Here is a 60,948-nt window from a genome sequence, read left to right as displayed (position 1 = left end):
GCTCCTGTTTCAAGCTTAAAGGGCCCTTCTTGCATTGTAGGATGCAAGTATATGCAGTTGGTGAGTGTTTTAGGCTATTTAGTACCTGTGTTTTCATTTCCTTTTCTTTTAACTGCTCATCAAAAGCAAACGGTATAGAATTAGTTTTAATGAACAGAAGGAAAAAGTGACTCCAGTAAGGTTCCTTCTGCTACCAGAACTGAATGAAATGCAGAAAGGAAAATAACAATAATATGAAAATGAGAAACCTACAAAGAACTTAAAAAATTCCTTTTAATCATTTAAGCTGTCATCAGTAGCAGAAGTAAGGAATTATATTTCAGACATGACTTATACCAGGCATGCTTTAAAAAGAAAAAGGCAAATTGATAGTGCCTGAAGAGTCTGTGCCTGGGAATAAAAAAGTGCAGAATTAGGCCCTTGGAAGCCAAGTGCCTTTTCCACCATTCAGTCTGTAGAAGAAATGATGGCCCTTGATCTTTAGCAGCTCTAACAGATGGGCTTGGGGAAGCAGAGGGAAAATAACATCAGTGACAGTTTTGTGTTTCTGTATTTCTGAAAAGTCAAAATGTTAGAAGCTATTCTATTACAAAGATTCATTATGGGTATGATTGGCTTAACAGTGTTCTCCTGTAATACAGATCATAAAGTCCTGTCAGAACGGAATCAAATGCTAAAAATGTTGCATAATAACTTTCACAGACCATTAAGCTTTAAGGCTACAGCGTGGGAGTTTGTTACAAAGAGACCCTCTTAGAGCAGCAGATACTTTAAGTGAGAGGTATTTCCCACCCCGGGCTTTATTTGCTGCCAAGTCTGTTTTCTGGCTGTGTTTATGTTCCTACACGGGGGCTGGCTTAGCTTGGCAGTGGGGTTGCTGCAGTGGCACAAGCAGAGCTGTAGGAAGGGATTGGGCAGGCTGCTCTTTTCCTTTCATGGGAAGCTAAATATGTAAACTGCTGGCCATTTCATCCTCGCTGGTTGTGGCAAAGTATCCCCCCTCTGTTTCCCTCCTATTATATCAACAGCATTATTCAGCAGAATGAGGTTCCCTGTGTCTTTCATGCCACTCTCTGTTCTTTTGGGAGCAAGGATAATGCACTCCCTTGCCTCAGGGATTATGAATTCAGTGTCCTTAAGGAACATGCAGTTTATCTACAAAGCAATGGCGCTGCTTGTGCCATAAAAATCCCTTATCACCCGGTAGGAATATGGATTCAGATCCATTTGTTTGGTTTTCTGTAGGTATTGGGGTTTACAGAGCGGATCCTATTGCCTTACCATTATCTCCTTGGGCTGGTTTTGCCCTGGTATAGTTCCATGAAGCTGCTTCTGACTCAGGTGGGAAATGATTCAGTGCATGGACTTGATGAAATTACAGTGATAGCAAAATGTGAGCTGGAGTCTCTGGTGGGGAAAATCTTTCGTTTTGCATTGATACAATTTATGATTCATCACTGGCTTGATTGCATTACCCTTTAATTAAGCTTGTAACTGCTGAAGAGTGGGGACTTTGCTATCTCCTGATCGTGGCTCTGCTGGTGTGATTATATAGAACCATAAGATCATTTAGGCTGGGAAAATCATCAAGTCCAACTGTTAAAAAAGGTCTTGCAGTGATTTCTCCTTGTTGTAAGACTTCCCAGGAATTTAAGTCATATTACTCCCTGCTGATGCTTCCACAGCTGGAACGACCTCAGTGGAAAGCAAAAATGCAGGTGAAAAAATGTTTGGTTTGAAATCTCGGGATTTTCTTCCACAGAAAACTGCTGAGTCTAAGCAGGGATCTACAGCCCAGGAAGCTGATACCAGCAGTTTGTGGTAAACTTCCTCACACAGGATCCCCCTGCACCTCACAAAGTCACCAAAACCACCACCTCAGACTGCGTGGGTCAGGATAGTTTCATCCTGAGCCACAGGGGCCAGTTCCACCTCTGGTGAGAACAGTCCTAGGAAGATCAAGACACAGGATGGCAAAGGGAGAAGTTTAGTTCTGAACATGGGAACCAAAGGAAAGCTGGGTGCTGTGCTTCAGGAGGGCTCCCTCACAGAGCTGCAGGGAGCCTCAGCTGCTTTTGTCCTGAGGAGGATTTGGTGGCTGGGCTCAGTTAGGAATGGCCATGGGACAGGGAGATGGAAAGGGAACAAACCCCCTCAGGACTGGGTGCCATCACAGCGCCTCAACCCACCTAAAAATCCAGACTTTACCCACTTTCACAAGTCATTCACTGCCTGGAAGGACAATCAGTCCCAAACCAGGACAGACTGAGACCTTTGATGGTATCAGCCTGGAGATAAGGAGGAGACCTGCCAAGACAGATGTTAGTTTCACTGCGTGTCTTGCAGGCAGCCCCTGAGACATCCAGCCTTTTACGAGTCACCAAGTCACCCTGGGGAAAAGTCACTGCTAAGATTCACCCACTGGAAAGGCAGGAGTTGGAGGAGGGCAGGGGTCAGGCCCCAGGGGTCTGTCACCCTCTCTGAGCTCAGCATTTTGTGGGGCTATTTCAGACAGCATTGCCAAACTCCAGTCCTCACTCCATGGAGCGGGCTGGAAACGTGGTCAGAAACAGCTATCTTCTGCTCCAGTGCATCTTCTTAGCAGGAAAGCCAGGTTCTCAGCTCAGACTGGATCTTCTTTCCTGCTCTTCTGACAGAACAGTGTTTAGAAACCCTCCCTGCCACCTTTGCTCCCCAGCTGAGGGAGCCCAACCAGCTCAGGGCCCTGGCTCCATTCATGGTGTGGTTATGTCATATGTCTGGCTCAGCTGATCAGGAGAAAGATGTAATTACACCCAGGTATGCAATTTTAGTCTTGTTTAAATGATATAATGCAATAATAGTAATGATAATGATGATAATATCTTATGCCATATGTGAGAAAAATTAGCTATTGTCTCAGAAGGTGGCTGACAAGCAGCACAATGCAGTTATGTACTGAAGAGGGAGAACACAAGTTACTTCACTCATTTTCATCCCAGCCTAGGGCTTAAATCCGGGAGACAGAATCATCTGCATGAGAAATGTGGCATGAGGCATCAGGCTGGGCTGATAGGAGCTGCAGGCTCCCACACAGCCCACCCCACGATAGCACTATCAGATGGAAAGGAGCTATACACAGCCTTGTGTAGCCTTGCAGCCTCAGCTGAGTATCTTTGCAATGGTTTCCCACATCACTTAACAGCTTGTTTAACCTATCATGATTAACCAGCAGGCTCTACAAGAATTTCCCACAATCAGTAAAAATGCAGCAGAAGGCCTGAAGGACCACGGTGGAGGGCAAACACAACGATGGACACTCACTGCGTGCTCATGCCTCTCCTGAAAAGTACCCACAGCTATCTGGGTTCCAAAGTGCTGTAAATTCATTGCTAATATTTTAGTTTCAATCCTTTCCACATATACTGCAGTCAGGCTTAGGAAAGCAGCAGAAATCTTGATTCTTGAAGTCCTATTACGTGTATAGCTTTGCAAAGCCACGGTTTTTTTCTCAGTTTTTGCACAAATAATCAGGTAACTCTCTGTGTTTCTCAGAAAAAGACTTATCATGAAGTGATTGCAGCGAGGTCTTTTACTTGAGTCTGAAGAGATTTCTATAAAATATGACAGATAATGCCTTACCTGGTATGCCAACTTACTTTACATTAAGACCACCTGGAGAAAGACAGAATGTTGATTTTATGATGCTTTTCACCTCCTTTTTGCCATACACCTTTGCCTGCTTACTCCTTTGCAAAGTTTGGCAGTGGGTAATGGATATGCCAACCATGCAAGCTAGAAAGTTTCCCTCTCTGTTCTTAAAACCACTGGTTTCTTCTCATTCTAATTGCAAACCACTTTCTTTATCATTAAAATTTTAAATTTCCATAAATAGCTATCCTGAAGTCTAAGTGAATGCTAAACAAAGCTACAAAACTAAAAAACAAACTGAGAGGAAGTACAATGTGCAGAAATAACCCAAATGCATAGCTTGTATTCTTTCAGGAGAAGCTGAGCACCCCTGAAAGCTGCTTGCATTGATAAAGTTCAGCAGTGGAGGTGCAGAAGCATCCTACAAGGCCTCTTTAAAACAGCTCCTGTCAAGCCTGCTTTCTTAGATCAAAGTCCAAAGCTTCAATTTATCAAGCCACAAAACTTCAGTCACAGAGATGCAGGAAGGAAGGGCTGGCAGATGAAGGTGACAGATAGTAGAAATGCTTCTTAGATGAGAATTCTAATTACTTAAATGCTCTTCAGCTTAAATATTGCCTTTCCATAACTTAACTCCTGGAAACCCAAAAATGTTATTCCACCCAGAGAGAGGACGCAGGGTACTTCAGCAGTGATGTAATATTGACAGACAAATACAGCAATTGTATTCACAAATGCTCTCCTTACAGAGCAAAGAGCATTGTGGCAGCACATCCTCACTGCCAGCATGGTAGACTGCAATGCAATCAGTGCCTTGGATGCATTGGGAACACAAACAAAAATAGATTAACTAACAACCAAAACTGTATCTATCTTCTTGACGGAGCTCGCTCAATAGTGAGTCACTTTCTGATCTAATGGTGCTGCCATCCTGGGAGCTGTGGGCAATGCTGCTGCCCAGAGCAGGAGTTCCAGCAGCCCCAGAGCTGCAGAGCCAGGAGTGCTGGCCTGTCTGAGTGTGATCCCCATCCCCAGGAGGTGCCATGCGACATTCCCCAAGCTGGGAATGCCAGGGGCTTGGTCTCCTGGGGTCCGTACAGCTCTCACAGGGCTTTGGTGGGAGCTGAGCTGGTTTTCCAGGAAGGATCACAGCTGAGGGCCTGGCACAGCCTCCTCCTGATGCTCTCTCCATGCTCTGCTGGCTTCAGCATCCCTCAGCTCCAGAGTCTTGGGTGGCAAGAGCAAAATCCTTGCTCTGCTGACCCCAGGAGCGCTGGGATGAAGTGAAGGTCAGCATCAGCCACTCTTCTGAGCCCTGTCTATATCTGCCTGGAGGTGAGGGCCTCCCAAATGCCAGCACAGGTCTCAACAGCAGCACCACCAGAGCTCGGGACGTGCTAGTATCCCAAGGATTTTTCCAGGAGTCTTGCTGGTTTTGCTGGCCACAGTTTGCTCCACCCACACCTGCATTTCTTTGTGATCCGCAGCTCTGACGGATCTCTTTGTTGGTAATCAATGGGGATGTGCAGGAAAGTGTATCTCCCAGCATCGCTGCTTTGAGGATTAAAAGCGCCTCGCGTTCATAATGAGAGTAATTAACTTGTTTGAAAGTAGTTGTCAACTTAATGTTGAATAAGGAAGCTTTTCGTTGAGGTCACTCGGGTTCCAGGTGAAAACGTGCTATGGAAGACAAATATTCAAAGCAAGAATGGGCATGAATGTGATTGGGCTTGGTTCTGATCAAGTTTACATTTGTTTAAAGGCCAAGCCCAAAGCCTGTGAAAGCCGTTTGGAATAAATCAGCTGGAGTCAATGGGATTACCCTACTGTCAGCCCGGTATGGGTGAGATCAAATCCCAGGTCATTATCTTTTTATGGTTTTCCTTCCCGCAGAGGGAGTCGGTGCTAAAAGCCATTGATTGTTTTGTAAAGCATCCCTTGGATTCAGGGGCAGTCTGCCTGCCTACAGGATATGGCCCATAAAGCCACCAGGATGGCGAGGATTCCTCCCTCTGGATGTGCTGCATCTGCTGGGCTTTGCTGCCAGGGGTGTTCGGAGCTAGCAGAGAGCCCAGCCAGGAAACAAAACGCAGCACGGAAGGATGAGTTAAACCATCACATTCTTCGGGGGAACGCTGATGGGTGACACTTGTCTCTTGCCGTCTTGGTCTCCTGCTCTTGCATCAGAACCAATTACTGAATTTCTCTTTTTGTACGTGGCAGTGATGCTTTCACGGAGAACAAGTCCATGGAAAGGCTGAATATCGGTAAGCCAGGAGAAGGGAAGGATGCAAACCTGCAGTTTTCCCATGGCCTGAAAATGACTCCCTCCCTGGCTTAGGGCAGCCACAGGTATGCTGCTAATTTTCAGTCCTCTTGCCAGAAGGCTATAAAATGTCTTTTCATCTTATGTTACATAAGTATCCAACAAATAAGAAGACTGTTATTACAAAGGCAACCACACCGAAAAAAGGTTTCATTTACTCTGCATTAAAGACTTCTGATGTCTCTGTGGAACTTGTAGGTTGCTGAACAATGTTGGAGAGGAAAATCCGTTGGATTTTTTTTTTTCCAAAAAATAATCTAGTCTGATGCAACATCAAATTGGAATGCTGTGAGGAACCAACGTGTGATAAATCTATTGTTAATCATGGTGATGATTTGCTGTCGAAGATAATGAGCTTCTATATTCTTTCAGCTTAACAGGCAGCATTCTGGACAGCAGTGCTGATGTCAAGCACTCTCTGATTAAACATTTCAGTGATCCCTCTGAACTAGACAGAAAAGTTCGATGCATGTCAGGAGTGAAAACTGCGAGGTGCTAAGCACGCCTTAAGACACAAAACCTCAACACCTTAAGACACAAAACCACAACTGATGATGCTCAGGACTCGAGAGAAAGTGCTCAGCAGCCACAGGAAAGGTCTTCAAAATCCTTATGCTTCTTGTCATCAAGGAAATAATTCTTCTTGGTTCGCTGTGTGCCGAATGGTTGCTTTGCACTTTGACCCGTTTTTCTCCAGGATAATAAAGTGTGGTTTTGTGCCAGTAAGGCAGACAGTGGGACTGAGAGGTAAGGCACAGGAGGCTGCCTCTGTGGAGGTGATTCAGCAGACATCCAACATACCTTCCAGCAATTCAGGCATTCTTCCTGAAGTTCTTTAGTTGTGCTGTATCCTTCTACATCTTCACAAATTGACTAGCATCAGGTATATTTGAAATGTGCCCTAAGTCTGTTAACTTTCAGGCAGTAAGGCATCCTCACCTGCTCATTTCACAGGGGGAAAAAAGCCACAAACAATAGAAAGTCCCTGTGTGTGTTGACATCCTGCTTGTGAACCAATATTTTCACAAGCAATAGGCTTGGAGAGACACACCAATCAATGAATATGAACTGATTTACCCTGAGCTAAAATTAGATCCAGTATCCTGATGGAAGTTAGTACAATGAGCTACATAAACACACAAGCTCAGGTAATTAATTTTGTAGCACCATAGTGCCTAGAGGTCACATCTGAGACTGAGAGACATCTATGCTAAGCACTGAAAATACATCCAGTAAGATACAGCCCTGATCCTGAACAGCTTGCTGCTCATATAGACAAAAGGAACAAAGGACTGGGACAGAAATCATTCTTTATTGCCTCCATGTCGGAAAAACTGGCCCAGAAAAATTGAATTGTCTTGCCCAACACTGTATAAGAATTATTTGGCAGGAATGAGAAGCAAATGGGCAACATTAGTATCCACTTCATGGGTCTGCCTGCCCTTTCTCTAGCACAAACTCCTTTTTTTCATCCAGGAGGCTGCTCAGGCATAAGACAGTTCTGGACTCTTGTTTCTTTACATTCCATTACTACTCTTTTCAAGCACAACAGGAGCTTTTTTTTTCCTGAGGACTTGGATGAGCCTGTGTCCTGTCCACCTCACCAGAGTGAAACACACCTCTGCTCCCTATTAAAATTATGTTTTTTCTGCAAAATTTCAAGGCCTCAGGTGCACAAATCCATGATCTGCCACATCTGTGCTGACTGCTTTCACTTCTTTTGAGAGCTCCTGCATATTCTTCCTTAACCCAGGAGTCCAGCTTTGCCTCCTTTCTATACACTTGGAAATCAGCTATGTAGAGAAATCTTGTCAAATCTCATTGCAAGAGAGCAAATGTGTCTTGTGAACCTTATGGTAGCATCTTCAGGTGTTACAGACCTTTGGCCTTTCTCCCTCTACTGTCTCTCAACCTTGGTTCTTTCAAAATCAATGATAAAATGGTGATGGCTTTAATTTAATATACAATTTCATCTTCTTCTCCAGAAAAGCAGTGCATGGTTCTCAAAGTTTCTTTCCCCCCTTTTCTGCAGACAACAAACCTGAGAAGAAAGCTGAAAATGTGAGGTTTCCAAAGTACTATTCTTTAACCTCAGATTTGTGCTCCAGACTTTGATAGATTCATTTTGCAGTCAATCAATTATTGTTTGGGTCTGAGGAGGTTTGAAAAATAGGCTTGAAAGAAATAGTCTGTTCTGCTTGTAATCTTGACTATGGAGGTAATTGTAGTGATTCTGTAATGAAGATTTCTGTTTCCAGCAGTTTAGCTATAAAATATGACTTTGTGTGAATCAATGAGTCCATCTGGGACCAACAAGTCAACGTTGATAAAATTCCTGGCCATAAAATTATTTTCTGCCTCTTTGCCAGGCTGAAAGTTCTAGGAAAGGCCCAACTGACAGATTACAGAACAGTGCATCAAACAATATTTTTTTCCCCAGATAGTCACCTGTCTGAAGCAAAATTTTCTTTTGGGTAGCATGGATATATATTTGAATGCATGCTTATTTCCTAGTTCTGGAATATTTATTTACCTGAAATCCTGCAGCTGTAAGAACCATATTGTGAACAGAAGACAAAGGTGGCCTCCTGGCTGAGAGAGTGAAGGAAAAACCAGTCCTCTGAAGCAAGAACGAGGTTTCCAGCCATGTAAAAGCCTTTAGAGACACAAGTGAGGTTTTGTTCCCTGGCCCCAGTGTCATCCATCCTGGAAACCCTTCTGGTTTTATCCTTTCAAACAGGTCAGTGAGAGTGAGGTGGGAAACTGAGGCTTCAAAACATCGCCCACCACGCAGTGTTCTCAGCAAAACAGCGTGTGATTGCAAAGGGAAATCTAACCCTGGTTCTGGATCCCTTGCAAATTCCCAACACCTCTGCCTGTGCCAGTGGTTCGGTGCTCAGACCTGGGGAATGCAGCTGCCCAGGATAACCCTAAAGTCAGGGTGCCACTGAAGAGCCATGAATGAGAGATACTTTCCATTTCCAGCTCTGTGTCATATGAATGGAAATTATGCAACTTGCTCAGGCTGGTGCAGTTTGGGGCTGTGCATTTGAACAGGAACACAGGAGCTGTTTTCTGCTTCCTGTGTTTGAAAGCAGTGCAGGCATGATCCAGGCCTTCTGCAGTGCTACTTGCCCAGACACTCTTTCTTTAGGAAAGCAATTGGGGAAGAACAACAAAGAATTCTCCCTTGTAGAAAAGGTTGTGGTTGCCTGGCCAGCTCTCAAAATTAAAACTATGTTCCAGTCAAAAATGCCTATTCAGGCTGACATCAAAGAGAAAAATGTGAGCAGGTCATGGAGTTTAATTTCCATGCACTCCGTTTGTGATTCACGTGTCAGGCGCAGTAATGACTTACATGCCCATTGGCAATAATGGAGCAGAGGGCCAGCACAAAGGGACACAAAGGGAAAGGATGCCGAGGTAGCAGGGACAGGAAGGAGCCCCTTGAAGTCGGGTGGTGTCACTGGGAGCACAGAGCATGGGCTGCTGGTCTCTCTCACAGTTCCCATCAATGACAACCTTGTGGAGCCCCTGCCCGGGTTGAGGCTTTTGGGAATGATGCTCATGGGGTGCCTGATGCCAGAGGGCTCCTTTTCATTGTGGAGAGACCAGCTCCTTTTAAATGCCCTGGATGTAGTGGGTGAATCCCAAAAATCTGGGTCTCAGGGCGTATTTCCTGACTACTTTGAGGTGTGGTCTCTTACCAACTTTGTAAGTTCTCAAAATCTCCAGTCCAGGTGAAGGGCTGTGTCATGAGATTTGAAAGCATGAGGTATGTAAACTTTTTAATAGTGTCTGTATATTCTCCTACTACTCCTTATTTGCTTTTCTCATGGGACGATCCAAGTAGGCATTACACACTGTTGATAAATAGATTTTCAGCCCATTTCATTTAACCATTACTGCATTTCCATATCAAAGATTTTACACTTGGCATGCCTGAGCATATTTTATTTATAATCTATTCCCAAATGAGGAGTTTGGAATGTTTTTTTCATTCTGTGTTTCATCTGCAACGTATTGCCCTCCTGTTATTTTTTAAGATGAGATCTTATACACTACCACAAGTCATTGTACAACTCATTGGCTCTTATTTATTCTGGCCTCCTAATCTAACACCATTTCTGTGTTGAAACTTGTTGCTATTTTTTTTCCAAGGATACACCATAGGATATTAAGCATGTGCTCTATATCAAAGTGCAAATATAAACTAGTTGATAGTCTCTAGTCACACCCTGGATAGGTGTGGCATTTGGGAATTTTTCACTTGCTGGCTGGAGATCAGAATGTGCTTAACATGGCTCCACACACAGGATCTTGGTTGGGAGAGAACTGGTTGGGGCTTTTTGGGGTTTGGGTTTTGGGGTGGCACTTTGTCTTGTTTTGTTTTTTGTTGGGTTTTATTTTTCCCCCATGTATGTTTGAAGGATTGGGAGCTAAATAGTTGTACTGTTTCCAGAAACAGATTTTTACATGTTTGGCTATATTTAGAGCTGCAGTTGGGAGATTTGAGGGTATGATAACCCAGTGCCTCACTGTCTTTCCTCTTCTCTATCACGTTGTGATGGACAAGCTTGATTCCAGTGTCAGCCTAAGGCATGGTGCAGGGCTGCACCACTCCAAGAGAAACTCCAAGGAGGAAGTATGACTCAGAGAGCTGCAATTCCTTCCACAGTTCCTCCTTGTTCCAGCCAGGGAAGTAAGTTACTTCGGTGTTTGAGCTGCTAGACTGAAGCTTGCTTCTCCCCTGGTGCTCAGAAGCCTCAGCTTGCAGGAGAGAAAGAAGAGGGATAAAAAATTTCCGGTGCCTGGATGAGGTGTCACCAGCCTGTGAAATTGTGGCACCACTCAAGTCCCCTGTGGGGTTTCACTGTGAACAGTCACCTGCCAGCCACTCACCTTTAAGAGCAAGAGCAAACCACCCACCTTTTTATACTTAGAGACTGGCAGAGAATTTGCAGGCAATCATTTTCGTGCCAAAACAGAAAGACTAAATGGGGCATTCCTGGTGAAAATGTTCAAAATCAGTATTTTCTCACTGGTAGTTCAGCTCTGAGGCCTGAGGACATCCACTAATGTAGGATCTGTTTGCAAATGGTGCACGTGACTCTTTCACCTGCCTGACATTCTGCTCAGCATCAACGTGCTCTGGAGAAAAACATAAAATAATAATAACAACAACCATAAAATTCACAGCCTATTTTTGAATGTGCTTTTTCATGGATGGCAGAAATGCTGTACTATGGAGTGATCTTCAAGTGAACACTATTTTAAAAGAATTTTTAATGTGGCAGTAAAATACTGTGGTAACTGAGACAGCATCGACTGAGAGCACCAACTAAGTGCTGCAAAATAAAAGGGGCCAGGAAAACAAGAGAGAAATTTATCCATATGCACAACAGCTAGATGATCCAGTTAGGAATAAGACCTTGTTATTAAACCCTCCAGGATTACCAGGGATAAGTTTTCAGGAAGTATTTTGCAGTTAAAAAAACCCCAAAACCAACAACAAAAAAACAACAAAGCAAAACCAGGAGCAAGAATTGACTTCAGAAAACAGATCTGGCCCTCATGTGGTGTTCAGCAGCACAGATACACACTTCCTGCCTGAGTTATATCAGTTTCAAAAATAGCCTGTGAAAGAAGATTCAGGCTATTGGAGCAACTTCTGCTTTCAGCAAAGTGGACTGAAGCATGGAGCTGAATTTATACCTCCATGTGTGATTTGAGGTACCCACATGTATAAAGCTCATCCTCTGCTGTAAGCTCTAAATGGCATCAGTGCTAATTCACCTGGGTACCTGACAGAGATCTCCAGAGAGATTTAGAAAGAGAAACACCATTCACTTGAGCTGGTCTTTATTCCTACACCAAAAATAAATTATGTAAAGGAAGCCTGCAGTTCAAACGTGCAAAAAGTTGCTTTTGTTTTGCATTGGTTTACTCAGGTATTTTAAACAGGCTTAGTTAAAATAATCATTTGAGCCTTTCTGACAACTTTGTAAGAAAGCCTTATGTGGCTAATTCTTAAATATCATCAGACAGCAGGCTAATTGTGTCCTGGTGCACATTGTTGCCCCAGGTTGCAGATAACTTCCTGTGTTGAAGCGATGACCTGAGAGCGATACCCTCGCAGACAAGGAAATATCATCTTCCAGTCCTGCTGGCTCTCAGACTAATCTGTGAGAACCCCCCTCAGCTTTCTGCCTATGCTTAGCCAAGTTATTGGGCACATTCAGGATGCATTAAGCTCATACACCTTCTAAACTACTGGGTGGGTTTGAGTTCTCACAGCTGGCTGATTTAGTCATACCTCTGGTGCTAACAAAAACAGAATATACTAGACCTGCCAGGAGTGTTGCCTGTGTAGGTATGTAATAAATGTGCTTGGATGTGCTTAATCATACAGATATGCAATGGGCACCTTTACCACCTTCTGTAGTATCTATCCTGTTCTCAGTGCTTAGCCATATCCCTTTTGACAGGGGATAATACTTTGGAAGAGCAAACATTCACATTTCTGAACACATACTCAATCAAAAATATGGCAGGAGAACAATTAGTGGACCAAGGTATGTGCCCTTTTGAACAGAAATAAATTCAAAATAATTCCATTAAGTCAAGTCAGGGGAGAACTTACTCTCCCTGATAAGTAACATCATAAAATTGGCTGTAAGATTCACTGTGAACAGTTTAGTGAAAATATTATCTGTTTTGTATACCCTTCCTTTTTTTTTCCTCCATATTCCTCTTTCTCTTCCTCATCCCTTTTTAGCCCTTTCTGCCTTGTGATGGCACTCAGAGAAGACCTAAGAACCAGAGTAAGACAGAGTGAGAAAGGATAAAAACAAGCCGCTGCTGGAAGTGCAGGAGATGGTGAAATACCAATAATCCATGTTGATATCTGGCATGGCTAACAAAGGAAAGGCTCATTCCTTGTATTGTCTGGGTTCCTGTGAGTGCCCCTTGCCTGCTCCCTTGTACAATATAGCCCGGATAAAATGCAGCTGCAAGAGGGAAAAGGTGACACTGATCCTGCTCTAGACAGGAGTCAATACTGTGCCCATCACCGCCGTGCCTGAAAGCAGGACATACTGTTGCTGCTGCAGGACAAAGTTCATGGAATATCAAGTGTTGACAGTCTGTGCTCAGAGTCTGTAAATGTATGTACAAATGGGTCACATCCACAGCTGGCATCTGTCTGGCTCCAGATCTGGTCCAGTAAGTTTCTAAAGAGTAGTTCACGACAGACCATTGAAAACTTCCAAAGAAAGTCCCAGGACACATGACAGAAATGGCCAAGTGGGACAGCACAGTAGAAGAAAGAAATCCTGTGGGTTCATTTCTTTAAAGCATAGAAGTCATTAATCATTTCTATTCCTTTCCATTTGAAACAGCTGCCTGCCTGCATTTGCTAAGTAACTGCTTTCTAACCACACAGCAACTAAGTTGTGGGCCCCAGAATGTGCATGCTTCCAGATATTAATGAACGATTTCCCTCCTTCACTGTGTCAATGAAAGCACGTTAACATTCTTAGTATCTGGTTTTGGTAGGGAAATAAAACGCTGATGGTTCCACACTTCATGAATTCCTTCCCCCAAAAAAATCTTTCTTACTGCTTATAAGCAGTGAGCCTTCAAGTGAGGCTCCAGCAGCTCAAAAGCTTGGCGTGAAAAATCTCAGTGGCCTTCTACCTGTCACCTGCGATGCAGGATGTCGCTCGCTGCCAAATTAAGAAAACGATCTCTCCTGTCGTGCTTGTCTGCCCATCTCCTTGTGGCAGCGAGCGACACTTCCCACGTCAGCGCGGTCCCTGCAGAGGTCCGCTGTCATCCCGGCAGCTTGGGCGGCTGCAATTAGCGGAATGCCAGCCAGCAGGTGGAGACGCATGAAAGCAATCCCAGAGCACGGACGGGCTGCCTCGACACCGCATTCCCATAGCCCCGGCCAAGCCAGCCAGAAAATATCGCCATTGGCTCCACGGAAAAGTGCAGAGCTAAAAATCTTGGATTGCTGACAGGACATGTGACGGAGCAGCCCCGGCTCAGGAGCCGTCCAGCACCTTTCATGTCTCAGTGAGTCGTGGAGGGAGGGGAGGGGCGCTGGGGCTGCCTCTGGCCTGACCTTGGTTCATTCAGTTTGCTCAGCAGCTCAGAGCTGCCTATCAGCGTCAGCTGTGCTGGGGGATGCGGGAGCCTCACACGCGAGCTCCGGGTCGGGCGTGCTCCCGGCCGGGCGCATCCCGGGCGGCCTCGGCTGCGCAGCCTCGGGACTCCGCTGGCCCCGGAGCCCCGAAGGCATTCCCTGCCCTTTGCTGCAAAAGTGCAGCCTGGGATGGTGTGGAAACAGCTCCGCTTCCTCTGTTCCTCTCTTAACTCCTCCCACCCAGTGTTTCCTCTTTCGGAGTGGAAACACCATTGTGATGGCTATTTCTGAAATGCCCCTGCCAGGATCGGGAAGTGCGGGGGGATGCAGGAGTGTGAGGGGTGAAAGGTAGCTTGGGAGTTATTCTGGGAGTGGGGAAGCTATTTACATGAGTCCGGGAGCAAACCCGGCGATAATTCTGTGTCATCTTCAAGCCAGTGGTTAACTTTCTACCTCTAATCTCCCTACAAATGATAAGAAACTTCAGTGCTGGGTCTGCAGAATACCTGATGTGAACTGATTGACTCCAGTGGAAACAGGCACACAATGGGAGCCAAGCCTAAATGCCCTGCCACAGAATGCTGGCAAACCCTTCCCTTACACAAAAAATGATTGCTCAGGCTGTGAAAGACAAATTTTAAGTGACAGCACATGTCAGCATCCACATGCAGGTATGGAAAGAGGGAAGAAGATGGTGTAAAATTAGGAGAGCTTTGAAAATTGCAAAAATTACCTGCAAACATTTTGAGAGTTTTCAGGGTTTGAACACAACATAATGTTCTGTCAAATTATGTTCATTGTGGAGATAGCTGAAAATACAGTGTCTAGTTTTACAGCTCCAGAGCCCCCCAACACTTCATCACTTGTGGTAAGTTTCTTGGAGTTTCTTATTTTTCATTTAAATGAAAAAGGCTCTTCAAATCTTGAAAATTCAGTTTCAGTGTCCCAAAAGAAATGTGCCTTGCAGCTTTTCCATCCTCTTGGATTCTTCTCCCCCTCCACACTGCCTCTTGCACTCTTGTCTTTGGAGAGCAGAGTTTAAAGTGCTGCTGAGGAGATAGGCTGCATGCAAACTCCCTCAAACATAAACACAGTTCAGGAACAGATTCACCCCAGCCTGCTTCCAAATGTGGAAACTACATTCCATCTGCACCCTTATCAACTGGTCAATAGCTGAGATTTTGAATGGACATTCCTGAAAGTGAAGATTATGAAAACATACGTTACTACTCAGCAGTGATTCCCCAGCTTCCCGACTCTCTCTGCCCAAGAGCAGTTGAGCTCAAAGTGGCTCAGGCTGGGGACTTTGAGAATGCTGTGCAGGAATTTGTCACACTGAGCTGCAAAACTCTCTTCAGGTGCCTTCTCTGGTGCTTAAGAAACCCTGTGTTCATCCAACTCAGGTATTATTCTGCATTTGCTGTCCTTTTAAAAGTTTGTTATGTCTTACCTTATAAATGATACATAATTATAAGAGGTGTTTTTTTAAAACCTGTCTCTGATTTTCCACTCAGGTTTGCAGCACTGAGGTGACATCAATGGCTTCTGGGCTGTCACCCTGACAGAAAAACCAGAGGCCATGTGAGCAAGCTTGTCACACACCCTGCCTGATGATAAGGCAAGTTATCACCATTATTCTTTGACCTATTTTTTGGCTTGTAAATGACTGGGTCTAAATTCCCAGCCAGAGACTGAAGATATTGTTTGCTGATCTATTGTATAGGATTGCCTTGAAAGAGTTAGCATTTGTCTTAGGTGAGTCACAGATTGCTCTGATGATGGATGTGTGCTTTGGTTTGCTCTTAGTGCATCTTTCTTGCTCTCTATGTGCATGTATGACCATAAATATAATATATATACACAAAAGAATTGGTTTGCTTTCATGGCATACCCTTTGATCTCTGGGGGGAATTGTTTTTTAAAGAACCACTATTAGTCAATCAAAAGCTACTGAGGCAGACAGAAAGAAACTACCAAAAGTATTTGAAATAGAGGACAGTTTATTATTTAGGGCAATGGGATAAGGGTGCAGGAGAGTGGAAGTTTAAGTGCTGAATCATGTGGATATGCTTAGTATGTAAAATTGTTTAATCTATGTGGTGACTCAGTTCCTTGTTTATGACAGGAGGACAAAGCTTAACAGCCTTGTTAATAAAATAAAATCTATAAATCCATATGAATGAATATGGAATATGGTCGTGAAGGTGATGGCAACTTACGCAGAATTTATCCAGTTTATCCCTCCCAGCCAGACCTTGCAGCTGGAGATCATTTTGGATCCTGCCTTAAACAATATTCTGTTGAAGATCTTGTAAAATGCTGGTCTCTGTGGTACCTGTTCAAACTGAAATTAGGTCCTCATTGGGTTGTGACCTAAGACAATGAAATGAAACTAAAGATGTAGCTCCAAATGTACAGCTTTTGGGCAAAACACCAAAGTAGTTGTCCCAGAACAAAATAGTCTCTAACAGAGAAGTGTTTGCACCAATCAAATACATTAATGAAGGAATGCAATTTTTTGAAGGTTCAGTTTGAAAGGTGTTTTGGAAGAACCTAAATTTGCTACACAACTACTGTTCAGCTGCAGGCTATGGATCCTTAAGATCTACTTCCAGAGAGTACCAGGTGCTATTTAACATGAAATAAGGGTTTTCTCTCAATCTGAAGTTCAATTGCCCATATCTTCTCTATCCCACCCTCAGTTTCCTGAGTCACAAGGATGTATCTTGTACCTGTATATTAATGGCAACATTTGGTTTCTGTTACAAACCTCTCTTCCCACAAGTACGTGGTGGTGTCGTGTAGAACGCACATTCCCATAATCATTTCATATGTTTTCAGTCTTAAAAATAAAGTTTATATAATGAAAATACAATATAATTATACACATGGGAGTTCTGGTTTGGAAGAGGTTCAGCAGAATTCTTTGATAAAACAAGCCCCCGACCACAAAAGCTGCATGCAGTGATTTGACAGTCAAACATGTATAATCACTTAGTCTAAATTAAAGGCAGTGTCACCACGGTAAGAGCAGCACACTGAAATCTCTTCTGTCACTTTTGGCCAGCTAGTGACAAATCCTGTAAACCTAACCAAAATGCATCCTCGAATAAACTTTGAGGAACTTTTTAAAAAGGTGCTTGGGGTGGTGGGTTATATAAGGAAAAGGGAGTGCAAAATATCTTTTTATACAGGTTTATTATAAAATAATACTAATTGATACTAATTGACCTCTCATCAGCCTGATCCTTTTTTATTTTTTCTTTTTTTTTGTTTTGCACCAATTTCTAGTGTCCAGAAAAGGACAATTTTTTTCAGAGAAAAAAAAAAAAATCTCATTAGGCAGAACAGAGATGTCAAAATCTGTGAAGGTCAACACACTATGGTTTCTAGGTGAGGTTTGCAATTTGGTGTTCCTGGCAACATCTCTCTGCAAAGCACATGAGGGCTTTTTCACTCCACCAAAACTGCCCCTTTGAGCAGAAAGTTCATGGGCAAGATGCTCCATGGGTACAGAATTTTGCAGCTCCACTGAGAGCAGCAGGAGGATGCTGATTTACCCCAGATACGAATCTGGTTCGCAGTGTGTCTCAGTCTGAATTCACAGAGTGTGTAGTAATGTGAAACAAGGAAGTGACTTTTGTGAAAAGCATTTTTGGAAAGGAAAACCAAAAATGATGGATGTACCACTGGGGCAGAGGGAGTGGAGCCTGCTTCAAAGAAGGCCTTGTAGAGCTGCCAAACTTGCCACAAAATGGGCTGCTGCCCTCCGAGAGGAGGGGGAGGTTTCTCCAGGACAAATGCAGCCACACCAAGCACCCTAATAACCTCTTTGCAGATATTTTTATGTACCATCACATCAAAACCAGACAGAACTTCCAAAACATTTGAATTTGACCCATCACTGATTAATGGAAGGAGGGGAAGGAGAATGGGTGGGAAGAATAGTCATTGTGAACTGCCATAACACTGGGCAGCAAGCCATGCTATTCAACAAATGAGACAATACATTAAAAAACAAAACTCTGTTTTCAGGGGCCTTCTATATATATCAAGAGCTTGATTCACAGACCACTGAAGTTAATGGGAATCTTTCCTGTGACTTTAACCAGCTATTGGCCCTGCTATTACAAAAGAGGAATTAATATAAGTTCGCACTCAGAGTTTCAATTAGAAGATTGTAAAGTAGAATAAAACATTGGTACTTAGTTGCTAATTGAATCTAATCAGTCAGAATGCACACTCATTTTGCCCACCTGTCTGTAGTGTATCTTACTATTGGAGCTATTAGCATAAGCCAATAGCAGAGAAAAGATTAAAAAGAATTTTGCCCACCTGTCTGTAGTGTACCTTACTATTGGAGCTATTGCCATAAGCCAATAGCAGAGTAAAGATTTTTAAAAAGACAAAAAGTGCACACGATGACAAGAAAAATAGTTAATAATTTGTGTTCCACCTGATATTTAGAGCTCTGAAAACATAATTAGTTGGGGGTTTGAGGGAGAAAATCTGATTTTCAAATATTGGATACCTTTTTATAGCTTCTTTCTGTTTCTTTCCCTCTGGAAGCAATTAGCTCAATCATATTACAAACCTTATGTCTTCTGCTATGCAAGTGACCATATTGCCATTCCAGTTAAATGTGCAGCAGTCCTTTGTGAAGAACAGGATTGTTCATTTCCATAGGAGTCCAAGATGGGGAGAGTAAATCATCCTCTTCCTGATCCAACTGAGCAAATGGAAAAGGTGACCCTCCTCCTTTTGCCATGACTCTATTGGAGGTCCTGCCTCGACCAATCTGCTGGCAGAAAGGGCAGGATGAAACTTTGCAAATTGCTTAGCTGTGCAAAGTTAAATTCTCAGTCTAATTAGGGGAATTAATTTCTCCTGGGAGCTGTAACAAATTTTACCCAAGTTAGCTCATCAGGAAAGGCCAAGCTGTGAGGGTACCTGTGACAGCTCGCTGCTTCCACAGGCAAAGAGGGGCAGTCACCAGGGAAAAGGAAATCAATTCCTCATGCCCACTTAAAGGTATTTCCTCCAGGATGTTCTTGTACAGAATCTCTGTAAATACACAAGACAGTAATTAGATCCTCGGACCTGTTCAGCAAAGCTCTCTTTATCAAGCTTAAAGTATGCATAAAACTCAACAGTTTTCCAGATAATCTTCACCACTGCCAGATAATTTTAACCATCTTGGCACTTCCATTTTGCCAAGGGCTTCCCTGGTATGGCTGGAGTATATCCCACAGTACTTCTCTCTGTCTTTGGGAATTTGAGGCTGCAGCTACACTGATTCCACCAGATCAGCAGAAATACTTGTGTTTTCCTTCACCCATCACTTCTTTTCTCTCTTATATTTGTGACCTCATTAATAGAAAATTGATATTTAGTGTCATTAAGGATCAGGACTAAAGACATTTGTGGAGCAGAACTTTGTCAGTGAGCCAGTCACAGCTCAACTGAAATGATGTTTTGGTGTTTCTACAGCACAGGAAATGCTTGTATCACTTTTCCCCTTCCTCTCATATGTAAATGCAAGCATATTTAATATCCTGGACACTTCCACTTGGTAATGTTGGCAGAAAGTGACACTGCTGACCTGAAGTGATAGCTTGACACTGGGAAATCAAATGGCAGCAGCAAATTAAGGTGACACTGAAGTTACTGTAAATATTGTCATTCCTTCCATGGCAATATGTGCCAGTAAAGAAAAAAAAAATTCTCCTCATCATACTTCATGTAAATATCACAAGGATTATGTCTGTGTTTCATCCAAGAAATGCCAGCTTCAGCAATTTCAGTGTAGTACACTAGAACAGTTCATATCCATTGAATTCTACACTTATGGACACCTGAAATACCACAGAGGTAGATGTTGCCACTTTTCACTCTTCATGGCAGAAAGGTTTTTTCTTTTATTTTGACTTTTCTGTCTTTCTGAAAGCATTTTTTTCTCTCTCTTTTTTTTTTTTTTTTTATTGGAGAAGAAATGTTTAATCTGTTTAATCTCCTTGTTTAGGGCCAGCAGTAGTTCCTCATTCAAAAGCCAGTGCAGAGGTGCTCACTATATCCAACTGACATTTTTTCTCTTACTCAGGTAAAGGTTCTCAGCATGTACTGAAGTTTAAATACAAACTTTAGCTCAGATTGGGGTACTTTCCAAAGCAAAATCCTAAATTGCTCCTGCTAAAATTTGGGGGGAAAAAATGTAAGGAGAAGCTAAGATAATTGCTGGGAAAGGTAGATTCCTGGAGAAAGGCAAACAACCTGGCTCCCTGTTGACTTTGCTTGGGTCAAAGGGAAAAGGTGAGTCACTGGCTTCTGCTTACATTTTTTTCTTTCATCTTATTGATGTCAGGAATATGAGTCCAGCTCTCCAAGGTTTTCTGCCCGAGTTCCTCTCTTTGCTTGCCTGCCTTCCCAAAACCAGTCCATTTCCTCTCTTTTATCTTGCACTGCAACTTTCAGATCTGCTTGTTGAAGAGGCTCGAGCTGACTCTGTGCAGAGGTAATGGCTGCTTGAAGGAAGAGCTAAATGTTCATTTATAAAAGCATTTTAGCACACGAGTAGGTAAAAGGGTTCCAGCTACATTGCAGGAAAACAGGCATTTTCATTCTTCCTGTTTTTCGGTAAGTGCGTGAAGTAAATGATTTGATATTTGGAAAATAAAGAGGCGCCTACATCTCTGTTTCAAGAACTGCCTGGATGGGAATGGTTGCTGCTGGTGAACTTCCTTGTAAGTGTAGAAGTTTCATGATTGTCTCATATGATTTGGCTTCACAATTGCTGATAATGGTCAGGGTTTCCACGCAGGAAGGAATGTTGGAGCATCAGCAGGACTGTGGCTGCAGGGCTGGTGCCAAGGGCAGGCCCCTCAAACCCAGCACGGTTCCACAGTGACCTTCCAGCAGGATCTCTGGGGCTTCTCCTGGGAAGGACGTGGGGCTCTTGGATGTGGGACCACTGGCGGAGGTGGGACAAGCTGCTAATCCTGAGCAACCCCACACACACCCACTGCACACCCAGGCAGACTGGACGTCCAGTCCCCAGCCTCCTCCATCTGCTCTGTGGGTCCCTTTTGGCATATCTCCTTTTTAAAGGCAGCGATTATGCGCAAATCAAATGAGTCTGTCTCTTTAGGTCCATTAATTATTACATTCCATTTACATTTTCTGTTTACTTTTTCCCTTCTCTGTGGAAGCTATTGAAGGTCTGATGATTCAGAATGCTCTGGGAACACTATGTGGCTTTCCTTCTTGTTTGCCCATTGTAACAGAGCTCATTTTTCAGTGGAGGTTTCCCATTATTTCCAGGAAAAATGTGGTCAAACCCATGTACTCCCAAACCTTTTGATCTCCTGAATCCTCTTCATATCCCAGATAAAAAAGTCAGTGATTAAGACAGAGTTCCTAAAAGGACACATAGTCAGGTTTCCCTTTGACCAAAATGGTTTCCCAGTGAATCAAACCTTTCTCAGCTCAGGGGGGGCCCGACAATAGGCCCTGAAAAGATGGATAGAGCAATTGTCCTGCTTAGTGATCCACGAAAGGAAAGGGGTCCTTAGTGAAGGCAGACCTACAGTAAGTCTGACCTGACACTGCAGGAGTAAGACAATGAAAGGTCAAGGAGACTAACGAGAGGAAAAATGCAGACAATGGGTGCCACAGCCAGCACACAGCCCCTGCCACGCAGACTATGGGGCAACAGCCCTAACTGCCTCAGACATGTGAAGGGCAACTGAAGCGGAAAGAACTTGAAGTTTCCTTCTTAAGAATTGTGGCCCAGCATCTCCAGGATTTACCCAGGCCTCACAGAGAGGTCAAAGTGATGCAGCTAGGCCTGAGGTGAATGGAAAATAAAGATTATCTAATTGGGGAAGAGAAAAATATAGATGTATTTTAGACCGAACAAAAAGGGCAACTGCTTGACAGTTGGGATCTGCAGCGAGTTCCCAAGGCATTTCGTGGGAGGAACCCCCCAAAAAAGAGAAAGCTTTTGCCCAATTATTTGAAAAAAACCCCAACAACTCAATATTGATATATGTGGGACTTGCAACCATCATATTTTTTTCTGCAAGAACAAAAGATCCATAGTTTACAGTATCTGGGGCTCAACTGAATTTCCTTCAAGCACCCAGCAATTGTTTCTTTCTGTGTGTGAAAGAATCCTGGTCCTTGTCATCTGTCTGGAGACAAAAAGGAGAAATCTCTGTGGCTTCTGCAGGCATCCCTGTCCTCAAAGGCATCTCCATTATTGCTTCTTGTAGCTGGGCCTTACCCTCCTGGAACAGCCCTTTCTTCCTTAGGTCAGACCTAAGTGCTACTTTGAGTGTGTACACCAGCAAGACAAATTTAGTTTAGTTAACAAATAACACTTTAAAAGCTTCATCAGAGGACTCAGAAAGAAAGTCTACCTCAATTATATTTGTCATAATAGCTGAATGTTTTTTCCATTCTAAACCACATTTTTCATCTTTTCAGTGTCCGGATCTTTTGACAGCAGACAGGAGCATTGAGGTTTGTCAGTTATCATTTCTGTGGCAGGAACTGGCAGGTGGAATAGACATTTTCTTACCCATAAAAGCAAAATAAAGTGGTATTTTGATATTTGACAGGTTCAGGGAAGACAACTGTTCTTCTGTGGAACCTTGCACAAAAATTGCACTTTCCCAACATTGCTAAAATCAGATATAGCTGTAGAGAGAAGGAATTGGGATGGTAGTGTTGGTTGGAGGATGGCACATGGAAGTTAAACAGTGGACCTGGATTTTATTCCCAGGTCAATTGCTGGCTTGTTGTGTGATCCCAGACAAAGCCCTAGAGCTCCTTCTGACTCATCTTCTCTGCCTGGAAATCAAATCCAGTTTCTTAAGGAACTTTTTGGATCTTGGGTTAGAGGTACAGCAGATTATTACTTTCACCTATGGATTCTATTCTGTTATCAAAGGAAGTGAAAATGTAAGAATCATGAGTTGGGTTGAGGAATGGTGTGAATTTCAACTGGCATTAAGCAACAAATGAAAATTACAATTGAAGAATAAAATACTTTTCCTTATTCTGAGAGGATGGCTGAATCAAACCAAAATTCTTTTAAAAGCCGTCTCAATTGGAAACTATTAGGTAATTTCTTTGGAGAGTGGGGCAGGGGGTAGATGATATTCCTTCTACAATTACTGAGCCTTCTATAAGTGAAATGATCTCTTTGCATTCCAGTGATGACCCCAGCCATGGATGAAAGCTGAGTTTCCCATCTGACCTCTTGTTTTAAGTTTCCACCTGTGTAACTCTGCATTGTGGATATTAACTCTCTAGAGCCTGTAGGTGAGCACAACGCTGAGAGAAAATGAAAGGTGGAGCTCTCCTTTAAGGAACCTGAAGTGTAAGGAGTGTCATTCCCAGAGTTAACTCCATTTGTGCTGGAATTCCCCTGGAGATCAAATTCTACAGTGGTGACTGCTTACAAAACCTGTGGGGCTCCAAAAACCCGGACAGGGAGGAAGGTAAGTATTTCTGCCATGCTGGAGGGGATCATTTGTCTGAAGAAAGAGAAAGGAGTGCCCATGAGTGTGTGGTAGGGCCAAGCCAGCCTGGCCTGGTGGCTTCTCTGGGCTTTGGCTGGACAGAAACACCATCAGCTGCACCCCTGCTCTGAAGGCAGCACCTAAACCAGGTGTGAAACCCAAGCAGATCCCTCATGTGTGTCAGGCTCTGTCCCCAGGCACTCCCCCCTGGGCCTGGCAGAGCATTTTCCATCAGGCAGAGCTGCTCCATCCACCCTTTTCCTGGTTGCTCAGCATGACCCAAATTTTCTGGTTGCTCAGGACCCAAATTTTAACTGCCACACATACTGCAAGTGTGATTCATGCCTCCAAACACAAGGTAGGTGCATAACTAAGACCCAATGAATCATGTTGTGGAAGTGCCTGGCTTTTTCCAGTGACTTTAGCTCAGATACAGGAATGAAGAGCAGCTGAAGCGTGGTGGAGCTGCTCCCACAGCACATGCCTGTTATCTCAGTTTTTCAGATCATGTTTAGACACCTCACAAGATCTGGAAGGGGGTGGTTACTTTCCAAATAATTCTGCTGGCCAGGGTGTTTTTTTGTATTAAAAAATAAGTGACATCACATAAGTGCAATTGACCTGTAAAATCCAAATAAATCTGGGCTCCTTTTCTGTAGGTGATAAGGACTCCTGTGAGACTCCTTTCTGAATATCACAGGTTTTTAAATTGAGTTTAATTAGCCATTAAAACAATTTCCCGATGTTTATAGCCTGTTTTTCCTCAGTAGAACATTTTAAATCAAGATGATATCTTTTTCCAAAAGATATGCTCCAAATCAAACAGGGATTGATTCCAGGGGGCTCAGGAGGCTGATGCACCCACACCCATCCCTTGCAGCCTTCTCACTTCCAATCAGGTAATGGGAACCACTGTGGATTTTCCATGCAGGATGCTGGGGTGAAGGAACAGGGTGGGATGAAGTGGGAGGCTCCATTGCGCCCAGACTGGCTGGATCACAAATCCTTTATGGCTTTGTGTCAAGGAACATTGTCAAAAGTTTTCCAGAAGCTCAGAAATCCTTAAAATTTATGTGCTAGAATTTTCTTTGATCATTCAATGTTCATTTTTCTTATTTCTAAATTCTTCCAAGGCATTTCATTGTGAATGAAATGAAGACCCACTAAATTATTTTTAGAGGTGAAGAGCTACAGTCTTTAATATAAACCAAAAAGTTGGTTTCATTTCTCACCAGGAAAGATTTTTTTTTATTAATCAAAGGGGAACTTTGCTACATGGATCCCCCCCCCCCAGCTGTAACATTTAAACCCAGCTGGATCTGAGGATACTGAATATTTTTCTGTATTAAGTAAAAATTTGGGCCAGATACTGCAATCAGTCTGCTCTAGGCTGGTTGTGAGCAGTGTGTCAGTGTGAGTGCCATATCTAGGTCAGCTACAAAATCAGGTGATTTCTTACAGGAGATGTATCCTCTCCGAATATGTTATGATTTGCAGGGCTCCCACAAGGCCATACCCCAATCATCTAGTGAAATAATGTGCAAATCTAATTGTGTTTCATCCAAAAAGGAGGAAGCAATGGCAGCCACCTGAACTGACGTTGCAGCTCTGTTCTGGTGTATGAGGAAACAAAGAGTGCAAGATTCCCTCTAACTGAGCACAGCTACAGTAATTGCTTCAATAACAATGTTCTCCACCAGCTTTTGGTCAATACCTGGCATTAATAACCCTGTCAGGATTACCCTGATTAATGAAGAGTAATTCATGCCAATCAGGCAGCCTGTGAGGTGGCCAGTGCCATGTTAACCAGCTTAGTTCTTCTCAAATATCTCCTGACACTGTGGCCCTTTGTGAAAGGACAAGACCAAGCAGGACAGTAAAAATTGCTGTATAAAGGTTAATTACTCACATGCCTGCTTGTCCTCACTGTTACCATTTGGTTCTCTTTCATCTCCCTGCTTGAATTTGCTGTTTTCTTTGCTCAGTTCTCAATTTGCCCCTTCACTTGCTGTTTTTTTTTTTCACTGAGAACAGATCATCTCTCATTACTGATCTACCACTGCTGACATCTTATAATATTTTAGCACCTTCCACTAACTTCTTTTGATATTTTTCCTGCATACTAACCCACAAAAATGCCTCAATAACCTCTCTGAGTAAGGACTGCTCTGTTTGCTTCTCCATGTAGGTCAGCTCCACTGAGCTGGGTTACAGTTCATGACTTGCCCAAGGTTACACAGGAAATGTGTGGCAGAACTCAGAATGGAAACCAGATTTCGCGCTCTCTTGCCTTAACAACAAGGTTATCCTTTCTCTTTGTGACGCTTTTGGGCAGTTCCTATAGATCTACACATATGTTTCAAATGAGTTAAATTTCCATGAACTTGGTGCTTCCAACAAAAGTGGGTGGATAAACGACAAAAGGGCTAAATTATGGGGAAATGGCAAGAGCGGCTGGGAGATTTGCATACCTGGTCACAGTAGTTGTCGGTATAAATAACTAATTGATTACATGCATAATTGTGGGAAAGGCCCATGCAATTTTACTGAAAATTCAGACCCAAATTCACAGAAGGGTAACTGGAGAAAAGAAGTTAAAAGTTTAATTTGATTCACATGCCTGGTGAGCATGGGCTTGAGCCACAGAGGATGCTGTAACTGGGCTGAGGTCTGGTGTGTGCAGCTCCCAGACCTTGCTGAGCACGTGGTCACCCTGATGAACTGCCTTCAAATGGGTTTTGATTTGCATTTTCCTTCACTGAACCAAACAGTGATTTGCCTCTCATGCCCTTTAAGAAAACAGGTAGATATGTTCACCACTCTTATTTGTGTGATTTGTTCATCTTGTCTTTTTAAAGCAAACACTATTAGGAAGTCTGGGGATTTTTAAGACTCTTTCCATTTGCCAGTGGCTTGAAAACTGAACTCCATGATGAAAATTGAGCCCCATGATGAAAACTGAACCCCAGGACGGAAACTGAACCCCCTGATGATTAGAACTTTATTAAATAAAAGTGCTAAGAGATGAGATGCTGAGCAGTGGCACAAAGAGGCATCCTCAATGTGAGCATCCCCCGAAGAACTCCGTGCAGAACTCCACATTCTGCTTGCCAAAATAAAAAGGTATGAAAATTTGCATTTAGAAAACTCCAGTGGTTCCTGTCTGAGGGGCAGTTTCACAGACAGCTCTTGCCCCAGCTAGAGAGTAGACAGAGTAATTGCAAAATACTCTGCTGGTATAAATCAGGACATGATGTGTGTGCCCCAAACCTGGTGCTTTACACCCATGGAGGATCTGGCCTGCAGCTTCCAAGGTGGCAAGAGAACATGTTTTCATTTGCAGCATGTCTGGGACAGATAGAAATGTCTTTAAGCCCGAAGGTCTTCAGTGCTGGGTTTGTGGTTTTTTGCTTCATTGACCCCGTTCCTGGCTGATTTGATAATGAGAGAAAAGTGTGCTGTTAACAGCTCTGGAGCAATGTGCTGCAAATTTAGGGAAATGAAAAATCTTTAACAAGAATTGAAAGGAAATCATTGATTTATGGCAGGAGCTTCAGCTAAGCGTGGATTAATTAAAAAGCAATACAAAGATGAGCATGGGTCAAGAAATGAGCAAAGATTGAATTTTGCCAGGAGCGGGACCGTGAGCGGGCACGTGGGTGAGTGATAACAACACCTGGCCGTCTGCAGAGAGGGGGAAAAAATCCTCTTGGCAAAAGCTGAAATGTCACAAGTGAAAGGCAACCAGCAAAGTGTCAGCAGCTGCTCTGGAGACGGTGCTCAGAGGAAAACACAGACATTATCTTATACCATGCCCATAGGTGTGGTGTTGTCCTATTTATAGGGCTAAGGTAATCAGGCAGCGCCCCAGAGCCAAAAATGCATTTTGGGACTTATAACAGATATCTCCTGGCACATAGTGGGAGAACACAGAGGCAGGGATCTGTCTCCAGCTCCAGCCATGGGAGCAGCAAGGAAAGGGCAGCTCCTGGCAGTCCCCAGGCACCCACAGCACTACTGAGTGGCAGGGAGTGTTTGTGCACACACACAGCTCCCAGTGGGATAGATAGGGAGCAAGGAGGTTGGGTCATGCATTCCCACTCCAGGGAATGAAAATGTGGGTTCATTGTCATGTTACAGTGATGGTGGTTTAAGTCTGTGGACTAAACATAGGCTTTCTTAATTATCCAATCCATTTAATTTGTGAAGTTGAGGGGTTTATGAAGGCAGATTTTGTGGCTGTGCTGGTGAGGTAGTAGTAATTCAGAGCCACAGTTATGAAGTGCTGTTTAGTAGTGGTGGGTTTAGACTTTTGGTTATTGAGTGCATTTATTTTTCTTTATGGTTTTGTAATTATTTATATTGGTAACAGGGAGTTTGTGAACACCACTCTGTTGTTGTGTTCATATGAAAGAGCAATATTGTTTGCAGAACAATTATTTGGAAATTTCCCCCCCCTCTAAGCTACCTTGTCATTTGAACATAAGCATGTAGGCTGATTGTAATGGGAAAACAAGGAATTACAATTATTAACTAAGGACAAAGGATTGTATTTTACAGAGGGAGAAGAGAGACAGTGTGTTCCAGCTGTTCACCCAGATGCTCATGCACGATCATCCTCACTTCTCCAGTAGAAATCTGTCATCCTAAGTCTCACTGCAAGTCCAGCAAAAAAAGTAATTTTTGCATTTTCAACCCTTGGCACCTTGTTAACTTGTCCCCATGCCAGTTCCCAGGAGCTCCTGGTAGCTGCTGGAGTGGTACAAACTTTGCAGAGAAATGCCAGCATAAACAACTAGAGGCAATAGATCAAAATCTCCTAAAAGATGTAGAAGCACAAGTCCTGGTGAAAATCACTGGGATTCAAAACTCCCTCTGCTAGCTGCCATGGAGAGATCTAACTCTGGATCCTCAAAAGAGGGACATTTTTATTGAGGCATCACATTCCTGGAGGGGAACAGCCCTGCTCTGTGGCTTGTCTGCTTCAATGGAAGGGAATTAACTTCCAGAAGGTTCAAGTTTCCCTTTGCCATATACTGCTGCAGAGGGTCTCCTTGGTGTCCTTAAAATATCTTCCCTTAGCCATTAGTCTTTTGGAATGATGAGGAATTGCAATGACTCTTCAAACAGCATCAATCTTCAGTGCTCTTCCTCCTCCATCCACAATCATAAAGAATTTGAATTAGGGTTCCCAGAGACTGTTTTGGAGAGTATCATAATGGTGGGAGTTGAGAAAAAAAAAATTGAACTCATCTAGCCAAAAAAAAAAAAAGTCACTGAACTCATCTTGAACATTTTCTCCTTGAGGATTCCAGCAGTGGAAAAAAAAAGGCACTTTGGGAAGCGGTGGAGGGAAGTTTACACAGATGGTATGAGAGAACTGGCATTGTGCTTGGAGATGTGGTGGGCCAGAAGGGACAAGATGCTGGGTTTAATTTAGAAATGCTATTGGCATTTTTGTTACTGGAATGAAGGGAACCACGAGTCTGCAAATTAAACAACCCAAACCCTTCACCACAACCATGGAGTGCAGCAAAAGTGCAGCAGCTTGGCATTTGCAGGCTTCGAAATTTTTTCCTTTGTCTTGCCAGCTTCTGGAGTGCTCTCTCACCTATTTAGTTGCTTAAAGATAGCTTGTAAAGTACAAAATGTCAGCCTGGGCTGATGCTGCAAAGATTTTTCCAAAATTCCAGCCATTCCTTTGGTTTAGCGACTGTAAAGCTCTTGCAACTGTTATCATTTGTGGTGGTCACAAGGAAGTGACATTGTCCAATAAAATCCCCACCACAAGTCAAGCTACTTAGCAAGGACATAATTTAGACCTTGGTTTGACAGTTTTTTTTCTACTCCATGTGAATTGACCAAGTTCAGTTTGTTAGAGGCATTTGGAGCTGTTTGAGGTTTTCTAACAGTACAAGAGAAAGTGGTCCCCAATATGCCATCCTTCTCCTTGCTTATGAAAATACACTCTCATAAAAGCACTGGAAGAACTGAGAAATATGGTTAGTAACTCCTTGGTAAAACTGGATTAAGATTTTGTTTTATTTATGTTAACAATAATCATTGTGGTTTAGTGGCATTTGAAACAGCTGGAACCTTCTGTTTCAGCTGGTGTTTTGATATGTCATTTTTGCTTGGACTTTGGTCCTGATTTTCTGGTCTATGTGAAACAGGTAAATAATTTATGTATCTCAGAGGAGTGCTTTAATTTAAGAACTTAGAGAATTACCAAGGGTGGTTATTTTAATCTCTGCCACTCAGTCACTAAGGGCTAGGTCAGAAAGCAGATTTAGGAATATAAATTGGTAGAGAAGTCAAATTCAGGTACTATGCCTATAAACTAAAACTGAAGCCCCAAAACCCTGTTTGAAGTCTCTGCATTTTGAAGTCCTGTACATGCCCAAGGACACCTGAAGCTTGATAAAATTCAGTGTGTATGCCCAAATTCTCTCTTGGTGGAGGAATCCAGCTGGGAAGGGAATCCTCCATGCCAATGCCACTGCACTCTGAATTTACTGCCTAGGGCTGAGTGAATGCCTGCATGTGCCAAACTGCAAAAACGTGTAGAGGGAGCATCTTTAGCTCCAGTACATTGGAGCTGCTGTAGAATGACCAGGGAAATGCGTTGGGAGGGCTGCGGGGACTGCGGTGGCCGATTAGTTTAACTCTACTGGGTGTGTTACAGCCCCCAGCAGCAGATTAGATGTCAAGTTTATTGTGCACTGGGATAAGTTCCCAAACTTTTCAGCCACTCCTTATCTCCCGAAAGCACCTGCCCCCTGGGTAGGGCTTCCAGGATAATTTGAGTGTGAAAGGAAAACAGCAGAGTCTGTGGAGAGAGCTAGCAGCTGCCCAAAGTAACCCTGTCTTGGCTTCCAGGTTGCAGAGCCCAGAAAACGGCAGATTTCATAACGGAGGGTAAAATTTTGGAGGGTAATATCTCTGGAGGTTGTTTTGTGGGGCAAAATTTCCTCTGATTCTCCAGAGGATTTGAGAAACTCTGAAAAGAGAGTTTGGAGAAAAAGCAAGTATGACCTTACCTGGTGCTGTGCAGCAAAGTATTGGTCACAGTCTGTGATTCTGAAGTTAAATTATCTGGGAAAATGCATTAGTTATATCATCATAAATGCAGAGTTTAATATTAATCAAGTTTTGTTTTCATTTTGTTCTGTGTCTTTGTAATATGCTCTTCCCCACACTTTCTGTATAAGGACTGTCAGAGGAAAAAAGAGACACAAATCTCATCTTCGTTGCTTGCAAAGGATGTGGGAAATCCAATAATCCAAATAAATAATAATTTAAATTAAAAATCAGAAATAAAAAATGATAACAATAACAACATTAATAATGTTTGGGACATTCAAAAGCAATAAGGTCTTAGTCCTACAAGGAAGCAGGTTGGGATTCAAGCATATGTAGGGATTTCCACCAAGAAATACGGGTTGAAACACACAAAAAGCTCTAGAACTAGAAAGAAATTCTTGCTTTAGTGCTCTCTGTTTATTACAAAGGATTTACATGAAACATTAAAGGGCTCAGACCCGACCAGGCAGAGGCAAGGCTGGCAGGAGAGGGAAGCAACCAAAAGGAAGTGCAGATAATGTCTCTCACCACTGATACCTGGGTCTATGCAGAGAGTTAATAGATAACGCCCCTGGAGATAAGTTCTCCCAAACCAACAGAATTCCTTCTTTTCGTGCCCTGAAAATGGTTTCCTTTGTTCTGGTCCTTTCAGCAGCTCTCGACAACATCTGCAGAGGAAGTGGCTCCCTCCTGATGCTTTTCGGGGCTGCCCGGGGGCTCTGCTTTCTCTCCCAGCCCGGAGCCCATCACCCCCAGCATGAGGGTTTGCCTCCTGGACCTGTCGCTTGCTTTTCAGATGCAAAGCGGGCAACTCCTGCCCCAGACTTTGTCATCTTGAGATTTGGCTGCGGTGAAGCAATCCGAGGCAGGGCAGAGCTTGCAGAATGCAGTGCAGATGGAGGAATGGCTACACAACTGGGTTTTCATGTCGGGAGCCTCAGGTCCAGTGGTAATTTATGCCTGTGCAGTCCCAAAGGCAGATAATGAACATGTGTTACATTTGCTGTGTGAATGCCGAGATGTTAAAGAACAGCAGGCTGTAACAAAACTCTAGGAAAAGCCATATCCTGCTGTCATTTCATAATGGACATGAGGTTTGACCAAAGCACAATGTGGGATGTGTGGCAACTTTTGCACAGGACTAGCTTGGAGGGACTTTTTGGATAATGCACTGAACATCTTCAGAAAGTGAAGCTAATGAAAAAATGCTCTAACCAAAGCCCGGTGAGATCCAGATTTTTCCTTCTCAGGGAATGTCCTATGGTTGAGTTTTACTTCCACTCCTAATGAAAGCAATAAAACAATCCAGAAAGCTATTACAAAGCATGATTATGAATATAGTAATTGTTGGTCAATCAAGTGATTTGTTTGAATAAAAGCTAAATATTTAATTTAGATGTCAACTTGAAATAGTATGGAAAATAGGGGGAAGTGTTTTGCAATGTAAAATTGAAAATGTCATTTTGAAAATGCAGTAACATTCAATTTTCAGCAAGCCAATTCTTTTGCTTTTCTCTTCAAAAGGAACATTAGTCAAGCTCATCACTGTTAGGCAGATGTTTTGTTTTCTTGAATTGGCAGTTTCTAAGAGCTAAAATGTAACTGTCTTGTATGTTAAATACCAAAAGATATATTTAAAAGGTGATGTAATCCCAAGGAGTTAAAAGTGTTGCTGAGAACCTATGCTATCCAAAAAATACCAGAAAGAGTCCTACAGTTGAAGGTTTGGATTTTTTTCCCTTGGTCAGAAATATTTGTACAGATGAAATTATAATAAGGATCAGAAAAAGGTTTAAACAATTGCACTGATTTTTCCCTGGGTCTAGAACTTCTGTTTATCAGATGGTATTTTTTTACCGAAGTGGAACAAGCCAGAATGCTTTGTCACTTTTATTTTCACAGGCTAAGTCTAAGAAAAAGCCCTAAAATATTTCCTGGCCAACTGAAACGGTATCCTAGAGGAGTAGGTGCTTGTTGGTGAGGTAAATAATGTTTTCTGGTCAAGTCCAGCTGCAGCTGTTTGGGTTTTTAGCCATTGATTTGCATGGCAGCCTGGTGTAGCGGGGAGAGAAATCAGCCCCGATGATACCTGTGGGAAGCTGCTCTTCTTGGGGCTGCAATTAAGCTCCACAATAGCTTTTGGGAATCAATGGGAATTAAATGCAGATAACAGGCATTAATGGAGCATTTATTGGAAATAATTTAAATGGTGTTTAGTGGTGGCTTAGTTAATGGAAATTAACGACTAACTAGGGTTTGGGTACAGGCAGAACTGCTGGAATGCAGCGAAAGTCAATACAGGCAGCTCCAAATGGCAGGGGTAAGGAAGTGCTTATTGATATTAGTGATCTTCAATATTTTCCATTGGAACTATAATCTGATTCAGGCCGTGTTGCTGTGGACTTCACCCAGAGCACAGGGAAAACAAATTGTTAATGATATTGTAAATGCAAAGTGTCACTAATCTAGTAAGTTGCTATGCTGGATATTGAAATAATTATTGCAGTAGATCATTCTTAATTATAGTTTTGTATTTACAGACAAACTGAAACTGAGGCTGGTATTGATTAAAAGAGGTGCCACATTGCAGACTTTTCTAACCCTGTAACTATATTGTTCTTGAATTTCATACAGTGTAGCTTAGCTTTTTACATCTGATTTGAATTACTTGAATGTCTTAAAGATCTGTGTTCCAACCAGATGTGAGAAATGGCTTTGGTTTGGAAAGTTTCAAGGAAGGACCACCAAATAATGAAGGAAAAACCAACTCTCTATTATTTTCCCCCTATACCTCAGTGGAAAATATAAAAAAATAGTATCCTAATTTATTAATACAACTTGGGATCCTGTCGGGAAAATGTTCCTTACATGCAAAGTTTCTTTATCTTTCTTTCCAGCCCAAGATTATATACTGGACTTGATAAACCTCTGTAACTGAGAGACTTAAACATTTCTACACATAGTAATACTATTTACTGTGCTTCATACATGTTCTGTCACACAGCCAACACTTTAACTAGGCAGAATTTCTCTAGTTAAGTACTGCTGGTTTAACTACAATAATTGGCTGTACTGAGAGAATACATATAGCCCAGTTAACTGTAGTAGAGCCACAGACGTTTTTTTTTCTCTTTTTCTTGTCATTAAACTTCTACATATTATTTAAATTTAGTTATTAAAAAATAACTAAAATATTCAGTTTAATATGAATTCATTACCTTTTAACAGAAAGGCTTGTATATAATTTCCTGTAAGGAATCAGATCATGTGCTAAATCTGCACCACATTTTGTTTTGTTGTCTCTATTTGAGAGCAGTACTTTATCTCTCAGAATCTATTCTCTTTTGCAAAGTTATGTGATAAAAATTAGAGACATTCTAGTTTCCAAAATTTTCTCTACCACTTTTGGAAAACCTTCCATTCCTGTGAAATTCCCATCGGTGAACTGGGAATGACTGCTAGAAACTGACCACAAAAAGAGTGTGAGTAAAACAAAGTGAAATGATCTACAAAGGGTAAATAAAGGTTGGAGATTTCTTTGGAAATATTTACAGAGCTCTGTTGAACATGTCACTGAAATCTGGAAGAATTACCTTGTTTGTTATGCCATATAACAATGTTTCATAATGGCATGAATTTCAAGCTAGTGGTAAAAGCTGCAATAAGCAGGTTACTATTACCTCACAAAGATATCATCTGTACTTCCTTGAGAGAAGTCCAAGGAGTACAGAGACCACATTTCAAGTACTAAAAATGGCTGGAGAATATAATTGGCATTATTCCTTTTCATTATACCTGGTGATTTGTTCCAGGATTTACAGTCTTGACCTTGATGTGCCATAAACAGAGCCTTCATTTAAAAGGGATTAAGGCTGGTTATGTGTGATAACCCACCTTAACACAAATGCTGTCTTTTAGAAGATGCCAAGTTATGGAACACCCCCTGCCCATTCCATTGCCAATGGCTACAACACTGCTTTGGAGAACACCTCCTTGCCACCCAGGGAAAGCAGAACATCCTAGGGATGAGTCTTCCCAGGATCTAAACCCCTGTCTTAGGAAGGCCATCCACAGCACCATTATTTGTGATTGACAGACGTGGCAGTGCTTTCTGCATTACTGAAGTTCTTGGGGCAGAGCCTCAGTCAAGAGACCCTCCCAGGGGTGATTCAACCTCAATTCCACAGTCTCATGAAGTCAGAGCTTTGGCTTGTGATTTGGGCAAGGTTCAGCCCAACTTCACACAGAGTGTGGCCTCCCTGGCTCCCAAACTGGTGCTCAGGTCAGGTCAGCTCAGAACTAAAGAGCTGGAACTGCCTGTACATCTGTTGAGTCCCTTAAAGTCTGAAGTACAAACCATAAGGGCAACCAAATGCTAAGAATTAAACCTTTTTTCTACACACAGCTCTCAGCTGAACCTGGTCCTGATTGTTGCTCCTCTCCAGCAGGAATTCTGGGGAAAATGGCCATTTCTCTGGAAATTGCTTCCCACATAGCATGCACACACACAGACAGGGGGTTGTGAAATTGCACCTTCACCCAGGGTTTTGTTACAGGCTGGGTTAAGCCCTGTTGAAAATGGTAGGTTTAACCACCGCCCTTCTCTTCAGCGGCGCTGGAGGAGACAGTTCAGCACATGTTCCTGCCCAAAACAAAGGCGCATGTAAGGTTGCCCAGGAATTCCAAAGATCTGGGTGGGGAACCTTGCAGAGTTTGTTTTGGGCAGGGATGCATGTGGAAAAAAGGCAGAGCAGGCTGAGCAGCAGAGATGGGGCTCAGAGCAAGCTGGGAGGAAGGTGGGCAGCCTGCAGGAGCCACGCTGGAAGGAGCCTGGAGAGAGGGATTTCAGTCCCTGAGCTTTCCTGGGCAGCAGGACCAAGGAAACCTTCTCCCCTTCCATTAGAGAGGAAAAGTGATTTAGCAGAGGTTCACAAGTGGGCAGCTGTGAATCCAGGCCTGTTCAAAGCTGTACACAATTGCAGTCATCTCAAGTACCAAAAAATTGGGTTAAGCACGCAAGAAAGTGGAATCAAGAGATTTGCTTGCCTGTGTTCCTGGAAAGCAGGGCCAGAATACGTTGTCACTACCTCCAGCCATTACAGAATTGTGAAAGTCTGCTTACTTTTTAGGCCGAAAATGAGACAGTTTAAGGAAGCCCTTACAGGTCCATTTTTATATTAATTGAAAGTCACAGTCTGAACAAGATTATTTGAAAATCCCCAGACAATTCACCTTCTACTGTGTGGACTATGAACAGTGAATTCAGTAAATTCTGTATACAGCTGGAACAAAGTGTCTGAGACCTTCTTTAGTTAATAAATGTAAGTGAAATATTTGAACAATCTGATAACAAACACTCAGACAGGCACCAGACTGCTTATTTAAGTCACAGATGTAACAAGAGCTCTGGAAGATTTACCTGTGGTAGGACTGCAGATGTGGTTACTCAGAGATTTTTGGTCAGATTTTCAAACTCATATAACTGTACTTTATTTCTGTATATTTCAGCTGGGGCAGCACCCTTATCATTGCAGAAACAGGGATTTACAGCCCTTTATTCCCTCCATCATTCACCTTGAACGCCATGCAGCCCTCACTCCTAGAGCTGCTGATATAAAGATAGTCATCTTTGGAGTGAACTTCCTAGGAACCAAGTCCTCCTCCAGCTGGAGGCAATGGAAATGCTGTTGCTGACTTCAGTGGCAGTAAATCTCAGCTCTATCATTTTTTATGACACCTTGCGACAGATATGTTTACTGGAGCATTCACTGCTAATTGCCTGCATTTTTCCCCTTCATGTTATTAAATGCAATTTGTAACATATTTCTCATTTTTTAACAAGAAAAAATAGCAAGTTATGGAAAGAAAGGACTGTCTATGTTGAGCAGATCTCTTAAATATTGAACTTATCTCATTTGTCTTCCTTTTCTTTATCCATCCATTTAAAAGGAAGATGTTTATGATGTGAGGTTTGGCAAATAGCTCATAAAAAGTAAATCTTATTTTGTTGTGATGCAGAGAGAGGGGAGGGAGAAATCCTGTAATTTCAGCAATTTCTTTTTTTTTCACACTAAGTTACAACTCAGCCTGAGTTGAAATGACAGATACCAATCCCAAGAATCAAGATTATCAGTGGAAATGCCAACTGACTCCTCAGAACAGCGCTCTTAGTGGCACCACTCTTTTACTGGAGTGAATCCAAAGGGGGTTTGCTCTCAAATCAAGCATTATGTTCTCACTTTTCTAATCTCACATCATTTATTTGAAAGCAATTGTTTCCCCTGATTCACAGCCATCCCCATGTGTGTGATCGGAAAAATTAATGTGCCATATTTTATCTGCCCCTGGGTATCAGTGCTCAAGGTGTTGATGCTGATGTGGGATGAGGATGCTCAGCACTTCTCCAAGCCATGGACACAGTGAAGGTGGTGACTAAGAGCTCTTATAAATGTGCTTTGGGGTTCTGGTGTTGCAATCCAAGGCTGCCCACGTGTTGTTTTTGTGTCTCATTTCTTCACAGAGAACTGCCGCTGGTTCTGTCATTTGTTAATGTTTCCATGATGAACTTTCCATACTATTTTTACTTGATAATTCTTAACTAAGGCAGGAATTCTGCTTTCAGCAGAGCAGGATAAAGCACTGACCTCCACAGCACTGAATGTTTGTCCTCTTCTCCTTCCTCATCTACCAAATTCCACCTTGTGTGGACTCATCAGACACCGGGAACAGAGCTCTCCTCACTGAACGTGGAGTGAGATACACTCTGAGCTCTGTCACTCCCCTTCCCTGTGGAGATAATGGGAAAAACCAGAAAACTGTAGGCTGTGATTCACCTTACCTGTCCCAGACATCTGGGAGAACTGAGAGCCAACAGTGCCTCACACCGTGCTGATCGGTTCAGAGCTTGCTTGCACTGTGGATCTCCCCCTGCTCAGCTGAACCCCATGCCTGCTTTTCTTAATATGACCTTAATTACAATGTAACTCCATCTCAAGCCATTTTTTTTGTGATTTATACAAATTTCCAAACCTTTAATCTGCTTGTCTTGGAGGCATTTTAATAAATGGGTGCATCACAGGATTTCAGAAAATAACTGAAGTCACCACAGGACAAAGCAGCACTGACCACACACTAAAAGCTGTCCCTCTGTCTCTCACTGAAATGAACATTTTAGTATCAGCAGGAAGGAGTATTCCACAGTTGGGATCTGGTAAGGTGGTCACAATCTTCTGCATGGACTCACTCATGATAGAGAAGGATTCTTTTACAAACAAGAAGATGTCATGCTGCAAACAGAAACCAAGGAAGTTCTTTTGTTACAAGATGTTAAGTGACATGGTTAGTACTTCTGCCTTGAGTGGTTTGGGTTTCCTTTAAAAATTAAGGCGTGAAATTAGTTTCTTGGATCCTGTCTAAAAAGCCACAGAGCCTCCTAGATTAAATCCTGTCCTTCACTTATTTTTATTTTAAAAACCTTGCTTATCTGTAATTTCTGCCAGTGGCTTTAAAGCAGATTGCCCCACAGTTCTGAAAGGTGACAGAGTGAGATGTCACTCAATAGGGTTGGCATTATCTAGATTCCCTTTTACTGCTTAATTTTGCTAACTAGGCTGTCCAAAATCCCGGTGAGCACCCAAACCCAAACTTTGCAGACATGAACTTTTGCCACCAACCAAATAAATCTCTCATTTTGAATACAGAAAAATCTAACTTTCCATCTGAATTTTGGAGTCTGGGTTTCCCTCTACTTCCTGCCAGAGAGCATTGTTACAGCAACTCCTTGCAGAGTTCCTGTCTAATTGAGCCACTAGTGGCATGCATATGTGCTAAATAAAGGAATGTTATTAAAAATTTATGAGTGACTTACACTTTGAAGCAATAGAGTGTTAAAGACTTAAAAAGATTTTTTTTCCTTCCCCCCCCCCCCCCCCCCCCGCCATGTCCTTCAGACCAGGAATTGTTTGCAATGCACAGAGCTCATTTGGGATTTGACCACTGTTATTATTATTCCCTTTTGCAGTGTACTATGCCCACATCTTTTTCAATTTCCATGAATATTGACCAAGATGTACGCAGTGAGGTGATGTGAAACCCTCTCAGTGATTTTCAAACTATGCAACCCATAAATCATTCACCTTAACCTGGGCCCAGATTTGCATGAAACTGGGGGTTGATTGTCTCAGAAAGTGAATCCAGCCAGAAGTCCAACCAATCCCCGCTGGGTGTGAAGCACAGAGCTAAGTTACAATGGTATGTTTTGGATGGCTCCAGGGTTTGTAATGGATGCTTTGCACAGCTGTAATGATGAGTGGGTGAGAAGAGTTAAGAATGAATCAAGTGTGGGTGGTGGAAATATTTGCTGGGCATGTCACAGCCAGGGGAGGAAGCACAGGGGCCTCCCAGCCTCGGTGATGGGAAAGACGTCAAGGTTCCCTGGACATGGGCCCTGCTTATTTATTTATTTCAGCTCTGACACGTTCCCTGTAGGAGAGCAAAAAATGTGAATTTGATACCATGTCTTTTGAAAGCAGGGAGCTGATTGTGGCTGAGCAGCAGAGCTGTTCTATAATCTGCTTCCCAACGTGTGGGTGCCTCTTGGGTTTCCTCAGCTATTTTATGGCCCATTTTCAAAGATTTTTGTAAAATCAGGCCAACAACGTCTGCATCCCCTACCACATCAGTGAAAAGTTGGACAGTGTTTCAGAGCTATGTAAATTCCTTCTATAAGAAACATTTACATTTTTACAAAGTGTAAATTTAGCAGACCACGGGGTGAATTCCTCCCTCATCACATTGCAGTTGCCACGGGGATGGGTTGACTAATAGTTTACCAGGAGTGAGCAGAAAAAAGAGCAGCACGTGTACCATTACAAAGGTTTCTTCCAGGATTGCCGTGACTTGTTCAGATAGTTGATAAGATAATTAATTCTTACCGTTCGTGTATTTTCATGAGAACTTACCTATGAGTAAACAAAACTCCAAGCCTAGTTGGTGTTTCTTTATTGTATTATTACATGGCTCTGTAAGTGCAATAAAGCAATCTCCCAACTTCTTGACTCTCCATAGTGGTTGTTCCTAGACAGGTTTCTTGCACACATGAAATATATACAGCAACTTTCATGTCTAAGATCCTAGCAGTTTAAACACAGTCCAATTCTTTATTGGCAACACATTTTTGCAGTTAGGACTTGATTGGGCTGGGAAATATTAGAAATGTGTTGACTAACACATTGTAAAAAAACACAAGATGTGTAATGTTGGAGAAATGCTGGATATTCGTGGTTCAGGTTGAACGGTTGTTCATGGTCCGGAGTTGCAACCACAGCTGACAAAGCAGTTCAAAAGATGTTGCCCAATAACTAAATTGCTTAAAATAGTGACTAAAATGGTGGCTCCACTGAAGTCTGTGCCAAACTCTATTGATTTTGTAGGAGTGGAACACTCCCTTTTGCACAGAACAATGTACTCATTCAATAAGCAGGTTTTCCAAAGTGTTGGGTTTTTTGTTTCTTTACAGCCATGTCTTAAAGGACAAAAAAATTAAAACTTTAAACCAGGGCAAGAATTAGTGACACTGAAAACTGTCATGTGGGAGGCCTTAAGGAGAGCAGCGAAAATTCAGAGCCTGGCCAGCATTTCATTCTTATGCCCTAAAAGACTCACCCAGCAAGAATCTGTAAGTGACACTCAACGGAGAGAGCGCTTTCTGAACAGCTGATGTGAAACTTGAAAAGAGGCAACGTAACAAATGTAATGTTGGGGGGGAAGTGCTTTCATTCCAGCTCAGGAACATCTGGTTTATTGCAACAATAACTACTGTAATTATATCACTGCTGGAAAAGCCTCTCTAGGTTAGGTTAAGTTTGTGGTTTCTATAATAAACACTGCTTTGGAGGAGTGGGGGTTTCAGTATTTCAACCATGTCAGATCACGCTGAACTGAGCTGTGATTTGAGGCAAAAATAACAAAATATAGAAAACATAAAAGCATTATTTCTAACCATATATTTCTTTATATATACTTCCTCGTTATGGTAAGTGGAGAGTATGCCAGAGAAGTAAATTTTTGTATGACTGACCATATTTCACTGATAAAAACTAAAGAAGTAATTTTTTGGTCAGTTGGAGACAAGCTTATTAATACTCATCATAGCACATATTGCTGAAATAAATGAACAATAAACCCAAAAAGGACAGTATTCTCACTTTACTTGCAGAGAAAATTAAGGAACTTGGGTCAGACAGCAAATTGATGGTGGAGGGTCTCCTAGTAAAAATAGAGTGGATTTTTCCAGGGATGTGCCTGTGTGGTAGGACTTACTACCCAGCCACTGTGTTACTTCCCTAGCTATTAAAAATGGAGTGTTTCAACTCCATTACAGTGCTTTTCCATCCAATGGAAAATTGGAACCTACATGAGACTCACTCCAGTAGGGTGGATACACTTGGATCTGCAATGGGCTGTGTGTTGAACACAAACGTTTTTTTCAAAAACTGCAAAACAAAATTAAAGCATTTTTCACTCTACCCTTACAGCATACTTAGTCTAGAATCTGTGACAAATATTCTGTACAGCAGTACAATTTTATTGTATTGCTGATGTTTAAAATAGAATGGCTAAATATCTTGCTGATAAAGGGAAATGTCATTCCACATAGATGAATTCCCATTCAAGTGTTTTGTTAGTCTAGAAAGATGTGTAGATCCAAAACATTTGAGAATTTAACAATGATGGAAAAGTAGGTATTTTATTATTGCAGTATGCTTCTTTACCCCATGCCATGGTTTGTGTTTGTTGCTGTGTGTTCAGACTCACAAATTAGATCAAATAGAATTTGTGAGTTCTGTGTGTGCAGCATTTTAACAACTGACCCAGTGTTCCTGCAAGCTCACACTGGCAAAATCTCACCTGAGCAGGAATCAACTCATTCTGCACATGCAGATGTGGGTTTGTGTGCGCAGACTTCTGGTTTGTACATGCAGATTTAACACTATCTTTAGTTTTACCTCCTGCAGCTAAAGTTATTTCTACCAGCTCAGTGTTTGGAATTGAAATGATTCCTTTGTTTCAATACAGATAGAAACAGAATAATGCCAGAACTTCAGTCTCTTTTTTGTGGTGTTTTTTCCCCTACCAGAAAAGTTCAAATTAATGGAGGGTAAATCACATCACACAAATGGCCACTGAACCTTGTTGAAGGCAGATCAGTAAAAACATATTGTAGCTTTCAAAGGAACAAAGTTGTTTTAAAGTGCTAAAAAAAGAGAGTAGATTTATTGTTATTTAGGGTTAGCTCTATCTGAATACTCCAAGACATGAGGGGTCTAATGGTCATTAAACTAAACAGTCATACACATAGTTTTTATTTCATAATGTTCTTTTTTATATCTCTCATGTTCTTTCTTTACATCTTTCATGTATTTCCTTATATAGACTACTTCAATATCTAAATATGCATATATACATACTTTTTTTTTTTGAGGGGGTGAGGAGATGTGAATTAAGAGTAACCCAGCTTTCTCTATTTTTATAGAAGTCTTGTTAAAAATAAACTTTCATTAACTATAAAGAGAAAATTATCTCTGGGTTGAAAGGTCCTTATTTCTCACCTGTCTGTCATCTTGTCACCAGTTTTAGAAGCCTGACAAGTGGGCTGCAGAAATTTTATAAATAAATAAATAAATAAGTAAATAAATGTAGGTGATCCTAATGGATTCATGGGTAATTTTATAAATGCTCCTGGCTTTGCTTCACAGTCTTTGACTACAGTCATTGCCAAAAATGGCTTAATTCACTTTGATTTTGCTGCAAAAAATGTTAAATCTCAGAATCAAAAATGCAGGAAAATATCATCCACTGGTGCCAGTCCTCACTCAACTGTATCAAGAGAACTACAGAGGCATTTACATGGAGTGTGGAACAGTTTGTTTCCCAGCTATGCAGAGAATCCAAATGGTCTGATGATGAAAGGAATGAGGGGTGAGCCTGGGGCTTGCTCTGTGCTCACCCTAATCCCAGCTCTTGTTCTTCAGACATGAAAAGTCAAAAGAAAATGGTTTGCAAGCTGCTGGCAGCAGTGCTGGGCATGCCTTAACCACATCAGCCTTCAAATACCACCTAGGACTGAGATGAACCCTTCACCTTTCTTTTTTTGGATGCTAAAAAACCCCTGCATCTATGCTCCTGGCTGCTGAGGCACTGGATCTTGGAAGACACTGAATATTACCTGGCTGCTGCTAAGTGTCCTTAGATGCCTTTCTTGTCAATGGTACCTTCCAGCATCAGGCACCCATTCCAAAAAGGAAGTTTAGTTATTGCAGGCTTTTCTTTATTTTATGTGTTGTCAGGAATTCTGGTGGTGCTTAGGACTCAGTCCTGTAAAGTGATGACCTTCCCTTCTACCCCAGCCTTGGCTGTTCCATATAATCTCTATCTTTTGTGATTCTCTATACAGAAAAGAAAAAGGAAATACTTTGTTGTTGTAGTTTAAACAGTAAAACAAAAAAAAAAAGAAAAATTTTAAAAAGTGGATTGAAACATGATTAAAAAAAACCAGCCCTGAAGATATAATTTCTAGTTCCTTGGCTTTTTCTCTGTTTTTGCAGTGTGTGATTAGTCCATCTAGACAGCAGAAAAATTTGGAGATCTTCCCCCTGAGCTCTAAGAGCTTATTTGTTTCAGGACTTTTCTGTTAATGTTACTATCAAATGGCAGGCTCTCTTCTCTGAGAACAAACAACACAATACAACCTAAAAGAGAGTCTTCAAGTGAGGTAGAGCAGAAATCTGGGCTATCTTCTGTGATATTGTAAAGCTAAACAGCTGTAGGTTTTTCCACCACCCATGAGAGAAGTAAGAATAAGAACTATAATGCGCACACACAGAAAGAAAAAAAAAAAGAAGAAAAGAAAAGTAATTTTATTTCCGTTACTAAAAAGATCTCATATCATGTCTTAGACCCCTCATTGATTTTTCTGAATTGTGGTGGTGTGATTACAAGGGCTGGTTGTGCTTTGCACACTATATCCCTCACAGAAGTGCTGAAGCTATTTCTGCAAGGATGCAAAATATTTCCGCATTAAGGAAACCCATGCATTGTGGACATATTCAGAGTTATATATTCTGATATTCAGAGTTAATTCTCTGTTAATAGTGCAGAAATTCTCCTAGAAACCAGGGAGACAAAGAGATTTTCAGCAAAATCATGAGAAAAAACATGGCCTGGTAGTATGAAATTAACATTTACGAGCACATCTCAAAGCTGGCAGAAATTTGCTGTCACAGGAAGGCATTTTAATATTTTTTATGTTGTGAAACAATATTCCAGACATGAATAATCACTTCATAACCCCCTTTTCAGACAAGTGAATGCGCTCTTGGTGCAAGACTTATCCAAAGCTAGGAAGGGGTTCTGTGTCACATCCACAAGTAGAAATGAAGAATACTTTGCTGATATCTACTCAGACCATTAGGCCTCCCAGGCCCTGCTTCTTTCCAGGAGAAATCCTTGAGGGATAGTTTAGCTATGCCCTAGTTCCTTAGGTGTTTGTCTCACTCCGTTGGGCACACTGAATTTTGCTGTCCAAGATCACTTGATATTGAAGTTTATCTTTCCTGGTGTTTCTCAGCACCTTCCATTCCACAGCAGTTCCTGCCATCAGCGTGCTAATGTGCAAATTAAGGGTACATCCCTCTAGCTAGCTATTTTCTCATCTTTCCTTCCTCCCTCTCCTCCAATTCTGAAGTCTTGCTCTCATGGCCTCCAGAGAAAACTCCACAGGGGAGAACTCGCTTCCCCTTCATCAGGAAGCTGCAATGTCCTCCCAGTGCTCTCCCCTGGAGCATCGGCCTTTCCTCCCTGGCCTGAGCTCTGGAAAGGCTGCTGCTCTCCCGGGAAGAGCTTTCCCACATCCTCAATCGTCAGGGGAATGCCTGCCCGACCCGTGCTCAGTGCTTTCCGTGGGCGGGAAGGGGACGAGGACAGCAGCCCGAGGGAGGCTGGACAAGAGCTGGGCTTTGTGGCCGAGGAGCAGCTGACCCGCCAGGACATGGGGTCTGTGCACACAACTATCAATAAAGGCATTAAAAATAGAGAGAGGAGAGGCTGCTCAAATTGCGGCCCTTGGTGTACAGGAGGTTTTGTCTGTCCTGGAGTCGAATGTGCAAAGTTCGTCCTCATACCACATCTGCTGCTTTTGCTCAGCAAATACAGGATACCTGACCTGGGAATTCCTCCTGGCTGTTTCTCCCCTGTGCTACCTCATACAGGATCAGCTGTGGTGGTTTGAGTCCCCCCTGCCTTTGTTGCTCACACAATAAATCAGGGGTGCAGAGATACTACAGCAGAGAGTGAGCAATCCCAAACCTGGGATTCAGATGCAGCTTTTCTCCCGGGTGAGGTGAGTGAGTCTGGAGTTGGGACCCACCTTTCCCGAGCAGATGTGGAATCCTGTGCTCCTGCCTCCCCCAGTAGTGGCACATGGGACAAAACCCAGCTTCCCCAGCAGCACAGGCTCACCACAGGCTGCAAGAATCAGATTTCCACAATTCCTTAACTAATCAAAAAAATCAAGCAGGCTCATAGTATGGGATTATTTTTGTTTCTTTTTCTCTCTCTTTTTCTGTGTGTGTGTGTGTGTGTGTGTGTGTGTGTGTGTGTGTGTGTGTGTTGTGTGTGTGTGTTTGTGCCAACTATATCCAAAGGATGGCTGGCAACACTTCCTGATTTTGTAATTGAAATGTATAAATACAGCAAGCCTGAGATAATATCTAGTAATGTAATCCTCCAGCATCCCTTGGCATTGACAGGAGCTGTTCTTAACTACCATACAAGTTCAGACCTAAACAGGAGCCCCTGGAGTGCAGCCATACCTGCAGCACGGGGTGCTCTGGCTTCTAAGTTCTAGAAGGGGAACCCCCAGTGCTCCTCTCCCACCAAGGCCAGCAGAGATAGGAACATAAAGCACCACTTAGAGGTACAAAGTGCCTCAGATGATTCAGTTCCCTGGCTGATTCAGGCTCAAATCAAGGCTATTGGTATTGTCTTTTAGTCAATATCGTGGACCCTCAGTCACAAGGGGTTAGATAAGATTAGAGAACCAAGATTGTTTTAATCTATTGAATATTAAAAATGGCCACTTCAGGCTTTTCATTCACACCATCTGTTGCTAGCAGGTTGTATTGCCAGTTTCAGGACAGATTAATAATTGTTCCTGATTTTGGCACACCAAGAGGTTAAAAATAAATCTTTAGCCACACAGAAGAGTCCTCAGCAATTGATTTCTCTAAGATATTTTGGCAACTTGAAAAGAAAATATATGGTTTGAGACTTCCTAGAACTATTTCTCCCCAGCCACATGTGATATAAATAAAACAAACCTCAAGAATCTGGCTTAGAATATGGAATAACATTTTGCTACAGTTATTTCTGCTGTGTTTACCACAGCAAATGTTGAATTAGAGGCATCACCATACATAATATTTAAATATTTCAATAATACCCAGAGCTCTCAACACTCTTGTTTCTTTCCCATGTTCACGACAATTTGCCAGCAACATTTTAGAACAGAGCAGTCATTTTAGAGCAGCCTCTTTGTGTCAAGAGATGTGCACACACCACACAGCTGCATCTGAGATGCAGCACAACCCTGGGCTGGAGCATCTTTCGAGGGGTGCCAAAGGATGAAAAGAGTCCTGAGAGGTGTGTCCGAAGGTTTCCCTCTCCCAGGGGGTTCAGAGGCAGTGCTGCCAGTCCTGTGAGGCTCCATCCCTGCCTCCATTCCCAGCAGCCACAACTGTTGGTGGAAGTTCCCCCTGGTGAGCTTAGGTCCAGCCCTGCCCAAGGCCAAGGAAGCAGAGATGTAAAATGTGCTGAGGTCATGGAACTCAGCTGAAATTTCCACTTTGAGGATAACCTGCACAAAAAATAGCCCAGTCCTAGAGAAGCATGAAAATTGAGGGAGGATAAAGAAGGGAGCCTGCAGGGACTTTCCATGATCTGGAGTATAAGAATGAAGATAACCACAAAGCCAGTGCAAGGATCAAAGATGATCTCTTCAAATGCAGATACCACTTTTCAAAGCACAAATAGCTAACAAGGGACATAGTAAAATATGGAAATATATGGAAAGGAGGGAGCAGGAATGGGAAGGCAGAGTGCTTTCTGAGCAAGAAGAGGATTTTCATGTAGCTCTTCCTTGGTCTTTTTTTCCTGAGATGTTAACATGTTGCTTTGAGTCCATGGGTTGGTGGGCCCAGATTCCTATAGGAAAATCAGATCTGCTCAGTGCTGCCTGTACTTTCTGCTGTTATGTTTGTTCTGAGGGTTTCATTTCAGGGTCAAAGAACTTGCTAAACATGCCCAAATGGCCTGCATGGTGTTTTGGAGGTGTGGCTACTATCACATTAATTTTAATTAACACCAACGTCTCTTGTCACAGCCTGACTGAGGGCAAGGGGATGTCAGCTCTCCAGCACATGGGCCGGAGTAGATGATGGATGTTTTTCCTCAATGTCCAGTAACAACATGCACCATCAGATCACTCTGTGCTAACGATAGGAAGCTTTATACATTCTTTTTTTGGGACTGCAGCAAATTCCTGCACGAAAAACAGCCAGCTAGGGGGAAAAAAAGTATGGCTGGAGTAAAGCTCAATGATTTAATTAAACTTTAGATTAACTCTCCCCAAAAGCCACGAGCAAAAACACCACAAGCATGTGCAAAAGACAGATGCTTGTGGATGGACCTGCACAACCTTTTTCACAGACTTTTATTTAACTGTGGTACAGGCTTAGACAGAAAGTCGTGTTGTTCTTTCCAAGCCAGCATGAAGCACAGCCAGGAAGAGTTAGTCATCAGAGAGTTTTGGTAGTTGTAGTTTGGAACCCCAACTGGAGTGTTTGTTTTGTGCACTGCTAAAAAATCTAACCCAAGTATTGGCCACTATCTCTGTCAAATCACATTTCTTTCTAAATTAGCTTTTGACTAAATTATCGCTATTAGGAGAAATTTTCCTCTTCATGCCCGCACAGCACAAGACACATGCAAAAGAAACAACCCTTCCCTCTTCCCCAAGGAGTTGTAACAACATTTTTTTCACTGACATTTGTAGGATTTCATATTAAAATGTATTCTGAATTGTGTTTTAATGGGGTGGGGGGGGAATATAATTTTTGTAACCAAAATAAAAGAGATGCAAAATTTTTCTCAAAACATTTTTACCCTCTAGAATGAAACTGAATATTTTTCATGGGTTAGTCTGAAAAACATATTTTAAGATTTTGTAAAACAATGCATGGCTTTCTCCAGTAACTGGCCGTTCCAAATGGTACATCCATCCTGTAGGCTTCTATGTTCTGGTAAACTTTGGAAACTGCTAGTTTTGGCCAAATAAACTATATTTTTATGCATAAATAAAATTTGCTTCTACAATCAAGATGATTATCTGCACAGCATTAAAGCCCTAAGTACAAGTGGTTATGTGTACTTACATGAATCATGGAAAACTAACATAATAAGGTGCTGTTATTAAGTGCTGTACAGCTACAGTTGCTATAAAAGTGAAGAAGAAACCTGAGGTGATGAAAATAAATCTTCAGCTGGGACAAATCACCACAGCCCTATTGAACTGACAAGAGCTACACTGGCTTAAACAAGCAGAGATTTTTATATGGCCTGTCATTCATTCACTATACCAAATAAACCATGCTGGAGGCCAGTGAAGTAACATGGTTTATCCCAAAATCCACATTCTTGATGCTCTCTTAACTTTTTGGGAAAGTTCTCTTTGACTTGGTGATGTAGGACTGCACCCCGTGCTGCCCAGGACCACTTTCCTCCTGCATATTCACATGGCAGCTCTCACTGGTGGGTGCCTGAGCAAATTTGCTCCTGTTGGCCCTAAACTCCACTGAAACAGAGCTATTATGATTCCTGCATGGTGTGGGCTCACAAAATCCTATCCCAGCCTCTGACAGAGAGGAGGATTTTATCAGTGTGGGATCTCCTCCCATTGCTGGCAAGCAAAGCAGTGTTTCCTCAGAGGTGGGTCTGCCTTAAGCATCATGAAGCAGCACCAACCCATGAGGAGGGAGGCTTCAGCTCTGACTCAGGTCACAACAGGTATGTTATTCCCAGCCCAGCAAGCTTCTGTTTCAAATATTAATTTGCTTCAAGATTAAAATTATTTTAATCACAGATGGGCCCTTTCCAGACATGATGCCTCTGTTTCACTCAGGATTTTGAGGAATTTCATAACAGTGCTCTGACATCATTGCACCCAGACACAATGTGCACCACTGTCAGATCAAGCAAGGTTTTTACATTTGCATGAGCGTGTAGCTTTTCCTTTCTATTACCCAATGTTTTCCTTCTCCTGTTATGAATGTTCCAAATCATGCACTTTGTTCTAGGGAATGATAAAGGCATTCCTGTTGTAGGGAAAGCCAAAGCAAAGCAGGGCGCCTGTGTGTGACCTATTCCTAAAGGATGCTCAAGGCTGTGTCAGAGTGGCACAAAGCAGAGCACACAGGAAAGGTGGAGTGCTTCCAACACTCTTTCCCACCTCATGGCAGGTCAGTTCCCCTGCATGCAGTACCTGGACAGCTTAGATTAGATGCCAGCATGTTCCAGGAAACTGACACCTATCCTTATGGACTCTAGGCAGGGAAGTGTCATGACAAGGACCAAGATAAAAAAAGGAGATAGAGGCTATCCACATGACTGACATTCTGCCTCAGAGTTCTCACACAAAGCCCTCTCTCTCTGCCTGACATGCGGGCTCTGCATTCTCAAGGCATTCTTGCAGCCTACATCACATCCCGAACAATAGCCAGCCTTCTTTCACTCTCCTGCCTGTCTCTCTGAACAGCCCTCTGTTGACAAGCCAGGCTGTTCTCACTTCTGAAGAATTCAAAAAATTGAAGGATATAAGGACAGCCTGTGACTTCCAGGAGGCGTCTTGGAGCATCCTATTTTTAAAATTGCGGTTTGGTGCTTCTTTTTCTGTTTTGTTTCTGTTTCAAATGAAACCTCAAATGAAATGTAGTTGCCCCACAGACCCGCCATCAGACCACAGAGCTGCTCTGAATGTGGCACCACTACCAGCTGTAAAGTGGAAATACATGGATGACCTTCCCTGTTGGGCCATTCCAAAGCAGCTTTTCCCCTCTTAGATTTAATGTTAATGTCGAGTGCCAAATTGGCAGCCCCTGTGCAATTGAAATGTCTGCACAAGGAGAATAGATGCACTGGTGTTTGCTCTCTTTGCCAGCCAGGTCCCAAGCCTAAAATGGACAGGGCACATGGAAGGTCAAGACAGTCCAGCCTTCTTCCCACTCAGGCCAACTCCTGTCCCAGAGGAATGCTGAGTTTTGGTCAGGATAAATGAGTGTGGATCTTTCCTTCATCTCACATGAGCCAAAACAAACAGGAGTGAGGAGAAGTCCTGGTGCTGAACTTGCTGAGGTGTTATCTCTCTCCTTGGCTGGTGATACACAATTGTGTATCAAATACTCAAATACACATTGTACTTGGGCAATAAAAGGGAGGAGAGGAGAGGAGAGGAGAGGAGAGGAGAGGAGAGGAGAGGAGAGGAGAGGAGAGGAGAGGAGAGGAGAGGAGAGGAGAGGAGAGGAGAGGAGAGGAGAGGAGAGGAGAGGAGAGGAGAGGAGAGGAGAGGAGAGGAGAGGAGAGGAGAGGAGAGGAGAGGAGAGGAGAGGAGAGGAGAGGAGAGGAGAGGAGAGGAGAGGAGAGGAGAGGAGAGGAGAGGAGAGGAGAGGAGAGGAGAGGAGAGGAGAGGAGAGGAGAGGAGAGGAGAGGAGAGGAGAGGAGAGGAGAGGAGAGGAGAGGAGAGGAGAGGAGAGGAGAGGAGAGGAGAGGAGAGAAGAGGAGAGGAGATGAACTGAGATTGGTGCCAAACCAACCTAACACCAAACTGGACTCAATCCCCTTATGGGCCATTTACTTAAAAGTTGGACTCCATGATCCTTGTGGGTGCTTTCCAACTTAGAATTCTCAGTGAACTTGTTGCATTGCCACAATTTGCCACTTTTCATGGCACAATCAGTCTAACAAAGACTAGAAAAGGAGCAAAATCTCTCCTTATATAGCCAGCTTTTAGAGTTTTCTGGTTCAGAAGAGGAAAAAAAAGGACTTTTTAATTTTTTTTTTGCCACAGAAATATCTCTGCTGCTGGTACCCTTGGTTCTGAGCATGTGATGGCATTTCCACCTATTGAAGAAGCCTGATGAACTCAAAGCACTTACACAAAACTGAAGCATTGCCTGCATCCTTCTTCAGGACCTCGCTGCTGAGGATGCCTCAAGGAAAGCCCCTCTTTTTGAGGCCCTATTTGTTCTTGGCTTCAGTGTTCTCTGGGTGGATCTGGCAGAGCAAGGCCCGAATGGAACAGCAATGAACAAGTGTGCTGGCGTCACTGAAAAATGAAAACAATTGGAAAATGACAATCAAAGGAAGGTGAAAGATCTAGTCCCAGGGCTTCCTGCTGCAGCTGAGAGTTTATTCAGATGGCCTCCAGATAATCTAAGCCAGAGACAGGGCACACTGACTTATTATGTTGTTCATTCCCTTGGCTTTTTTAGCTGTCAGATGCAAGAGCAGTCTGTCCAGGATGCCCTCCCATTTCCACATATCTTCAGGTTTAGGCTTTGATTTATGGTGCTGCCATGGAAGCAACATGGAATCTATAAATGAGAGATGTAAATGAATGAGAAAGAGCAAGAAATTTCTATCCTATAGCATCTTTCATTATGTTGTTATGTAGGGTATTATTTCTATAATTAAATACACTTGTTATCAGTATTTCCCTTACAGTTGTGTAAAGGATCCATGGCATGCAGAAAATCAGCCCCAAATCATGTCAAGTCTGTCCTGGAAAGAATTTGTTTAGGTAGCAGCTACTTTGAGTTAGATAATTTACTTGTCAAAGCAATCCTCAACACAAGAACAAGGACAAACTTGTGGGAACCAGCAGTCCAAGCCAAGTCATTTAAACAACTTGGTTAGTTGATCTTTGCTGCACATGAGTTAATAACCTTTGGTATCTTCACAGTGAGAGCTAAACTCCCTGGAGGAATCTCCACCGAAGGAATTTGCAGGCTCTAGCACTGGAAATCAAGGTGGTTTTTCTCCTAGAAGGGCGGTGGGGGGAAAGGACAAGGCTTATGGCAATAGCAGCATCTATTGATTATCAGGATATGCATATTGGAGTTAATAGAATGTTTTGCCTGGCTTATTCCATTGCAGAGAAAACCATGGTTTTCCCAGCAGGAAGGATTTGCCTTTATCCCTGCTGTAGCCTCACTGAAACCTGGGGCTTGTGCTAAGATTTTGGGATTTCTAGCTCTAAAATCAAGTTTCTTAAGCAACGGAAAGGGAACATTTTGTTAAGTGCAGCATTCATGGAATTACCAGGAGAGATGCATCTCCACTGCAAGTCTAAGGAAGTTCATAGATTTGTTAAATGCTAAAATTTGTACTAGACAACTATAAGTACATTCTTGAAGTCTGCTTCTATGGTATCCACACACATGGTCAGGAAGATTGTATGCCAAAATGTGTGTTTAAAATATACTTACTCTAATATCATTTTGAAGTTCAACATTTTGTTCATTACTGTTGCACTGACTTAGTTGCTTTATCCCAGGTTTTGCATTCAGTGCTTCTAAACCTAGAATCTGTCTCAAGCAATATGGCAGTCCTACTACCCAAATGCTCCAGCCTTATTGTATGATACCATTATTATCCTAAAAACTCTTCACAAAAGCCTGGAATTCACCTTTCACAATAAACACTCACTATAGGTCACTAAAATTTCCTGGAGGCAGCAATTACAGCAATTTTAAGTATGTTTGCTGCTGTATTTAACCTTAGATGGATGCCTAAGATCTTTTGTCCATTTGATTATAGGGATAGCACAAAGGGTGCACCAGAGCAATTGGTTTTTAATGACCTACAGGACCCAAAATGTGTCTGCTCTACAATGCTGGAGTCAATGAATAGAATCATAGAAACATTTAGGTGGGGAAAGCCCTGTAAGATCATGGAGTTCAACAACCAGTCCAGCACTGCCAAGGCCACCAGTAATCCATGTCCCCAAGTGCTACATCTCTATGGGTTTTGGATCCCTCTGGGATCCCTGGGCAGCCTGTTCCAATGCCTGGCCAACACTTCCACAGGCAAATTTTCACTGGTATCAAACCTAAACCTATCCCAGTGCAACTGGAGGCCGTTTCCTCCTGTCCTGTTCCTGTTCCCTGGGAGCAGAGCCCAGTCCCACCTGGCTGCCTGCTCCTGTCAGGGAATTGTGGAGAGCCAGAAGGTCCCCCCTGAGCCTCCTTTTCTCCAGGCTGAGTCCCTTTCCAGCTCCCCCAGCCTCCCTTCCTGCCTTGCCCAGCCCATGCAAACACAGCACAGGGCTCTGGCCCTTTGGTGCTCTCCTCGCCCTCAGAGCAAGAGCTGGCAAGGAAAAAAAAAAGCATTTGAGCAAGATTAATCTGCAATAATTATATATTGCAAATGTATTTATTCTGTTTAGGGAGAAACTCCTGGAAGGCTCCAGATGAGACATTTCTCACGTATATTACTTGGCTTTTCCCGAGGCCCTAATGAATTGCTTTAAATTACAGACTTAGGTATTGATTAGCCTCATTCAATTGAAATCTAGGCTTAGCAATCTATACTTGTCTATAGTTTATTTGTGATATTATTCCTAATAAAGAGCTGCAAATAATCCACATCAAGAAAAATCAATTAATACAGATTTGTATCACAAAGAAAGAAATCCTCCTCATATCTGCCCACTAATCCTGAAGCTTAGGTCTTTCTTTGCTACCAAGGAGGACAGATAAAAAATATTGATTTCACCCTATTTTTACAATTTATAGTGATACAATAATAGCACACAGAACAGACGGGCTTATCAATTAAAACTATTTTTATACATGATGATAGATGAGGACACTCAATGCCTTTGTTCTTTGCATTATTAATAATTATTAATATGATGGACTAGGAGTTCTGTAACAAGAATAATCACTCCAAGCACAGCTCTCGAAGAGTTGGGCTTCACTCCAGGTATGATTGTGAATTTTGCACTGGATGAACCACAATACTTGGTTCTAGAAAAAAAATTGCAGTTATCTGCAACTGCATGGGAAAGGAGGATTATTCTGTAATTTTAGACTAATGGTACAACATGAAGAAACACAAGATGCTATCCAAGCTGACATCTTTCTAATTTTAACCACTTCTATCTCCCATCTTAACCAAGTTAATATTTTACCTATTTTATTAGAATTTAAAAAAAAAAAAATCTTATCATAGCCTTCTTGCAGGAAGTGTCACATAAACACCACGAATTAAAATTTGCAATTTTAGAAGCCAAACTTTATCCTTGCTACGCAAAGAAGACAACAATGTGTCATTGTCCCTTCACAATTCCTACTGTAAACAGTTTATGTGATTTATTCTTTGCATGCTAGATAATTACATATTTTATACCAGTGTATCATCAGTATGTTGTTATTCTGACTGCCCCATAATAGAAATTGTGTATTTTCCCACTACAGTGAATGCTATTCTTAACATACATTGGCCTCAAACAGCTAAAAATATCAGAGTTCTGTTGCCTGTGGGAAAGTTCTGCTGGAGTTATTTCTATTAAAAGTTTAATATTTGTTCTCTTCAATTTTTCATACTGTATGTGCCATTCCCATTTAATGCTCTCCTGTCCCCTGTGCAATTACTTACAAGTGCTTAAGTGCCACATATGAGGCAAATAATGCCCTAATTCACTCTAATTCTAACATTAATATGAATGATTGGGAATGAGATTAGTAGTGAGGAACACCATTTTAAAATAAACTGTAATGACACAGCGACAGCTATACAAAGGATTAAAGAGTGTGGATTATCACAGGTTGTGGTTGTAGATATCAAATGACAGGGCTCTGTGTTTGTTCTTGCAAAGGACACCAGGCAATCAGGGGCTGGAGCAGCCTACTGTAATTCTCACACTCAATCTCTGGCTTACTCGGGGCTTTTTCAACTCCCCTAGGGTTTTGACAGATAGTAAGTTCAGAAAAAAAAGAGAGTTTTTTGAGAAGTATTTTATTTATCTGGCAACCTAGAGCCTGTGCAGATATGAAGGGAAAGCTCTAGTTTTATAAACATCTGCTTTTTAACCCAAATTCATAAAATCCATGAAGATACCACTAAATTGATGACAATATTTCTTTCCTCTGCTGTTGCACATTTAAATTTATCTCCTTACAATGGTATTTTTGCCTTTCTTTCCCCTTTCTCCACAAGTTATCAGAAGCCTATTTGGAAACCTTAATTCATGCAACTTAACCAATAACATCCAAGTTCTATAGGTCTCTGCCTGTACATGTCTGATCCCCATTTTCCTGATGTCTCCATGTAATACTTTTATATTTCAAGCTACTTAAAAATCAATATGGTTGCATTCAAGGAAGCGAGGAAGGAGTTGAAAGACAGTAATTATTCTTTGTCTCAATTATCATATTTTGGGAGGGGCCAAGGAAGCCACCATCATCTTTTGACCCACAGATAACCACATGGTTTCCCCTTACTGACCTTGTACTGGTTTAGATCAAAGATGATATGTATATTTTATAGATTTGGGAGATTGCATGTGGCTCACACAAGACAAAATATACAGAGGACACACAAATCACAGCTCTTGTGGAGCTGCGCTGCTGAAGAGGTCAGCCTTGCAACACAAGCCATAAGGAAATAGGTGTTTAATATCCATATTTAAAAATACAAGACATAGCAACTTCAATATAAATACAAATACAATATAATGTAATACATAGTTCAATATAAATACAAAGCCACTTCACACAGTAGAATTTTGAGAAAAGGAAGTCAAGGCATAAGTGTGTGTACATTTATCCCATAGCTCTATTTCCAATTTAGTGTATTCTATAGAATTTCCTAAACTGATTTATATCAGAGTTTCTATTCTCTGATTTCAAAATTTTCAGCAAAACAGCACCCACATTTATCTCCACTATGTTATTCTGGAGAAATGCAGAAGTCACCTGCCTTAAACATCCTTATTTGCCAGCTTCCTTTTCACATAGTCATGGATGGCACCTGTCCCTTAGTGGTTTTGGAAGCTTATATCTAATCAGTATCTACTGTCACCCCAGAAAATCTCTGAGATACTTTAAAATTCCTGGGTACAGATATAGGGATGCTTTGATCTTAACTCTGATTGCAGTAGTTTGTTCCTAAAAAGCTCCCGTTAGAACTTATTAAATTACTCTTGGAAAGGAAACACTGAATGATCCCTATTTAGGATAATTACAAGACACGGATTTTTTTTTCTGAAATAAGGCCAGTTTTATCCTTTTGATCTTACTGTATTTTAAACCAGTGAAGAAGATCAATGTCATTCAGGTTATCTTCTTAATATATTAAAAAATGAGCCTGGTGGGTACAGCTCTGCCTTCTCACTTTATGTTTCCCTTATTCTTCTCCAATTTTAAGCTATTCCCTCATACATATTGCTACAAGTTTTCTCTTCTTCAGAGCCAGAATTAAATATATGCAAACAGAGTATTTCTTTTCCCCCGCCACTAACCTAGAACTTCCTCTCAGTTTGTTCCCTATCTTCTCTTCTGTTTTTCTGCTTGATCTCTGGATTTATGTTCACCTCTTACTCTGTTATTTTAAATCCATCATGCTTGTATGTCATCCATGTCCTTGGGAGGGATATGTCCCAGATATAATGTGCTGTGTGGAGTTTAATACACATGTGCCCATAAACACATACATATCCATGCTTGTTTTCTCACTTCTGCATAATGAATGATTATAATATTTTCCCAGCTGTTTCTGTGAGCTCAACATGCTTAAATGTAATAAATATCCCATTAATTATACAACAATCTACAAATTAACATGAGGACATTAGCACACGTGCATTAAAAAAAAGAAATTTTCCCTCAGAGGTGAACTGCAAAAGGAATCAAGTCAAGGAAATAAATCCTCTGCCCCATTTTTTATTTAGTTCAGGTAACCATTGCCTGTAAAATTCCACTCTCCACTTCCCTCATCTCTCTTCCTGACACCTTGAAAGTTTGTCTGCCAGCAAGTTTTGACAGTTTGAGCATTTCTTATGGACAGAAAGTAGAACTACTGAAAATGACTGCCCTGACCAAAGCAGATGCTGATGAGGGTTTGGGTTGCTGCAAGAGAAGAATTGTACAGTAACATATCAGAATCCATCTGAACTAATTTAGCTGTGCTGGCAAACATTTTGTGTATACAGAAAGCCTGAGATACAGAACAGCAACAACGAGTATATTAAAAAAAATAAATCAATCAAGCTGTGATCTCTTTTAAGCTTTCATTGTAAATCATCAACAAGCGATGAAAAGCATAAATGCAATAAAAATAATCATTTCCAGGTCACTGTTAAATGATGTGACAAATGCAGACAGGGATATCATTAATGCTGCAAACCAGAGAAGACCCACTCTGCTCATCTGTCATTTCCTTTCTCTTTACATCCCTGTACACTGTACCTCTTTTGCACTTTTCCTTCTTCCTTTTAACTTGCCCTTCTTCTCTGCTTCCCTCACCCCTGAGCCCCCTGCAGCAGCATGATGCTGAATTCACATCTCATGAGCCTTCTCAGGGAGAAAAAGCACAACAATCTCTCCCTAATAAGATTCTGGCACTTCCTCTGGAAGCTTCTTCCAGAACCTGGATGTGAACAAACACGTGAAAATGAGGACTAATGGGAATGAAAGCCAACTTACATCTTTGGGACTTCAGAGGGACCTTGAACTGAGCACTGAGGGCAAAGCACGGCTCTTGCCAGATCTGATCCCAGCACAAACAGAGTAAATTCAGTGTCAGGACTCTGAAATCTAGCAGAGTACGAGTTTCTTCTGATTCCTTGTGTGTATATCTATCTACATCTGTATCTATATCTATATCTATATCTATATCTATCTATATCTATCTATATCTATATCATCTATACCTATATCTATACATCTATACATCTATATATCTATATAAATATCTGTATTTACACACACACACACAGACACAAAACCCACAAATACATAAATCTGTGCATGTCTCCGTATCTGGTTCTACACCTTTTGAAAGTGTATCAAAATTAAAACACAGCAAAATATCAATAAAGTTTGAATCAATGGTGCTGAATAACTGGGTAGGATTCTTCATTTATTTAAAAAATGCCTTATGCTTCAAAAATTTCTATTTTGGTGGTCCAGAAGGATGTCAATGGATGGAGCTGTGCACCCCTTTATTGTGAGAGCCAGGTTAAAAGTGTTACTGGCAGTTGAGATAAATCTAAAATGCTGCTTTTTAGCCAAGTTCAGGCAGTAGGATACAGCCATGAACATTTACACCCAGCAGGTCTGTCCATCCTACCTGCTGGCAAAACACCTGTGCTGTACCCATGAAGAACAACCCAGACAAATCCCAGTCTGAGGGGCTGATCTGCTCTTTAGTGAGTTACTGAGAGCTCCAGTGGTGTGAATGGCTGCTGGGAAAGTATGTCCTCCTGCACGTACCAAAAGGGCTGCAGAAAAGATGGGATCATGGAACAGAACCTGTCTGTCCCAAATCTGGAAATCCTGCCTGGCCAGCGTGGCAAGCCAGCTCTGACAGAAGCTGTGGAACTGTTCCTGGTGGGGTCAGGGGGACATGGGCCATATGTTTGAGTGCACAGAATTGTAATTCAGCAGTGGAAATCCCGTATTTCAGTGTGAGCAGATATTTTCTCTCAGGGATGTAAATGGAATCAGTGCCTGAAAGAACTTGGCTCTGTAGCCTGGAAAATTGTATTTTCTCAGGTTGTGTATTTGCTTATTTTCTAACTGCTGACCTGCTTTGATTCTATCACACACATTTCCTACAGTGAGAATCAGTCATTCTGCCTTCACCCTGTCTCCACCACTGCTTCAGGACATGCCTGCTGCCATGCTTTCTTCTCAACCCCACACTTCCCATCACCCCAGCCAAGAATGGGGACTGCCTGAGGCTGGGGAACACCACATCCCTGTGTTTCCTGCCTGCACACCTGGCAGTCCTGAGCTGTTGGAGGTGAGATCCATCCTGCACCACTGTCTGCTTCTGCTGTCAGAAGAAGGGCAGCCATTAATTACAATATCACATGCACCTTTGCTAAAATGATGGAAAAACAGCCACATGAAGAGGAGAAGTTAAGAGCAAGTTTATTACTGGGGTAGGTACCTGTCGTGGACACTGTAGTGAGTTTAAGGCATATTTTAAGGCATATTCAGAGGAAAAGATGGCACCTATTCACCACCAGTGCCTCCCATACACACTGTGAAAGGCCTCCACTGAAGCCCTGAGTTAGCACATGACATCTGATGAGGTCACAGCGTGGGGCTCTAACCTTTACAAAAGCTCCAGCATCTCTCTGTCAGTAGAGAGCTGAGGGGTTTTTTGGGCAAAACCTTGGGATGTAGCTCCTTACTGATGATCCTGGCTGGCCCTGCTCAGGATAAGCACCAGCAGATCCTGTCCCAGACATAGCTGCTGGTGTGGTCCTGGGGTTAGGTTAGCCAGGCAGACAAATGATCCACTTGTCACAGGGACTCTGATGAATGGCAAATTTGGGATGTAAAAAGGCTCATAAGCATCAGCCTCTCATGACCTGCCTCTGGAGGTCTGCTTCCTTCTGTACCTCATTTCTCTACCTTAACTTGCAGGATTTAGTGCAAGAGTGGAAGTTTTGCACATGCCACTTAGGGGCAAACTCTCAAATGAGCATTTTCAAAGTGCAACTCATAGAGCTGGAGGCAGAGGGGGCTTGGCACACTCACCCTACAATGGTGCATGGAGACATTTAGGCAATTTATTGCATCACACCCAAGTGACACCAGCTGGGACAACCCTGGTGATGTGCATACCATTTCATATGAATATTTGTAACTTCACTGTTGAGTAATTCGTGGTGGAAAATCCACTCACAGCAGCTCTGTTTCCTCTGCTGCTCCCATGCATTGCACACACCCCTTCAACAACACAAAGGAGCAAGGAACATTTTGCCATCCAAATTTTCAGATAAACTGATACTATGGACACAACAGCCCTCTCTCCTATCGCCCTGTACCAAACTTGCTCTTCATATTTTGTTTCAGCTTCAATACTTATAAAATGTTACTTTAACACCCAGGGAATAGGCTTAATGCAGATAATAGGGGAGAGACTTGGCACAGATCAGCAGCTCCTGTACTTGACACTGATTAGATTAACACCAAGAACCACTTTAGAGAGGGCAGTGTAATCTTTACTGCCATCACTAACTTTTTGAGAAAGCTCACATCTTCCAGTGATGTCTTTGTCAGATATTCACTTAAAGGAACAGATGAAACAGCCCTTTGCCTTTCTTTGAGATTCCTGTCGACTAGCAGCGGGAAACACTTTCGAAAGAGCCCAGAGCCTATTTTCCAGAAGGATTTAGTCACAGACTTTCACATAAGCTTATTCATCCTGGCCTTTGGGTTGTGGTTACACACACATTTCTTCAGGATGTGGAGTCAGCACCAGCAGGCGATGTCCACTCTGGCTCTCCCCTGCTGCTCCCATGCTCCTGCCACCCCTCTGTGCCCATGAAGAACAAAGAGGGAAGAGTAGGGACTGCCACAAGCAATCCTGGTGGCAGTGTGACTTGCTGGAGCCAAAAGTGCGACAGAGAAAATGTTTGTGGAACCACAGCTTCAAGCGCTTCTCAGTGGGGTAAATTCATGTCCATGGTGCTCCACCCTGCCACAGCCAGACTGCTACCAGTTCCTGAGCTCTGGAGACAGCCCAGGTAGGTTCTCATGTCACTCTGACAGGTGTCCAGGTGCTTCAGATACTTCTGATACATTTTACACTACATTTATGTTTTACAGTATAGCTGCTGGTTTGGGTTTGCCTCACCCAATGTCAAGAACAGCACTGTTCATGGCTGAAAAGGCTAAGTCTCATCAATTATTGTGTTTCAGTGAAGCAAACAAGCATGAAAGCACCTGAGATGGACAGCCCTGGGCTAACAAATCCTGATCCCTCATGGTCTAGAGCTTTGCCTACCCCAAATACACTATCTGACAACCATAAATCACCAACTTATTATGTAATGGCTATGCCATTTCATAGACAAAGATGCATTTCACAGAGTATGGTTTTAATAA

At 42.3% G+C, this 60,948-nt stretch overlaps 1 long non-coding RNA gene across 8 annotated transcripts; it reads left to right on the top strand.

Moving 5' to 3' along the window:
* The first annotated feature begins 15,735 nt into the window (after positions 1-15,735).
* LOC132328512 (uncharacterized) lies at positions 15,736-39,760 on the top strand. 8 transcript variants are annotated; one of them, XR_009486801.1, is made up of 7 exons: positions 15,742-20,205; positions 22,590-22,625; positions 23,322-23,608; positions 25,818-25,931; positions 26,488-26,752; positions 28,190-28,305; positions 31,365-39,760. It is a non-coding gene; the product is annotated as an uncharacterized LOC132328512 (long non-coding RNA). The 8 variants fall into 8 exon arrangements; XR_009486799.1 differs by having other exon boundaries at positions 15,736-20,205; positions 22,590-23,608; XR_009486800.1 differs by having other exon boundaries at positions 15,742-22,625.
* Positions 39,761-60,948: the final 21,188 nt, after the last annotated feature.

The sequence above is a fragment of the Haemorhous mexicanus genome, chromosome 6, assembly GCF_027477595.1.
Source record: "Haemorhous mexicanus isolate bHaeMex1 chromosome 6, bHaeMex1.pri, whole genome shotgun sequence".
NCBI classification, from domain to species: domain Eukaryota; kingdom Metazoa; phylum Chordata; class Aves; order Passeriformes; family Fringillidae; genus Haemorhous; species Haemorhous mexicanus.
Note: the sequence above shows the minus strand (reverse complement) of the source record. Positions and strands in the feature narration are given on the sequence as shown.